At 36.2% G+C, this 72,089-nt stretch overlaps 2 protein-coding genes and 1 long non-coding RNA gene across 3 annotated transcripts; 1 reads left to right on the top strand and 2 right to left on the bottom strand.

Annotated features, from left to right (window-relative positions):
• Positions 1–8,217: 8,217 nt before the first annotated feature.
• On the top strand, positions 8,218–9,137 carry LOC110456203 (uncharacterized mitochondrial protein AtMg00860-like). The gene is made up of 2 exons (XM_021506782.1): positions 8,218–8,361; positions 8,802–9,137. Exons 1-2 carry the CDS (start codon positions 8,218–8,220, stop codon positions 9,135–9,137), a joined length of 480 nt encoding a protein of 159 aa, XP_021362457.1.
• Positions 9,138–33,493: 24,356 nt separating this feature from the next.
• LOC110456205 lies at positions 33,494–36,314 on the bottom strand. Its single transcript, XM_021506783.1, has one exon. The coding sequence runs from the start codon at positions 36,306–36,308 to the stop codon at positions 35,220–35,222; it is 1,089 nt and encodes a 362-aa protein (XP_021362458.1). The 5' UTR covers positions 36,309–36,314; the 3' UTR covers positions 33,494–35,219.
• A 22,935-nt stretch (positions 36,315–59,249) lies between these two features.
• Positions 59,250–61,590, bottom strand: LOC110456204. Its single transcript, XR_002463565.1, has 3 exons — positions 61,131–61,590; positions 59,778–59,820; positions 59,250–59,349 (listed from the first exon to the last, which is right to left on the bottom strand). It is a non-coding gene; the product is annotated as an uncharacterized LOC110456204 (long non-coding RNA).
• Between the last annotated feature and the right edge of the window lie 10,499 nt (positions 61,591–72,089).

Here is a 72,089-nt window from a genome sequence, read left to right as displayed (position 1 = left end):
TTTGTAATATTATATTTGACGTCCTATTAACAACTAAGGTCATTTCAGTATGGGCCTCATTTGTGCAATGTATGTGTACGTGTGTGTATATGTGCTGGAAGCACATAAATAGAAAGGGTTTTCCCCAGATCTTGGCCTTGTGAAAACCATGGTTACCTTGTGGTGCCATACTTGATTTTGTTCTCATGAATATGGCCAGATCGGGATGTAGTATCTTATTATTGTGTCTAACGTTCTGTATTGTTTGTATCGCTCAATATAATTGCCATTTTTGATATATATCATGTCAATTTTATGTGTGGATTTTTATTTCTTTTAAAAATCATTAGTGGGGAAGTGTGAGACGTTATGGTTGTGTTATGTGATGCTTAAGCTGTCTTTGGGAGGAGAAAGGCCTTAATAGGGCATTGCAGCAAGTACCAAACGGAGGATATGGACCTCCCTATGGATCGGGTCAAAGGCAACTACAGGTCATCAGCGGCAAGCAATTCAAGGATATTCAAAGGTCAACCAGAATTCAGTAGATGCAAAACTATCGAATCCAAATTTATAATTTTTCAGCTCATCAGTATTCATATAACAATACATAAAAACTTAACTATGTTGCTTTGAATAGCAAGTCAATGTTATTCAAAAGTAAGTCAAAACTCAGCAGATACGGAACCAGCTAACAATTACGGTTCAGTCTCACTGCAAGGTGAGCATCATGAGCAAAAACAGCCCGGAAACTCTACCGATTGTCAGCGGCTTCAGCCGAGCTTGGCAGTTGTTCTGAGTAGAGGACTTTTATTCCATTGTTAAGTATAACATGTCATACATGTGTATGTATGGCATAGTTTTGTACAATTCATTTAGCTGGCTGATTTGGAGATGAGAACGGTCATACGGAAGTCATAAAACGGAAATATTCATTTGTATGAACTTGAATGTAAATGAATGTGTTCAGGAGCGATGGTTAAATAATACTGTAATTAATGTTTAATCTTGATAACTGTAAATAAATCGTATGTATTTGTTTTTCTGTAAAGTTTGTCTTCTTCATTTTCAGTCATGTCTTCCCTCCCCTTGTAACAACGAATTGTTTGCCTAGTACCAAGGACATTCTTAACCAGGTGTTATAGCTGAGATCACAGGACTACTGACCATGTCAAAAACCAAAAAGAAATCCGTGTTCACAACACTGGTCTGCATTGCTTTGCATACAATGAAACTTAGATTGATGAATTCTTTTCACATAATGAAGGCTTACAAAAACCGCGTCGTAGTTGGTAAAACATACTGTTGTCGGCTTGGTTCGTGATGTTATTGATCAATATGTGTTTAATAAGCGTGTACTTGACTTTTTAAAGAGTCCTCCTTGAAAAAATTGCGAAGAAATACGAAACTCGAAAGCAGGAAGAGTACCACTGATGTATGGGTAATGTATTAATGACTATGGAGAATATAGGTAGCGATTTAAAATGCCAGCTCTTCAAGACCAGCAGTTTTGGTAGGATTAAGGGTCTGTAGTAGTTTATTTACGCCTTTTTGAATGACAATAATCTCAGACATAACTAGAAATTGAAGTGATAGTTGAAAGTTTCAGAAATTGATTAGCTTATAATTTGGGTAAAGACACATTTAAGTAATGATTTTGGTGTATCAATTTGGCATGGATGTACACGGATTAACTTTTGTGTTTATGTAAAAGCGAAGTTATACGCATTAAAATCTGTGTCTTTTTATTGAGGAGTTCAGATACTTGTAACATATTGCTAGTTTAAATAACGTAGCTATTTAGGGTCCTTGTATTTCCCTCTTAGGTTCATGTCCTCAGACTTGTTTACCATTTTAGAAAGTCTCTCTCTTTCTCAGAACAAAAATGTTTACTATCCGTAGTATCCCATTGTAAGCGGGGTCTAGGTACCACGGTGTTATGTGATAAATTTCCCTCAAGTTGATCATGAAGTGTTGATGTGATACACATTATATATTTAACATTTTCCTCTTGAGACAAATCACGCCTGCAGGTCGGGGATCGATACAAGAATACACCTGCTGTTCCCTGCTGTATGTATCGTAATAGGCGACTAATGATGGAACCCCCTGCAGAATCTGGGATTTGCTTTTGTACCCTTTACTTGGGGACACAAAAGCGACCAAAAAGAATATATGTTGCATGCATTGCATTATTATGGATCTTTATATTTCTATATAACTACCTTTTATTTCCTAGCGCCTTGCTTGGCAATACCTCACTTTTGGCTTGCATGTTCAGTGCTCGCTCAGGTGAGGAAGAAAATGGGTTCTGTCCCCAGGCCGGGACATACCAAAGTCCTTCAAAATAGTAGTTGTTATTCCCTGCTTATCGTTCACCATTTAGAGTAATGGCAACATGTGCTAAAGCTATCGCACATGTATTGTGATCGATATATATTAACTCATTCATCCCTGAAGAATCATTTGAACTCCTCCAATTAAAAGCTTTGAACAGTCCATTTTGACATTTCAGGGGTGAATGAGTCAAATGAATAACCTGTGAATAAATACGATTTCGTATTTAAACTTATGTATTTTTTTTTATTAAGAATGATGACAAAGTTCAGCAAAATGTACACGGTTATCTATCTATCTAACAGCAATGGACAAATCGATATCACGTACCAATGTTTTCTATGAAACGACCTTCATCGATATGTGTGTAGATTATCGATTATATACATGTATGTTCGCTACACACAGGCAAAATGTAAATAAAGCAGTATTGTCTGTCACCAGTTTCCTGCATATGGGTGTGTCTTTTAGTAACCTACATCACATTAATCACGGTTAATCGTAAAACATTCATAATTTATCTTAAATATAAATATTGGACAAAATTAAGTTTTGTTGAGCCATAAGTAAAATTTAACTATGAAAGGAAAGCTAATAATTCTAAACTAATATTTGTATTGTGTACTTGTAGTACAGAACACTTTATATACAAAGGTGGGGCCGTTTTTACTAGGCCGCCGTTACTTCGGAAAGGCCGTTTTAACAGGATCCCGTTATTCACCAGGTAAGGTCTAGTTGTATTTTGATAACTTTTAAATCATCGATGAACTAGAATCGGTGGCCAAATCTTTGAACTCATTACGTACATGTCCTAATGCCTGGCAGTACAACGCCATTACAGACAGTTAAACAGTCATTGAAATAACGTGTAAGGTGACAGTATCCAAAATGGATCACCAAACCGTCATTCTCTACCGTATCGGGTTAAAACGGCCCCACTGCAGTAACGGCCCTAGTAAAAAAGGTCCAACCCTTGATATAGTATATACTGTATAGTACTGCAAGTACTACAAGTGCGTAATACAAATACATAACTTGATACTATGTTATAAAGTTACATGCGCTTTCAAGAAATAAAGAAATGTACATGTAAATAAAACACTGAAGTAGAAAACACTGCCATTGAAAAGGTATTTGAGACTGAGGAGGGTCAACTATCAATAAAAACACAAACACATTTATAAATATTTTTACTAATTATTTAGAGAAAAGAAGTAAATAAAAAACTTATTATATAGCATATTGTATTCCATGTCAATCGTATTGACAGTCTATCCTGTAGATGTGGACATGTGGACATTATATTCACTAAACATAAGTAGCAATTATCTGAATTGAAATAAATAAGTTTTTTTAAATTCCAATCAAATGTATTACAACACGATTCAATAAGTGGGGCCGTTTCAACTAGAGTCGTTTTTACAGTGAGGCCGTTTTGACCTAGATTCATTTTCCACACTCATTGAAAATTCAGCGGATAAACAGAGGAATATCGATGGGTGTTCTAAGGGTTCACGTGAGATATTTATAGAACACTCTAGTACTGACGTCACCAATAAACGTAACCTTTATTTTGCAATGTCAGTACCCAAAACGGATCACAGCTTGAATTTTGAAATTCTTTGTACTACAACGGAACACTTAGTTGTCAGCATTTTAACATTTTATGGTGGTCTTTGAAATTTGAATGAATACAAATATTTCTATATTCTTCATTTATTCCTACAGTCTGAAACATAATACGTTCTCGCACGCACGATTTTTTTTAAAAAAACGTATACAAAAACGATATATGAAATTAAAATACGTCTTCTGATGCTATTTGAACTTAAAAAATAAACATCTTTCGACTAAAAATGATGCTTATCTATGTATTATAAGGATACATTAATTATTGCAATAACTTGACTGTTGACACAAATATTTATCTAAAAGCTTTTTTTTGCAAAAAGTGATCCAAGTTCTGCCTCCTTGACATGCATTAAAGAATTTAAAAAGTGCAAGTTCAAATTCGAAGCAAGTTTATTTATTTCCTTAAGTTTTACAGCTCATCCGTTATGCAAATATACAGTTCAACATATATTAAACAGTTAAATAACAACACACATACACACGACTTCCGCACCTACTTCACGATAGATACCCTGCACTGCTAAAACAACAGCTATACGACATTGGCAAGCCCCGAGAAAGAACTTGATGGTGCGTAACTAAATTATCTTCATATCAGCGTGAACATTAAAACGAAGCAAAATAGCTACCAGAATAGACTTTTGTGTTGTTGTACCTTATATAAATATCTTATGATATAATTCTCTACATTCTATGCATTACTTATAAACAATATTGGCATACCCGGTACCATGACATTATGATTATTCTCTCACTAAGCAACAAACTAAAGCGTTATGCCTTACGGATAAATAATATACCCAGCGTGTTTCAAGGTGTTTGTTGAATTGCGTTAGACAGTAAAGGTTGAGAGGCCGTGTCGGAACGATGTTAGATAAATAAAATAGTAATCATTGTTGGAACAATAAAATAAGTATAAGTATCAGTGGTATTTTTCATGTTGAAACAAAAACCAGGTGGTTCTGTAATCAGATATCTTTCATTGCATAAGGAGGGATTGGTTTTTAACCGGAATAACCACAGCCATGGGATAATTACCATATGTACTGATTTTTATATTATCACAAGATGTTTTAATGCAAGTAAATCGCACATGAATTACTTAACATTAAATATTGCTAAACTGTCATTGAAAAAAGATAGTAAAAAATGCATACTTGATAAAAAAAAATCACCATATACAGATATTGATCCCAACGTCAGCTGAAGCTATCTTTAAAACGGCTGTTGTCATGGTCAACGGAGCAACGGAGTTTCTTATTAAAGATACAATTATCCTACTCACATAGAGTTTTCCCTTCTTTCCTCCTCCCTTTCCTTCTTCTCTCCTTTCCCATCTCCCTCCCTACATAAACACATTAACGACATGTATGTGTTTGAACTTTAAAATTAATTTGTTTTATCTGTAGACCTACCTTAAAGCAGATTTAAAACAAAATACCCTTACTGTTAAGAAGTATGTCTATTAAAAGGGAAGCAACTCTGGTTGCTGTGAGAAAGAAATAATTTTCTCTCATTCTAGAGAGTAGACGACAGCACTGTCAAGTACAAGAAACAATCATCGGATATTTTTATCTTACACCCTATACCACGTGCGTGACGTCACAATAAAAGAACAATCGTTACGTCCCGAAATCGGCAACATTTTGTTGCCGAAATGCGACAACTTGGAAGCCCTTCAAAATGTGGGCAACCCTTGCCTCGGGTTTCACCTAATTTGAAACTGATAAGATTGGAAATAAGATATGAACTACAGTTTGAACTGAACGATTATAATTTTACTATATTACTATTTATGTAACACCTGGCACGTTTGATCTTTTCTGGCTGTCAAGGGCTTTTACCTCCGTGAGCATAAACTAGAGGACATATCCCAAAATTCACAATGAGCAGTAATTGTTCGTTCAATTGACAAAAAAAAAAGATCCTAAAATCAATACGGAAAGGTATTACATGAAAAGCGTTAAATTTGTTACTACGGCTATTTTGTCGTTAAAACGACTTTAAAAAAATATTATTTCGATTTTGTTTTGGGTTAATATGATTTCAAAAACGCATTATTACAACTTTCATTCGCGTAATAAAGCCTTCCGTTTTCAAAATGAGTATTTATGCATTTTTTATAATTATATTTACTGTTCAAAGTGGACCTTCTAAGCTTTCGTTTAAAACAGAGATTATATTCTTATGTATATACTGTCTTAATGTACATGTCGCCTAATACGGACATTGTTCGTAAGAGTGTCAATTCAAAGATATTATTGTAATACTGATAGTTTATTTAAAATCGAACTTCGTTATCTCGGAACTCTTATCACTCGATGACTCCGTTACGTTTAATACGAAGTATTTCATTGGCCCCGGCCAAAAGTCTTCTTAATTATAGTAATACAAACTCTGATAACAGGGATATCATGGAGAAGTATGAAGATGTGTTTACAGACCAACCAGGAAGGACGAACCTGGCGGAACATGATATTCACACTACAACGAGTGACCCAGTACGGATAAAGTCGTACCCATTACCGTATAATACGAAGGAGGTTATCAAAGAGGAAGTAAAGAACATGCTCCATATGGAAGTCATCGAACCGTCGACATCCCCATATTCGGCACCTGTATGGGTCCTGGATACGCCACTGTATGATCTAATCATAGGAAATGTGGAAGGTGCCCTACCACCGATCAACCTGATGTTAAGTTGCAACAAAAGAAGCTACGATGCATGCTGTGGAGACGAGAGCACAACTGCATAGAAGAGCACAGGGTTATATACCTCTTACTGTTCCTGAGGCTGCTGTAAAGGACGTTGGCAGTCACGCGGATTTGAAAAAAGAGCAAGGAACAGACGAGTCACTTGCAAAATTTAGGAAATTGGCACAAACAGAAAAGACCTACGAGCGAGATGATGGTGAGACGTCAACTATTTATTACCACAGCGGGCTGATGTATAGGAATTTTCAGAGTTAACGAGTTGCTAACGGGAGGGCATTTCGGCAGCTGGTGGTACCGGAGAATTACCGACAGGTTGTTATGAAATTGGCACACGCGTCAGTCATGGCCGGCCATCACGCAGCGAAGAGGACAGCTAGTCGTGTTCTTGCCGAGTTCTTTTGGCCGGGAGTACAGGCAGACGTCGTTCGTTTCTTTAGATCCTGTGACATATGTCAAAGGACCCTCCAAAACGGACGAGTTCCGAAAGCTCCATTGGGAATCATGCCAATAATTGATACGCCATTCAAGAGAATAGCTGAGGACTTGATCGGATCACTTCAACCCGTTAGATCGTGGAAATAGGTACATTCTCACGGTGGTAGACTATGCCATGCGCTATCCAGAGGCAGTACCATTGCGAGTTATCGAGACGGATGGAGTTGCTGAAGCCCTCGTGGACATTTTCAGTAGGGTCGAAGTGACTTCTGAAATGCTTACGGACCAAGGGGCCCAGTTTACATCCGACATGATGAAAGAGGTCAGTAGACTACTTTCAATACGGCAGTTGACAACAACGCCATATCACCCAATGTGTAATGGGCTCGTTGAGAGATTCAATGGAATGCTCAAACAGATGTTGAGGAAAATGAGCGCTGAAAGACCTAGCGACTGGGATAAGTTCATCAACGCACTTCTCTTTCCTTACCGCGAAGTTCCACAAGAGAGCCTGGGGTTTTCCCCCTTTGGGATGATTTACGGCAGGGCAGTAAGAGGACCCATGATGATATTGAGGGAATTGTGGACGAACGAGTTACCTGATGACGAGGTGAAGACCACATACCAGTATGTGATGGACCCGAGGGAAAGAATCGAGGAGACGTGTGGGATGGCTATGGAACAGTTGCGTGCAGCTAAGGTAAAACAGCGGAAGCATTTCAATCGGCGAGTTAAGTCAAGGAACTGAAGGCGGGAGATAAGGTGTTAGTGTTGCTGCCTATTAAGGCTAATAAGTTGCTGATGCAGTGGCGAAGACCGTATGAGGTGACAGAGAACGTTGGGCCGACAGATTATCGTGTAAATAGAGACGGGAAGATAAAAACTCTTCACTTAAATTTGTTGAAGAAATACGTGGATGCTAAAGACAAAGCAACGCATGATGTTGGAGTAATCCTCTCGTGTGTGATGACGACAGTGATCCACGATAGTGATCAGGAAATTGAGACAGATACAGGCAAAGAATTGGAAGAAATGCCAAGAAGAGTGGGAAGCGAAGATTTTCAGAATGTGGAGATATCGGAGGAACTTTCAGAGGATCAGTAACACGATGTCAGGGATATCATGGAGAAGTATGAAGATGTGTTTACAGACCAACCAGGAAGGACGAACCTGGCGGAACATGATATTCACACTACAACGAGTGACCCAGTACGGATAAAGTCGTACCCATTACCGTATAATACGAAGGAGGTTATCAAAGAGGAAGTAAAGAACATGCTCCATATGGAAGTCATCGAACCGTCGACATCCCCATATTCGGCACCTGTGTGATGATGAAGAAGAAAGATGGGAGTAATCGATTCTGCATCGGTTTTCGTGGATTGAATCGCGTGACAATCTTCGATGCTGAACCAATGCCAAACGCGGATGAGAGTACTGCACGAAGCTGGACGTCAGCAAGGGTTATTGGCAAGTTATAAGCAAACGCTAAGGAGATGACTGCTTTTGCAACCCCACTAGGACTTTTCCAATTTCGGGTCATGCCCTTTGGATTGGTTAATGCACCGGCAACTTTCAGCAGATTGATGAGGAAGCTGTTGGTTGGTATGGAGAAGTTTGATAACTTCATTGATGATATTCTTATCTATACCAATTCATTGGAGGAACACATGGAAGTGCTTCGATAATTGTTCTCACGGCTACAGAAGGCAGCTCTCACTGTTAAGCCCAGCAAATGTTCCTTCGGATTTGGGAGTTTACCGTGCTTAGGACATGTTGTAGGATCGAAGCGTCTGCAGATGGACCAGGCAAAGGTAAAGGCGATCCGTCAAGCACCCAAACCGACGACAAAGCAGCAAGTAAGATCTTTCTTGGGACAACTTGCAGGCTTTTATCGCAGGTTCATTCCGAACTTTGCAGCGATCGCTGTTCCTCTCACAGACCTTACCAAGAAGGGTAGTGCTAATCATGTGCAGTGGGAAGACAGCCATGAGCGGGCATATACCACCCTGAAGAAAATGCTGATTGCAGAGCCTGTTTAAAAGTTTTCGGATTTAAACCAAGAATTCATCATTCGCACGGACGCATCGGACACAGGTCTTGGTGCGGCTTTGTTGCAGGTGGAGGATGGAATAAAGATGCATGTAGCGTATGCAAGCAGAAAACTTCTACTCCGCCAAAAGAATTAGACCATCATCGAGAAGGAATGTTTGGGAATCTACTGGGGAATTCAGAAGTATGAAGTGTACATCTACGGACGGGAACTCGTTCTGGAAACGGATCACCAGCCACTGACATATATTCATAGATCAAAAACAGCAAACGCAAGACTAATGAGGTGGGCGTTGCTATTGCAACCCTAAATATTTAGAATTCAGACAATCAAAGCAGTCGACAACGTGGGAGCGGACAATTTGAGTAGGATATAGAAGATACATGCTCCGTGGTGTAAAGAAAAAGTGTGACCACATTTTTCCAGAATGGGGGGATTTGTCACGATCGCATGTATTGTCTCGTGGTGTTTATGTTGATCGTATGTATATATATATGTGTGAATGTCTAGTGTTATTGTTATTACGAATCACGTGGTCAGTTGACGGCCGTTACGGTAAGTAAATAGGTAGGGAGCGGAAGTGCACGAGCTCAGGACACAGGTAAACATTGTGGACGCGCCATAGCCACCTGTCGTGGGTTTTAGTACTCACAGCGGCCTACATCAGTAGGCCGGTTAACATCTATTGAGCCGTATAGGATAGTGCAGTCCGGTCATGCGTGACGCTAGGGTAGTGAGCGAATACCACAGTACAACACGTGCATGTAGGCTAAATTGTATGAATATATGTTTTTAGAAATACTCTATTAATTTATAAGTATATATATGTCAATGCATAGTTATGGACGAATGCAATAATGTTGTAATGTTGATGATATGTATTGGAATAGTCATAAACCGTTATGTATAGGTGAGGTCTCGATAGATTGTAAAAAGTATGGAAGCGGCGTGTTGCCATACTCGACTGTGTACTTAGTACTATGTGTCGCTGGACAGGAATTAGGTTGCATTGTAATAATAGTTATTATAGTATATCACTTAACTGTTTACATTACTGTATATCATAGTGTCTCACTTCAGTGTTAAGATTGACGAATATGATTGTGTTATTATATAATTGTCTTGTAAATATTTTGTGTGAAACAAATTGCTTGAATGGTGAAGTATGCGAGATTGTAATGGCTGTTTTGGGTATTGTTTAAGCTTTCCTGAGGAGGATTACGACCACATTTGGTCATTGCAGTGGATACCAGTGAACGGGGAATCAGGACCCTCCCATGCAAAGAGTCAAGGTCAGCCACAGGTCATCCACAGCTGGCAGGTCATGGTCACTCAAGAGGTCAGCCAGAGCTGTACAGATAGTGAACTCCTAGTGGACACTAGGGTTCGAGAGAAGGGCATAGCGCGTATCATAGATTTCCACCGTCAGTAAAGGCTACGGTTGGTCAGCGGTATCAAACATACTGAGACTGTTGTCACCCAGAAGAGGACTATTGGTCCATTGTGTCATTCAGTAGACAGGAGCAGACAGCACAGGAACTGTCATATTATTCAAACAAGGAACATTAACTGATATCATGCAATTAACCGGCTTATTTTGAATTGTGAACTTTTGTAAGGAAATCAATGTGTGAAAATATGTAAATGTAGGTATGTGAAAGAGTGGATGCTGGAGAGATGATAGAAATGTTTAGTGAAATGTGTTTGTGTTAATTGTAGAAACATTGTTCGTATTTGTGTAATTGACCAGTTTGTTTTGTTCATTTCTAATTATCTCTACCGACGCTCGTCACGCGTTACAGAAGCAATATGTATACTTTGTTACGACCCTATGGAGTAGCAGTATGTATACTTTGCAATGATAGTCGGTATAAATGACCCTATGGTGCAGCAGTATGTATACTTTGTTATGACAGTCTGTATAAATGACCCTATGGTGCAGCAGAATGTATACTTGGTTATGACAGTCTGTATAAATGACCCTATGGTGGAGCAGAATGAATACTTTGTTATGATAGTCTGTATAAATGACCCTATGGTGCAGCAGTATGTATACTTTGTTATGACAGTCTGTATAAATGACCCTAAAGTCAGTAGTTTGTATACTTTGTTATGACAGTCTGTATAAATGACCCTATGGTGCAGCAGTATGTATACTTTGTTATGTCAGTATGTATAAATAACCCTATGGTGTAGCAGTATGTATACTTTGTTATGACAGTCTGCATAAATGACCCTATGGTGTAGCAGTATGTATACTTTGTTATGAAAGTCTGTATAAATGACCATATATTGCAGCTGTATGTATACTCTGTTATGGCAGTCTGTATAAATGACCCTATGGTGTAGCAGTATGTATAATTTGTTATGACAGTCTGTGTAAATGACCCTATGGTGCAGCAGTATTTATAATTTGTTATGACAGTCTGTATAACAAAATTTAATGTTAAAAACTAAATTGATTTATCTAACCACAAATTAGGTTTATATTTATTAGTTGGTTGTTACCTCAGAGTAGCGGTGCATATGAATGTTAGAGTTATCTCCCCTATAACTTCCTCTTGCTATCTCAGAATCCACGGTAAGCACAATCATATTTTGTCAAAACAAATTTAAGTTTTTGTATCCAAATTTTCGCTATTTTCGAAATATATGTATAGCGAGCGCAGCGAGCGCAGCGAGCTCTTTTTGTATCGTATCCGTGGTATATATATAGTTCAAGCAAAGAGCTATATATAGTAAAACAAAACGAAACTACAATGCTATGCGATCTTTTTTCTTTACACAGATGATAAATATCATCGTTTAAACATTTACGAGCCAAAATAAAAATGTTGATAATCTCCACTTATTTAACTTTAGCTGATAAACGTATGCATTTGTATGTTTAAACGCAAGTTATGAAAGTAAAGTTTTCAAATTGCAATCTACGACTTTTTTAACCAATCACCTGAACAATTTGCTAGATCTGTGAGGACTTCTTTTAACTGTACCCCGCTTTAAAATTTGTAACGTTCTGATTAGTTAATTTATTTCAGCATAATAACCCAAGATTGAACAGCGACATTCCCTTCTTTAAATACTTTCGCAAAAAAAAAACACAACTTTATTTCCGTTAATAATATGCCGTCTTCAAGTCGACTGATGATTTTCTAAGATAGATCAAGCACGGGCTAAATACTCGTCTGTTACTGTCACTTGTCTGCTATCTGCATCGCCAAGCATATTGACCAGCAATTTGCAGCATCCAGATATCGTCCTGTTTTGACACACAGAGTACCTGTTTTGTGACAAGTGTACCCCCGTTGTGTAATAATACAGTGTAAGTAGACAAATCAACAAAATTACTTAAAAAATCCTATATTTTGCATACAGTGACTGTGCGAGGTCGGTCCCTCTAGGCGAGACCGTTACTAGCATTAGGCCTTGTTTCCTCCCAGTACTAAAGGAAATAGTCCAGGGATTATGAGTTGTAATCGGATGCTTTCTTGCCTTGGAGTAGATCTAGTGTTCTGTAAAATTTTGCATCGACTTGGCCAATACTCTAGATACGGTACAAAATTCCAATCTATTCCACAGGAGGTCTTGCAGAGGTGTTACTGGATATAGCAGTTTCGTCCCTGTAGTTCTTCAGTTTTTGTTTGTATTTTCAAATTCCGAACTACATATATGCTATAATTCTGTAGAACTCTATAGAATCTGAATTTCATGGAACTCTTCCAAATTTTATTTCAGAATGGTGACAGTGCGAACATCAACAATATAGTTAAAACTTCTCAGTACCCTTTACTTGTTCAATTCAAGATATTTTATTGTTTTCCACAACAGGTTGGCGCCTATGAAGTCTTCTCCAATTCTGGTTACAGCATAGGGGTTATGTTGGACAGTTGATATATATTTTACTTATCAACAGTTTCAATATTTTTTGGAATAACATTTATTGAATTGATTGAAGGTTGAAGAACTGTTACCCTAGCTCAATGATAAACAAACGATATACGTAAACACATACATGTCATTACTTGCCTAAAGTACATTGATGGTTTAAACTGCATTAACAACAGCAGGTTATGTTGGTGAAATTAAAAAAAATGTTGTAAAATGTAAAAAAAAAAGTCTAGACTTGCTAAAGTAACAACTACATTAGCCTTTTAATAATAAGGATGTACATAGCAACCATTTACCTTAAATCAATATCTATCGGCTATTCAATACTTTTTTTCTTCTACAGCTGTTTGCAACACTAAACAAAGTCACAGAATATCAACAAAGCAAGGTGTATAATACAAATTTGGTATACCTGATATACATTGTAATAACTAATATATATATGAAATTATATTCCACAGATAGGTCACAGAAGAGTGACACATCTAGGATTAAAGTTTCTCTTATTCGCACAGTATACAATGATGGCTCAATGAACAGCTTATGCTAGTGACCCCATCCAAGCCTACTACAAATTGAAATACAGTTCAATTTCACATATTTTTTTATCGTAGTCATTTATTTAATCAGCTTTATCTATTTGCAAGTCAAATGATATCTAATTAAATAAGTTAACGTATGGGGTGGGTAACCTTTTCCAAATGATATCTAATTAAAGTAGGTAACGTATGGGGTGGGTAACCTTTTCCAAATTTATATATAATTAAAGTAGGTAATGTATGGGGGGGGTAACCTTTTCCAATATTGCTTTAACTTAAACTATGGTATGCAGGTTGGTTCTAGGCTACTCATTTCTTTGTCCCAACCTTCTGTGTATCGCTGTGCATCTTCCGCAAGTTCCTTTACTCATCTTTTCTGTAGGTAGTGAAACTTTAGACTTACTTTATTATGTCTATGTGGATGTACCATGATGAAGATAATTCAAGTAGATGTTGGTGATTTCAGATATATTGCACATGCCTTGAATAAGACCATAAACAAAGTCTTACAAGAATATTTGCTATCATTATTTCAGATTAAAATACTCCCTTGTACATTACACTTGATACATCTCTACGACTTAATAGCGAGCGCAGCGAGCGCTTTTTGTATCGTACGCGTGCTGTATATATATAGTTCAAGTAAAAAGCTATATATAGTAACACAAAACTAAACTACAAAACTATGCGATCCTTTTTCTTTACATCGTGCAGAACGGACTTTAAAATTTTCGACGCTCTGATTGATTACTAAACAATCACCGTTTTAAACATCTCTGTGGGAATAGAAAATATGTTTCACATCGTAACTTATTTGCGTGAACTTTGCAAACGTATTCGTTATGGTTTGAAATGTTTCTTCTTTAAAACGTGTTTAAAGATTATAGTTTTAGACGTTTTAGACTAATCGGGTTAAGCAATAAAAATATTTGCGGTTTGAAAGTTGCGGGCTTAAAAATTAGCCACATTCTGATTGGTTGAAAAGCCGGGACAGATCAAAGGGTAAAGGCCTATCCGATATCAAATGATCGACAAGAGTACTATGGAGCGCATTTTACCAGTTTTGACCTCTCACAGACAGGTATTATGTTTGACTCAAAGGTCTACTGATTTCAATATGTGTATGTCACTCTATCAACAAAAAACAATCGTCACCTTCACGAAAGCTACTAGGCCTGTGCAAGTCTAGTCGGTTTCAGTGCAAAGGAGATGTTTATCAACGACAATGCTGATGTGCCGCCTGGGGTATTTTCTCGCATAAATGTGTACTTTAATGTAGATAAAGGTAAGTCAAATATTTTATGCTACTTTGTCAGTTCGTGTCGTGTCACAATATCTGGCAGGTGATCAAATTTAACATAATCTGATACGTCTAAGATATTGACTAAAAGGTCTAAAAGTGTATCGCGACTAAGGATCTTCTTATTTATCTGGTATAAATCTTAGAATAAAAAACTCTGGATCATTTTTTGCACATTGCAAATTGTATACATATATAGTTCTGAGCCTACCAAAAACTTGGTTAATACCGGTGTAAAGGGAGAGGAAAAATCCCCGGCCACACCGGGGTTCGAACCCGGGACCTTCCGAACTTTAGTTGGACACTACCAATTGAGCTATCTGTTCGCCGATAATCTACCCAGTCCAGTTCCGCTACATTGATATATCAATTTCCAAATTGATAAGAAAAGCAGAGGAGAATGTAAATATAAGTGCAATGGCAAAAACATGTAAAAAAAAATAAAGACAAAATGGGAATAAAACTTAAAAGAAAAGGTCAGTTGCGCTAAAGATATTTCTATAGTGTAGTGGTAATCACACTTGCCACTCTGTGGTGGGAGACCCAGGTTCAAATCCTGGTGGAAATAATAGCACAACTTGAAATTATGTAAACAACTTACTATATAGAACTCCTCCATACAGTTCTCATTACTTGGTACATTTTATATTTCATATGTATCCTTCTTAATTTGTTCTTTTCTGCATTCACATATACAACAACAGGACATTCGAACATCTTGGTAGGCAGTGAGTATAACATTTATGATTTGTTAACTTCAATTAGATTTATTTTTTTAATTATCAAAGTCTTGGTGTTTGCCTCTTGTGATTGACTTTTGTCCATCATGGTCACCACATCAATTAAATTTTGAAGGAAAGTTCCAAGGTCAAATGCGAGCCAAATAGATTAAAGAATTACATATAGATCATTCATTCCTCCTTGGAAGGTGTTAATGTTTAGGCTAAAACAAACAAAAATGTGTTTCAGGCAACAGTCCAGAGAAAAATAGAGTACATAGAGTTTAAAGCAGATAAACATTTATTCTATTTTTCATTTTCATGCATCAATATATATACTTACAGGGTAATAACAAATATAAGAAAAATGAATTTCTATGCATTTCAGTGTTTATTATTCTGTCAGGAATTTGGTCTGGATCCCATGACCATAACAGGAAGAAAGTGACTGTGAGATTTGCCTGACTATACAAATGATCTTCATGGATACAAAGTAGGTGATAAAATATTCAAAGGTTCACAGGAAAATTTAAGACAGGTCATGAGCAGGTTATCCGAAGCGTTTGTAATCTTGTTTTTGGCCTAACTGTAGTTTATATGGGGAAATAACTCTTTTGAGTAAATGTTGTTTACTTTCAGTAGGAAAGATTTCAAACTCGGTTGCAATATATGATTATCATGTGACTGCATTTTGATGGTATGAAAATTAAGAACCTGGCCCCCCCCTAGAGCCTGGGGGAGGGCTAAAGAGGGCAAATTGGCTGAAATTTCAACAATCTTTTTCAGATCCTGATCAACTATATCATTGAAGGGGTTGAAATCAGTGTCCTATAATGAAAAACACCTACTGGCAATCTGGAGGCACGGTAGTCTAGTGGTAGACGCTGGGCTCGTAAACCAAATGGTTACTAGTCCGAGTCACGGCACCACACTGTGTTGTATCTTTGAGCAAGATACTTTACTCCGCTTGTTCCAGTCTACTCAGCTGTAAATGAGTATGTGGTTGGGCAGTATTAGAATTGTAGAATGCTAGCTGTGAGTGCGGAATGGCAGCACCGGTTGTATTCTCCCCAGGGAGTTGATCCACGAGAAAGATGTTGGCTAAGGCCCTAAAACCACGGATACAGGGTTCGACACTTATAATAGTCGAGGACTAGTGAATCACCTAATTACCTAACGGGTCCTTTGGATTCGTGAAAAATATAATTATAATATGCGAATACTCCTTTTTTCAAATTTAAAAAACTGCATAAAATAACATATATTGCATGATTATTCTCAAACTTTTCCTCAAACTTTACCATATTTGTATGGCAGTAGTTACTTTAAGTCCTGTGGACTGTCCCCTACTTTTGCTGTTTCGTGCTGTAGATCGCGAGGTTTCCTGATCAGGAAATCTGCGACAAGTTACATTGACGAAGTAAATAACCATGCAAGAAAAGGGTCTAACCCTAGGAAAATGATGTGTGAACCGCTTTGAGACGACCTAGGAACTAGGTTGTGATGAAGCGGTATATACATTTGTAAGAACCTCGAATTATTATTATTATTATAGACAACTACCAAAGTTTTCCCCAGGTCTATTACCACCCAGGAATACACTCATGCTAGCCCCTTCCAGGCGTTATACAGGACTAAGATATACAACATAGTAATAAGTGAACTATAGGTTACAGTTTGGTTTTGAAAAAAAACAAGCCCAACTTATGTTTCATAGTAAACATCAACATTTTTTTACTAGTTCGGGGCATTGAGCTTGGAACTATGAGTGATGACTCGTGTTAGTTATGGCATGGACTTAGATAGCATCTAATTCCGTGGTTATGGTCATTTATTTGGGCTATGATGGTAGGCCTATTGTCTACATAATAGGGTTATTTAGTCGTGTGTTAGTCACACAGGTGAACCTTTGACGCAAGTACAGCATTTATAAACCGGTTCCAGTGTACTAGGGGATTAAGTTTGCACTCTGTCTGTCTATCCATCAGAGAACTTTGTCAGGGACATATCTTCTATACTATTTCACCTGGAGTAATTATATAACCAGATTTGGTGTACAAGGACAGCTTTGGATGGCGCAGTGAAAAGTCTGACCTAACTGTGTCCTGGAATATGCTTTGACCTTAACTTTAAAAAAAAGTTGGTTCAGGGCACATCTTCTCTACTATCTATTATACCTGGAGTAACCAGATTTGATGTACAAGGACATTTTGGGATTGAGGAGTGCAGAGTGCAAGATTTAGGTCACTGTGACATATGACTTGACCTTTGACCTTTACTTTTGAAAATGTTTGTATGAGGCATATCTTCTATGCTATTTCACCTGGAGTAACCAGATTTGGTAAACATAGACATCTTGGAATGGCGGAGTGAAGTAGGTCACTATGACCTCACTGTGACCTATATGCTTCCTGACATAAGTGTACTGTTTGTGTCCCCATGGGGGGTGTATGGAATGCCTTGCAGTACTTTGTCTTGTCAGGGATGTGCAGTGGACCCTACACATCCCTGGTCTTGTTGATACATATTTTCTATGCACAGTAAATACTATTTCTTTCATGTTGTCTTCAGAAAATTTTGCCCTAATGGGATCAGGCAATATATTGACAGGGGTGTTAAAATAATAGTAAATCAGTAACAACAAAAAGGCTTACATGGTATATCTGACAGCTTTCTTAATTAAAATACAATTTCTTTAAACTACCATTCATTTGATATTCATGGAATGATATTCAGCGCACGTTTGTCCTAAAGAGGGATTCTGTTCGTTTTGTTCCCCTTAAGCCAGAGACTTAAATACTACTTTATATGTCTCTGCCTAAAGTTCGTAGCTGGGGTGCCCGGGATCTACATTATCATCACAAAGGTTACTGAACTATGTGCGCTCGCTTATAGGCAGTGCCTATTTCATATTACAAATTTAAGTTTTTGTATCTAAATTTTCGCTATTTTTGAAATATTTTATACTTTACGGTACTACAATATTTCAATTGATGAAATATCAATAGGCCTAGTTGGTTAAGTTTCACGTATGGAAGTTTAGATGTTAGCGGCGTGTTTAGCGGCTCGGGGGATAAGGGTGACCGCCCTAGCCTTGCCGGAATATTTGTCAGCGGGTTCTTGAATTTTGTGGGAAATCGCTATCGATTGTGCAGTTTTTCATTGTGGGTGCGTATTATGTAATCTAATACTTTATCGTTGTTTACTAGTTTTTGGCAAATTCAAATATTTTTATATATTTCTGAGTTGTCGTGTTTTCGCGGGGATTGGCGTCACGTGACATGGTGCAGCGATCATGAGTGATTACTCGTGTTTGTTATGGCATGGACTTAGATAGCATCTAATTCCGTGGTTATGGTCATTTATTTGGAATATGATGGTAGGCCTATTGTCTACATAATAGGGTTATTTAGTTGTGTGTTAGTCACACAGGTGAACCTTTGACGCAAGTTACAGCATTTATAAATATATATGGTCGACTTGCTGTTTGAGTTTAGATTGCACATGTCTGTGTGTCTCAAGTTTGTTGGAGTTACCTCCCCTATTGCACTTGTGTACGATATATTTATTCTAAGTGGTTATTTTAGCATTCCCGAGTTATTTGGGTTAATAACTGTTTTTCGTATCGGGTGTTTCATTGGTTCTGTGGTATTTGTATGTTTACATGTACGCCGATTTTAATGCTCCGGGTTGATCTTGTCCTTATTTTGGAGCAGTGACGTGTGTTTCTACAACATGTGTGCGTTTCGTTGTTGGAGTTACCTCCCGTCTCCCAGTTGCATACATATTTGTTTATGATGCATGTGGTGGTCACAAAAGGTGTTGATGGTCATTATAATACCTCCAGCTAGTGTTAGGGAGGTAGGTCCAAAGTTTTTTCAAGTCATCATTGGCATCAAGCCACATTATATCTCTTCCTAAGGATTTTTTTTTATTTCACACACAATTCTGTCATGTTGTATATTCTGCAAAGTTGTGGCATATTTTTTCAATACATAGTAAATGTGTTGTGATTTATTGGAAATATCAGTTTTAATCACATATCAGCTGAACAAACCAAGTGCTTATATTATCTGTCAATTTGTCAATGTTGACCAAACATAACTTGTCTTGAATTGTTTGTAACTTTAATTCAGTTCTATGCTCAGAGTTAAATGCTTGTATAGTGTTGAGTAACAGAAATTGAAATGTTCTCCAGTTTAAATTAATTCTACCTGATTCAATTAGTCGAATAGCCTTGAGTGATCATAGCATTAATTGAATTGTTTTTAATATTACTTTTCAATATTTTTGCCTTGAGTAAAATTCAGCATGTCTAAGGCTAAATCGAACTCCAGGACGGTTCCAGTAAAGGTCCATGGTTCCAGGAAGAGGGGCCAAGAGGTTGCTGCTACTGGGTCAGCAGGATTGTCCGAGGAACAGCTGTCACGGGTGGCTGATTCTGTGTTTGACAGGATGGCCCCAAGATTTGAGGAGTTAATAACTCCCATCAGATCGCCGTACTTCCGGTTTTGGTTGGAAGCTCTATGATGAGCTATTTAGGTTAAGGAAGGCCAGGAATCCCTCCGCCTCATGGGGCGTGGTCGACCAGGAGCTCTGGCTCCTTTATCTCTACATAAATCAGCAGCCACATCAGATTGCAACTTCATCTGTAAATACTAATGCACAGCTGAAATGCTATGACTTTAATTACAGTAATAACTGTAATAAGAGCCCATGTCATTACTTGCACAAATGTCTACGTTGCAGTGGTAACCACCCTTCCATGAATTGTTATCGTACTATGTATACCAGCAACTCTAACTTTAGATCAAGAGGTTTCCGAAATGGCAGAAATTTCCGGGCCCAGTCAGCCGTTGGTGTACGGTTTGCACGAGGATCAACTAAAGCTACAAGCATTTAGTCCTATTAATATAAAAACTTTGGGAAAGAGCATTCAACTCTACACAAAGCAAGATATTGCTCGTGAACTAGTTCAGGGGGTTGTTAACGGTTTTCAATTAAGATATCATGGGCCTCGTGTAGCTACAAATTGTAAAAACTTAGTTTCAATTAAGGAAAATGAAAGTGCAGCCTTGGCCAAAGTGTTAAAAGAAGTAGAACTAGGGAGAATTGCGGGTCCCTTCACATCCAGCCCCTTAGCTAGTCTCAGGTTCTCGCCTATAGGTTTAGTTCCTAAAAAGGATGGAAGTTGGAGATTGATTCATCATTTTTAATTTTTCCAGAAGGTTCTAGTGTAAATGATTTTATAGACAGTTCTGCTTGTGCTGTACAGTATTCATCTGTAGATGAGGCCATTGATATGATCAGTAAGCTAGGTAAGGGTGCTGATACATTCAGGCTGTCACCAGTCAACTCAGCTGATTTTGAGCTTTTAGGTTTTCACTTACAAGGGTCATATTTTGTGGATAAGTGTTTGCCTATTGGTTGTTCTTATTTATGTGCTTTGTTTGAAAAATTTGCAACATTTTTGGAATGGCTGATTAAATATCGGTCCAAGTAAGAGTCTAAAGTCCATTACCTAGATGATTTCTTGTTTGGGGGACTAGTGGTAGTAGTAATTGCCTCACTCTGATGTAGGTCTTTACAAGTATTGCTCACGAACTAGGTGTTCCTCTTGCTGAGGACAAAACAGTGGGTCCTTCCCATATCTTGGATTTTCTCGGGTACGAATTAAATACTTTAGATATGACAATTCGAATCCCAGTTGAGAAATTAGAGGAACTCCGGGCGTTACTCACTGGGCTTCTTGTTGTAAAAAAACAACATTGAAAAACCTTCAGTCAGTTGTAGGTGTGTTGAATTTCTTCTCCAGAGCCATCCCGTCTGCCCGGGGGTTCAATGGGCGTTTTTATGACGCTATGCATGCGGCGTTAAAGCCGAGTCATCATATTAGGATCACTCAGGGTATTAAGGAAGACATACATGTTTAGATAACATTTCTGGATTTTGTCAATGGTTGTTCCTACTTCCCAGACAGTTTCTGGTCGTCAAGTAATGATCAGCTTCAGTTGTTTACAGACAGTGCAGGACAGGCAAAATTAGGTTGTGGGGCTGTTTTTCAATCACACTTGGCAAATTTTTAATGGCCAAAGTCCTGGGCAAATTCTGATATTATGAGGGACTTCACCTTCCTGGAACTGGTTCCCGTCCTTCTGTCACTGATGATATGGGGTTCACTTTTACGGAAAAAATCGTTTTGAACATAGATAATCAGGCCCTGGTCATAATTCTTAATAATAAATCTTCAAAATCAAAAAGGATCATGCAATTAGTCCGTCCACTTGTGTTACATGCCATGTTGGGTAATATACAATTTAAGGCTGTTCATATTCGGGGTATTCATAACAGTGTAGCAGATTCTATATCTCGTCTACAGTGGGCTAGGTTGCGGCAACTAGCACCATTGGCAGATCCAGAGTCAGCAGCAATCCCAGTAGCATTCCAAATGTTGATCTCAAAGCTGAAACCACAAAATTGATTTCAGCCTCTATTTCTGAGAATACTACTAAAGCATATGTTGCAAGTCTAAATGAATTCGAGGCTTTCCGTTCCCAGTATCATCTCGCCAAGTCATGGCCTCCACCATTGCAAGATGTTATATATCATATCTGTCTGTCGGCAGTTATGCTCCCAGCACAGCAAAATCCTATCTGTCGGGTATAGCCTTTAAGTGTAAATTGTTAGGCCAAGAGGATAATACACAAAATGTTATCACCAGGAAAATGTTAGCAGGAATGCAAAGGTTGCCAAAACGGGTAGATGTTAGGTTGGGGAATAAGTAGTTGATAAGGTGGGAGTTACCTCCCATACACTATGTATTAATAATGTTGTGTTATCTGCATCAAGTGTTCAATTGTCATTGGCTGTTTCCAAGACCGATCAGTTATGAAAGGGGTGACAGTATGCTTGCCAGTAACCAAGCCCCAAATATGCCCAGTTTTGTTGGTAAAACAATTTCTGGCAGTCAGGCCAAGTAAACCAGGTCCATTTTTTGTCATTTTGGTGGTTTACCGGTAACAAAATATCAATTTAATGCAATGTTAAAAAAATCTCTGAACACAGCTGGAGTATCTACAGAGCGTTATAAATCACACTCTTTTAGAATAGGCGCTGCTACTAGGGCTTCTGCAGTTGGTATGTCTGATGCTGAAGTAAAAAAAACAACACCTGGGTAGATGGGAATCACAGGTTTTTAAGTCATACATTCGAGTCCCAACCATAAAGTTGTGCTGAGTTATGTAAGACTCATACAGTACCTTGCAGTAGTCTGGGTGAAAATTACTTAACATTGTATAAATTTATTTTAAATGTATTTTGGAGCTACCAAGGCAAGTGTATAAATGTATTTCTACATGTTTGTTTAGATATATTTTCTAGAGATCACCTGTCAGCTTTGCATCCGATTGTCAGTTTAAGATTTTCAGATGTCAGAAACCGTATTTGGAACGTGGGGTCCTCATTAGTCAAAATGTATTGATATGTAAATTGTTGTCATGTTTGGGATTGCAACTACGATTATTTGGCTGTGGCGGCATAAGGTGCCCAGTCTAATTACTGAGTTGATTGTCCTCACAGTAGTAGCGGGTGTCTGATTTGAATTTTGCGGTATGGTGGCGGTGGCAATGCCTGCTATCTTTTTTGAGTGACTGGCATTGCCATGTGGCGGTCTTTTGAGGCAACATCAGTACCGCTTCAGTGCAAATTTTTACCGTATTGACCAGTTGTCATTCAATTAACAGTTTCACTTGAAATAAGTTTGTGAAGTTAACAAACTGTATTTGCAATTTAATAGCATAATTAATTTGAAGTGTACAGCTGTTTCCAGTGTTCACTTGAATTACAAATATTTCTAATGGGATCAATTACTGTCGAATAAGTAATTGGTAAAGTGGGGAAAATGAGGTGTACATCTGTTCCCAGTGTTCACTTAATTTGTCCTTATTTCAATTGTCCCAAGTTTTGCAATTTTGCACCAGTTTGATCAAGTTGATCTGCAATTATCTCAGTTTAGTTTGCCCTATGACTCTAATTTAGAGTCGGTAAACACATCTGTATTAAGCCCTGGCCATATAATCGCCAAACTTTAAAAAATAGAAATATCATAGTAGCTAAATTGGTGTTTGCGTTTTTTTTTTTTAGCATATTACAGGTAGCGTGACGCTTTCTTTTGCTCTTTTTTCTTTTCAGTAGGATAACTCTAGCATTTCTTGATTTTTGTATTTTTGTCGGAAAAATACAACGATTCCCAATTGAGCATTTCATTGATTTAATCTCCCTTTTGTGTTTCTTTTCACAAAAAAAGTAAGTATACATGTATTATGTATTACTTCTACCTCTTTGTAAATGAACACTTCGGAAGTATTTATTGGAAACGTGTACAAAATATCAAAAGGAATGGTAACCGCAAGTGTCAAAACATAAATTCAAAAAATATTCGAATAGACACTCTATCGATAGGCCAAACATCTCGGGGCGAGTGACAAAAAATATACAATTTCATAACATCTTTGTTCAGGTAAGAGTTCACTCAGTCATAGCTTCACATATTTTTAAACTGATGAATCTTATTGAAGAAAACAATTCAGATCCATTTGGAAGTTATACACCATTTTCACGTGATATTTCACACGTGTGGAATACAATGTTCCTCGGGAGGCACGGTAGTCCAGTGGTAAGACGCCGGGCTCGTGACCGAAGGGTTGCGGGTTCGCGGCACGGCAATTTGTTTTATCCTTGTTCCAGTCTACTCAGCTGTAAATGAGTACGTGGTTGGGCAGTGCTAGAATATTGTTGAATGCTAGCTGTTAGCGCCGAAATGGCAGTTCTGGCTGTATGCTCCCCAGGGAGTTGAGAAATGTACTGGCTAATTGCAAAGGCCCTATAACCACGGATAATAATTTGTGAACCGCTTTGAGACGACCTACGAACTAGGTTGTGATAAAGCGGTATATAAGAACCTCCAATTATTATTATTATTAGAAATACGACACATGGAAATGGCCTGTATGTTACGGCACGATTTCTCACCCCGGCTAAAATTGCGACGTTCGCAACACGATTTCTCACCCCGACACGATTTCTCACCCGGGTGAGAAATGGTGTTAGGAGTAGGCATATTATCCGGTATCATTATTTTTGGCGTTTGTGGTATCTTTCGGCCTTTTTATAAAGGAACTATTTCCAGCTATGTTAAAATTACATAGGAGCCTGTCCCCTCATAAATTTTGTTTCAGAAGCGCTACGAGATTTATGCTGTTGTTTTATTTTTTTTTAATCCCTTATACATCCGATGTTATTACTTTGAATCACTCTGCTAATTATTTAGTTGAGTAATAAACCTTATCACAGCATGGGGGTTGAAAAATGGAACATCACCCTCAACATATTTTTTTGCATCGTATTAGGCCTACTTAGTAAAGGACGTTTACTCTCATGTAGTGTTGTTATAAAATATTTATTATCCAGAATGTGAGTTAAATCGAACATTTTGTAAAGAATTTAATGTAAAATAATTGATTTTTTATTCTTATTATTCTTGAATTCCAAAAATTATCATAGTACAGTATAAAGAAGTGGTGTTATTTCAAATATGTTTGCAAAATTTCAGTCCAAAAATGTGGTGGAAACTTCATTTCGCACAACAAAGTACCCAGTGTGCCCAAAATGGTGAGGGCTAAGACACCTCCCTGGCGTCCACTTAAAAGCAATGCACCTGATTACAGGTAATTGGTTACGAAATTCGTTGCAAGTCTACAATAAATCTTTCGTTGCATGTTAGGTCGCAAACAATTCCAAATTCCAATTTATTTCATCACTTGGCGTGATTGATACATATTTTGTTAACAATCAATTTTGAGATCTAATGTAATTTTCTTGTCACTTTTTAGAATTTCTTCTTATACATTTATAATTGTTTATACATGTTATCATCAGACTTTCGTTTTTTCATTGCTTTTAGGGGATATTTCATTTTTTTTTTAACAATATTAGTTAATTTCATCTTATTGGCAATAACCTAAACCCTTGTACACAGGCTATCCTATAAGGAAGAGAGTCTTTGAACTCTCAATCATGAAGGTGGTGATCTGAAATAATTGGTGACCTTTTAGAAGAGTCGTACATCTTGTCAAAGAATCAATCAGACTTCATTCTCAATTTTTGTCTCTTGGATGACCCTGGTTGCAAAGCTAGAACAGGTTGGTCAATGAACAGTTTCTCAAAATCCATATGTAATTTGCCCCATTCATTCTGCTCTTTTACTGTTTTGGGTTAAGATAAAAACTGATATCGCTTGTAATTAAGTGTTTCGCTCTTGGCATTTCTCTGCCTAGTATTCCAACCTTTCAGTCTGTAGTACACGCAATGAATAAATCTATAGATCCAATGTTCCTTCGTCCTGACCATTTGAGGAGTGAACATATTTTCATACAATCCTGTATTCTCAAAAACATTCTTGTGAGACAGAGTGATTGCCATACTAGATGGTACATATATATTTATATTTAAAAAAGTGCTCTCAATAAGCTTCAGAGAACGTCTTACGGTGATCAAAAGGAGCATAATTATCTTAAATCCATGAGCATAACTCTACCGGATGGCTACATTTTGAACACAGTATGACCATTCTCTGGAAGCCAAAATGATGCAGGCATTACCAAAACATCATAGACAAGCTCAATTGGTTGGAGCAAGACGACAATGTAGTCGTTGGTCGTAGTTTTAGAGATGTCCTGTCAATGCTAGAGGTATCTGGTATTAATACCAGTATGCACGCATATTTTAAGACTGGCCAGAGTCAACACTCTGATCTACAGGCTAACATTGACAGAACAGTTACTTACTCCCCATGGATTGAAGAGCCTTTTCATTTCCGTATTAAGCATTAGATAGTTGTTTAAACTCAATTAATATCGAATCGCTTCATTGATATACTTATTGGAGTGCTAAAGATTGTGACTGCATGTCTCAATTGGATACGGGGACCAATTCCTCAAAGATCACCTGACACTGACAGAAAAGACAGAGAACACGCACATCAAATGAAGATTCATCTTACAGAAACAAACTGTTTGGCTCAGAGGGTGAAAACAACCAGCTCTCTCCAAATGAGCAGAGTCAGAATTCTCAAAGATTATGAAAAGTGTGTGAATCAGCACTATCAAGACCTCATCTTTTGCCAGATTTGCTCCAGACACAAAAGCCAGACTAAATATAATGTGTGGATGCAATACAGCACGACACCAAATGATAATAATCCAATAAAAGATTACTACTGCTAATGCCCAGTTGGTCAAAGAAGTATCGGAATGTGTGCTCAAACATCAAGTATATATTATTATCTTGGCCATTTAGAATTCTTTAAAATCCAAAACAGTTGCACCAAAGGGCTAAGATGTTCCGAAGAATCTTGAAATAAGTTGTTTTCTTGTGAATCTAGAATCACCAGTTTGAAAACAAACTCAAAAGCATCTTTGTTTTTCTTCCTTCCTTTTCCAAGTCTGCCATCGAACACATATCATACTCTTGCGTTTTGCAAAACAAATATTTTCGAAACATGTCCTTTGTTTATTAAATATTCATTCCATTTAAATTGAAACAAATGTTTCCTTCTTTTCTGTAAGTTTCAGTTCAGTCATAATCTATAGACTATACACAAAGCCATGGATTCTGATGTATAGACCATATGGTCATTTGATCCCTTCTTTGAATATGTTCAACCACATATTTTTGATTGATATTTTTGTCACTGGCAGTTCATGACCTTGTCCTTCTATGATCAAAATATATTTGGTATTCAAAAGTTATAAGATACTTTTATTTTTAGATGAACACATTTTTGTCCGGAAAATATCATTACCTGATATGGCTTCCGGCTGTTGATTTGTCTGTTAATATCTGATAACTGACCATAGCAAGATATTTTTACATGCATACTGTAGTATATGATCCTTAGTTTTGGTCAATGTTTTATTAGTTTGACAGCATTCTTTTAGGAAAAAATCTGACTTTTTGATAATTTTAGTTTTATGCTCCTACGAAGAGCCTTAGGAGAGGGCTTGTATAGGCATTACGCCTGTTGCCCAATTCCTTTTGAATTTGTATAAGATGCAATATTCAATAACAAATTTCTGAAATGAAATGCTACGAAAAACTAACAAAATACTCAATTGAATTTTAATGGGTGTTTTTGTTGTGATAAGGTTTAGGTCTACACCTCACGAAATAGAAAATTGAAATCTGTTCTGTTCTATGAACTGTAATATAGGTTAGAAAAAATAATATTTAGATGGTGTTCTTGAAGATGGCAAAAACAGTCAACATCTACCGCAAAATGGCTGTTGCAGGCTAGCTTTGAAAAAGTCTCAATTATGCAGTGTCCTATATCCTTTAAATTTTGTATTAGAATCAGCACTAACACTAAAAACACTAGTACTCGGGTACTGATTGGTTGACAATTATATATTGACCGATTTTGTTCAGAATCTGTATGCAGATGTGTTATGCGATTGTGATAATTTTTGCATCATCATTTGTGACTACAGGGTAAGTTTACGCGCCTTAAGAAACGTTCCCTGTTACAACTAGATATTGTTATAATTTATGATAAAAAATGAAATGTATGTACCCTTCCAGAGCAACTTTTTTCACTCATGTTGTGTAAAAAGTTCGTGTTCTTTGCTACTTAAGTGACCTTTGTCATTGGAATCTTGCCATTATTGTTGACTATGTCATATGCTATATATGACTAACATAGTATCTAAATATGTACGTTTTATCGCGCGTAAATTGTGATAAAATGTGTTTGCTATGTCTCGAATATCTCCATTGGAATTCAAACAAAATCACTAATTCTGATTAGAAAATAAATAAATAATAAATAAATAATCGGTATTGTTATTTAAGAAGTGTTAATTCTCTCACAATTAAGGTGAATTATATTGCATTTTAAAGTGTTTAAGAAGACGCGCGCATGTGAATTGTATTTGCGCGCGTGAGTTTGTGCCTGTATGCTGCACGCGTATGCGTTCCAGGTGTGTATGAACAAGTTGGACAGACGTATTATTGATTCTTACATGCCACGTAATCGATATTTTTTCATAGTCTAAATGAATATGTGAAGATATTTGAAGACTTTTGCTGCGTATTTCAAAAGTGAATCAATCAATCAATCAACCAATATTAGGTATGCTGTACATCGAACATCTCGTCATTTGCTATCATGTAAGCTCATCTATTACATGTACACTAAGGCAAGTTTAAAGAAGCTCGCTTTATTCCAAAAATTAGAGATGACGTCAGAAAAACAAGGGATTGGCAAGAAACATGTGTAAGCTGTCGAATGAAAGGAAAAAAGTCTTTATTTTAGGGATACGTTACCTATATTTGCAAAACACTTTAAATAAAATTTGATTTCGTGTTGTTATCAATTCGGTATTCCCATTTAATCAATTGCTTATATTCCTCATTCCACGTTGATAAGGAGCTTATTTCGGATTCGTAGTAATATACATAATACATATGTACCTGCAGGACATTCTCAGAGCTAAGCGTTTAATCGTTGTTTATCCGAGGCAAAGTAAAAATTCATCGCACTTTTTGTTCCTCACTGAATGCATGTGTAATCAGTAAGGAGTGATCGCTTCACTATTAATGCTATTGTTATTCCTATAGCAAACATTTTTTTTCCCAAATTAACTGATGTATGTATTGCAGTTTCTTAACAGAGAAAAGATAATTTTAAAAAGTAGAGAAACAATTTTGTTATTGTTGTAAAATAAAATTTATCCGAAAAGATCAAACACCCCGGATGAAAAACATCAGACAATAGTAGTATAGAGCGATTGTTTATACGGCGCCAAAAGAACGTTGATCGTAGGATCGTGACGTCACAGAAGGTGAATTGGACCCGCCTACTTCCGGAGACGTGGAGACGTGAGTCATGGGAGAGCCACGTAGTCATATGAGTCATATAGACTGTCACACAGTTAATACGTTGACGTTTGATAATCCTTACGAAAAACAAACGGAATGATGACGTCAGAGAAAGTCCGTGTCATTGCGTGGGTGGGGAATCATCGTGAACGGATCAATATCATTGGTTCGTGAAATAACAAAAGAAATGATGATCTCACAGAAGGTGAATTGGACCAGCCTACTTATACGGCGCCAAAAGACCAAGGATCGGGGATCGTGACGTAAGTCGGTGGACAAAGACAGGATGGTATGTCAATTTGGTCTTCGAAAACCATCCGAAACGGCGTTCTTCTGTGACAAAAAAAAACAAAAAACCACTATTAACAGACAGCAGCAGGAACTTTGGTGACATCCCGAAAAATGATATGTATTGTGAACTTAACAAAACCAGTGTAACTCGGTAAATCCTGTCATATGCGTAGGGCAGATACGATGTCAAGCAAGGTGAAATTGTTTCAAACAGAATAGATAGTAAAAATACCAAACAAGGAAGTCATCAGGTCATCCGTTACTTTATTTCAGCTGAACCCTCTCAGATAGAAAGCTTTGCAGTTGCTATCGAGAAATTCCTAGAACAGTATCTGGAGTTAGGACAACTCTAACATATGAAAACCATTATCAGAAGAGCCTGGTATGTTTATACCGAGGAATATAAAAATAACAGTCATTGAATTGAAGTTGTCTTTATTCACATGTAATTGTATCGCATCCATACAAAGTGTAATACATCATTCCATTCGACTGCAGATTTTATTTTAGAAATCAATAATATCGTATAATAGAAATTGATGAAAAGAGTGATATTGCTATGACAACTCGAACAACAAACATGTAATATACACAAGTTATCATGTATCCAAATGTATTATTGAAATATATAGCGTTGATAAAAATTGATAACGCATTGAAATAACGCCATTGAAGAGTCACTTGAATAAAAAAGATTCCAAACATTTAAAAAATAATTGAAATCGGTTGTATTGTTTATGTCACTCTTTCACAATATAAACAGCATTTCCTGGTTACGTTGTTACCGATATTACATTTCAACATCACGTATAATTGTGCAACAGCAAGACGTATATAAATAATATATTTCAGCACAATAATACAACAGGATATGATGGCGAAATCTAGAACAATTCTATGCCAATTTCATTGCTTTCGTTTGTCATGTCAATCAAGAGTAACCATGTTGAACAAGTCTGCCCAATTCAATGACACATTCATTAAAAGCATTGATTGGAATCAATACATTTTCATTTAAACAAATATGCACCAGTTGGGATTTGGAAATAGGCACCCTTAAAGAATACCACACAACTGCTCATTTACATACGTAAGATAAAAATCAAAATTTTGAATGAGAATAATGTATGATTTAGTGCGTTGTCTGGGTCTCAAACTGACTATCTGCGGTACCAACCCATAACCTTCCGACCATTTTAACCTCCTAGTAAGTTTTATAATTCGTAACATTCAATAACATGGTATCGTCGGCAGAACAGTACAAATCGCAAATTGATGAATAGAATTATATGTAAAAGTACATACAAATCTATTATTCTGGGCTAACACATCACCAAATGAAACACTCACGTTGAAAAGCGTCAACATTTGACCAAACGAAACCATCAAATTAAAACGTGTCACCACTTCACCAACATTTAACCATCACATTGGAAAGTTTGACCACTACATCAAATATAAAAGTCAAATTGGAAAGTTTGACAACTACATCAAATATAACTATCAAAATGGAAAGTTTGACCATTACATCAAATATAACTACCACATAATGTAAGGTGTGACCATTTCACTAAATATAACCATCACATCGCTAAGTATGATCACTACACCATATGTAACCTTCACATTACAATTACAGAAAAAATAACATCAGGGCCCGGTTGTTCAATACTATCGTTAAGCCAACGATATTGTTAAATTTAACGAGTCGTTAACCGCTAATTCTGCGTTAGTTAACGCCCTGCGTTAAATCCTTTTTGGCCCTAGTTTTATCGATTTTAAGTCGAATCATTCTTTAGTTGACTCATTGCTATGGTTTTTTCTTTTCTATAACCATATATGAAATTAATTGCGTAGTAGGATGCGATTATCATTAAAAAAAACTAGCAGGATTGACCACAGGGTATGTCTTCGTTCTTGAGAGACTTAGTTCATTGGTCATAACTTTGAAACGTTTGAGATCCCCACCCTTTAACCATATACACATTTACAGGACAGGAGAAAAACGAACGCAATCAAACTTCGAAAATCAGTTCAGGGGATCGTCGATTCAGATAGAAGAGCTCTGTTTACAACATATTTAACGTTCATATAGATAATTATAAAAATCTATACTTAACCATTAACATATTTGATCATACAAATGTACCATTATCCATGTTTCTCTCAAAAGTGTTTAACTAATGTTTTTTTTTTTAAATGGTACTTTCAAGTAAATATTTTACGAATGAAAAGGTTAAGCTAAAATAAAAGTGACAACTTCAGATCCGGTAAACATTTGTTATGTAGTTTTCGACATCATAATACGACATAGAAGATCCGTCACGTTCTCAGATAACCCGGGTAGTGACAACAAAAGCCACAAGAGACACTAATGCACACTATCAAAAACATAGACCTCCATTTCACACAAAGTGGTAGCATATTTCCCTATGATATCATGAAAGCGACCATTACACTTAGTCTATAGGGTAGTAACCTGAACATGTTATGACCACGTGACCAAGTCCTTAGGGTCGAGTCTGGACCCGGAGGGAATTCCTGTAGTAGCAATTGTATGTATGGTACCCAACCATTGATGCACCCCATTTTGATCCTTTGTTCTCTCCGCATCAGTGGGATTGGGACCACCAACTTTCGTGTATACAGCATGAAGTAGTTTGACAGAGTGATACTCCAGAACTTCTAACCTTCACATCCCTTCACCCGAAATGAGAGTTGGACCCATAGAGACAATAAAACAACGCTAAGGATACGTACATTGGGATCAACACACGAACACAGAGGCAAAAAATTAACGCCATGCAATCCCGTCGACCTCAAATTTTACACCTTTACACATACATTTACTCTGTACGGTAGGATCGTACATCCTACTCAAAATAACGACATATATATATAACTAGACATAAACATCCGTCCCAGTATTTATATTTTAGCACTGCCACCAGACCCGAATCAAATTTAATGTAAAACAAGTGAACCTGGTTAAAACGTCGACACTTGGACAGTGTGTACACCATCAAAATGCACACTTATTTGCACATCGTGTTGCAACGTCTCTAGGTTGTATCACGTTCCTTATCTCAAAGTTCAACTGCATACCATGTTGTTTATGTGTTAATATTCCTACCACATATTCACCTGTATTATTGCTGTCATTACAGAAAATATATTTACATCAATGATACATCCAAAACGTACATCGAGGTCAAATGTTACATAGTATCGGTAAAAACATTCTCAACGTTTAACATCCGAAAGAAAATAAAAGTTTACGGATATTTACATTCCTTTTCGAGAGATCGTATGCATCCGAAAACATGTATTCCTATATCTCGCAAATCAACTGCATACCAGTGGTGCGTGCGTAATTCTGGCCATAAGCCTGCGGGAGGGAGGAGGTGCAACGTATATCACTCTGACATTACCATGTTTCAGTACACAAAGTTTGTAAATATACACATGTTGTAAATTTTATTAATGCACTTGTTGAAACAATTTGACTTTTTGAATAAATGACATTATAGTACATGTAATAACAATAATTTACAAGTAAAATGTGCACATATATTAAGACATATATGTTAGGATTTTAAGTCAACTTTCTGGTTGCGGACGGATTTTGACATATAACACAGGAAGCTAATTAAAGCGTACAATGGTACACGTTACAAGACCGCCGGCACGCCACGATGTAATCTTTGTACACGGGGTATGTGTTGACCAAACCACGCGTACGTCTCGAATGTATCGTGTACTGTGATACCTTCTTACCTGCTTACATCGGTCTAGTTGATTTAAAACCTCAACAGAGATCACTAATGAATAAAGAAGCATTCTCCGAATAAAACACGAAGACACATATATCTATAATCATTTAATTTAGTTGATCTGTTTGCACATATAGTCTAGAATATTTCATTGAAAAATCGTATATGTTAGTTTAATTGCAAACGAAGCCGTTGTTATCTAATCAGACGTTGACCGGAACCGGGGAGAACAAACTGCCGGGCAGCAATGTTTGTAAAAAAGCAATTGTGTCATCATAGCAATATTTCACATGCTTGTTAACATTAAAAATTGTGACACTATAGTAATATTTCACATGCTTGTTAACATACAAAAATTGTGTCACTATAGTTATATTTCCACAAACATTTAATAAAACTTTTGTACATGTAAGCAATATTTCACATATTTGTAATTAACATCTGTCCTATAATTAGTTGAAAACAAACGTAATAATGTGAGTTTTAGGTGATACTTTATAGTCGATGTCGCATTGCGATAGTCTAAGATTCTTTTTCTGCAAATTTAGATGTCGTACGGTTTCATTTGAGGAATAAAACTTACTTTTCTTTTCACCATTCATGTGGTCATAACAACATTGGAAATATTCCATGAATCGCGTTATAGTGTATCAATACGCAGTGATGAGGTCACCTGTGTTACACAAAAATGAATGTCATTTTCGTCAATGGGTCAAGCAAACAGAATGTGCATATTTTGTACCGACATGAAACAATTATCACTGTCAATTCCTACGTACCCGAAACACACAGTTCAGGAATGAAGACATCACCCCTATATATACATATCAGCGTACAATACTATATAATAATTAAAATACAGGATAAAATTATGAGGAACATTTTCTGCAATGAGGTTCATGACCAATATGTTTTAATATATTACGCTTGAGACGCTGACACCAGATAAGTTCTGAGACAGCCTAGTAAAACGTGTCCATCAGAAATATTCCCATAAAATACGGACATCGTGTGAATGACAAGCTGATAATACAGGATAGACGTGGATTGCAATTATACGTATACCCGTACAGAAAAATGTAGAAGCTTAATATGAACATGGTTGAGTTAAAGGTTTTATGACAACGAAATGAACTTCTAAAATATCTCTCAATCAAAATACTACTCGAAATAAACCAGTTTATGTTATACAAAATAATCGTTACACAAGTACACTGTCTATACTGGATTTTTGTCCAAAACATTATAGACTATGTAGGATGTAGCACAGAACTCTTTTCCAACTGTCATTTTTATGGTCCCATCCTACCCTGTTTAGACAGACTATACTAAATCCGTTGGGCAATTTTAAAACTATTTATTGCAATACAGTTTATAGCAAATATTCACAGATATATGTCACAGAAAACTCCCTAGAGTTTAAACTTAATCTTTTCTCATTTACATATCAAATAAAAGTAACGCAAGTAAACACATCCATTATTATTGACAGTTATACACTAATAAATGAGAATTCTGGTGGAAACATATCGCGCGGTTTTTTTTGTCAGTTTTTGATTTCTCCGTGGGGAAATTATTGTTTGAATATTATCTAAAACCAATGAGTAGATGGTACCGAGGAAAACATCACCTTACTTCACAAATGAAATATCCGGTCGTGTTACACCATACGTCGTCAAGATTTTTAGGACCGGACCTGAACATTGCACAATTTGATGCTCTTCCTCCCTTTGGCTCGCCAGGACCAAATAACGTCATATCCACGTGACTTCCGTCAGAGAAGATCCAGGTACCCTCCGTGACAAGATCGGTGGCATCTATGTAAAATTCCCCAGTAGATAGGTAGGTAGACAAAACGTTCATCCTTTCTGTGTTATCAACTTTTACAAGTCCCGACCCTAAGCCAGAACAATGAAGTAACGCTTCATCGTATATCTTATTTTGCGAAAATACTTGATACATCATTTTTGTGCCCTGGTCATAGGTGAATCCGTCTTTGCAACAAACCAAATTTGCCTCACTCCATTCTAGAGAAGAATTGCATGTGATGCCACTCGAACCAATGGAATAATATCCGTTATTACACGAATATGTTGCTATCGCAGATATGGAGTAGGTATTAGCATTCACAGCTGCGTTCGTGATAGACGCAGGTTGTCCACATAATCCGGCCATACAGACTAAAACACCACTGGATAAAGCAACACAAGATAATCCGTTTTTACACTGGTGGTTCCTACACAAATAGGACGTATCCAGATTTGATGCTATATCACTGCGGAGTTTTACAACAAAATCTGAACCTTCTGTGATTGAATTAACACCAATGTTTGTCACTTTATAGCATGCTAAGTTATTAACATTGTACACCATTAGCTGGCAGTTTTTGTCCGAGAAACATTCCCGTTCACACTGTTGTAGGCCGACAGGTGATTTCGGTACCTGATTTGCCAGATCAAAAGCCACTAGTTGAGTTTTCGGTCTACAGTTTCCCTTAGACAAATTTACAAGACAAGTTGCAATAATCCCTGTAATCAATATAAATATTAATTCATTCTTTTGGTACTTCATCATGGAGCTTAGAAACACAAGCCTGTCTGGTCGACCTGAATTATTTGGATATAGATAATAGGCTACGTAACACTTGCCCGATACCGATACATGGTTGCACTTAAATGTATAGTTGGTCTTACATGACTGGTGTCCATTGATCATAAAACGTGCACTGAAGTCGTTATGGAAGAGAGCAGATCGGCTGCTGCGTTATATCGGAAAACGGTTCATTTGTAAGTATGTTATACGCATGCGCTTGTTAATCGAGAACTACAGTGTATGGATTTGGTTACACGTGAAATCATTCTGACAATAACTAACAGATAGAGGAGATTTGTGGGCGTGTTTTTGGAGATATATAGTCACTACTTGACTACGGTTGATAATATTTTTTATTACATACTTACTAATAAATACGGGTTTTTTTTGTATATGCGATACGACACAATTGCTCTAACCTATATCAGCCCTCGCCATATCAGTCCGCCAAATCCGTATCACACCCCTTTTGATTTTTTTCGTTTTTCAATATTTCAGAAGAAAAATAGATCATAAGATAGTAGCTTTTATTAGTTGATATGTAAGAAACAGAATAAAACAAGCAATTTTCCGGCCCTCGGGCTGATATGGCAGTCTCGGGCTGATGGAAGTTCGGTAATGGCTGAACAGCAGAATCGTTAACATGTGGTTCATGATTAATGTAGCGAGTCTGATAAAACGTCGCGTGCTCGTCTGGCAAAAAATTAACCGTTTTAACTATGTTTTGTTTCATCGTCAAATATATATATGTATTCAAATCAGAAGTCGATATTCCTCTGCTTCTTTATATTACTAAGGTGTATCAAGGTAATCTTTACCAAATTTTATTATTTTCTATTGAGTAATATACCGTTTTAAGCGTGGGGATGTATTTTCTGAGAACCTCACTGCAACCATATCGAATATAACCGGGAGTAGTGGTTTGCGGGATTCCCCTGCATCTGATGGTCAAAATGTTTAAACGTACCTGTATATCATATTTCATTGATTTATATAAAGATGAAAAGTAGGGTTTTTATCCAGAATTTCGTTTATGATCACAACAGCCGTCTGAAATAAAACCGGACGTAGTCCTTTTTGAGATGTCCCTTTATCGAAAACTATCACGAGTCTTTTTCAATGTATTAAAAAACTAGAAGTAATAATTGGTGTTTCTCCCATATCTAAAATGATTGGAAGGAGGGGCGGGTTGCATTGGTAGGGGATACTTGGTCAATTAATTGATGACGTATTTGAAATTAACACTTTAGATCATTTGATCATAACATATAGTTAACGCTGAATATCTAGACAGTTATTGTAAAAAGTAACTATGAACGCACAGGCCTAATGTGTGATGTAAAATATACCCGTAATTTAATCAATATTGCGCGATACATGTTGATCTTGTCTTATAATTTACAATTATGGATTATATAGAGGTTACACTGGTTGGCGAATATGGTATTTATTTCACGCGAGTTGCTAACGAGAGTGAAATAAATAGCATATTCAACAACCACGAGTCGTGTGATCTGTTTCTACCACAATCTCAGTCGGAAACAGCTGGATTGTGACCTGATGTTGACAAGGCTGGCGTAGTGATATGACCCATATGTAAAAAGTCACTCATTAATATTCAATAAGGCCTTTTTTTGACAAGTTTAATAATTTTTAAAATAAATGTTTTGACAACAATTTCATGAAAAAAATATAGTAGATGAACGTATTTAAGTATTGAGAGTGTATAGTATTGCATAAATCTATATAAATTAACCGCAGACTATATGCGCTTACGCATATCGTACGAAGTCTGCCTCCCGCCAAGTGATGAAGACGAACTAATCGCTGTCAATGTCCAAACCCATAGGCCTGGGACGTTTCTTCGTGACGGTTCTATGGTTGACGTTTATAGTGAAAGTCCAGCCATAGTCAGACCCTCCAAAAAGCGTTGGGAGAACGAAATGTTTTCCGACACTGTGACAGATCATTCTATTAATTTCACGACCTGGACACGCGACACGATATCGAGTGTCTGTAGCAATTTTGCCTGAAACTAGCGATCAAATCTTTAAGTATCATCTTCTTTTAATATTGCCTTAATAACCCCTTTTCCCCAACGCATAACCTCACAAAGTCACATTTGCCGGATGTTGACAACTGACGACGTAAACAAAACAGCATGTGGCAAAAAGCGCGTGGAAAAAGTCGTCCCGGTCAAAGTTCATATCCTCGAATAACGTGGAATAACACAATATACTGTGGTAGAACTATATATATAACAGCAGTAAATGTATCCTTACGGACGAAGAAACACCATCAAAAGAAAAAGTCTGAACAACATGTCATAAGCGCATCTATCTAATTAAGGATATTCTTCAGACTCTCCATGATGAGACGAAAGCGCTTATGACATGTTGTTGAGATTTTTTCCTTTTTGTAGTATATATATATTAGCATATTAAGTACGGGTTTTGTAGAGAGCAAATGCAGGTTTATTAGTGTAACTGATAGTACTACATCTTTATGTCACGAATATGTGCTAATCAGCCTGTGTTTATTGTCATTTCATTCATGTTAACATCTTGGAAGTTACCTATGGTATCTGTGTCGCGTCACATTTCCTGGTAGGGACACACAAACAAAAATACATAAATGCTTATCATTTCTTTATTATACATAGCTGGAATAGTAGCCGAGCTTTGTTCAAGGATTAACAATTATCAAAATATCCATTCCCGAGTCTCAACTGATTTATTAGTTAGAAAAAACGGCCTGAAAACTCATACACTTGTAGGTATATACCAGAATTCAGGACACGCCCTTATTTTCATTACATTTGATATGGCTGATCTGATATTTTAGTACATTTGTGGGAGAAATGGATGGTATTAAAAATATTGTTGCTTCGGGTGTCAGTTCCATAAAAATGCTACATTTTATAATTCCATTGAAAATTTCCGTGTGTTTACGGCAAATGTAAACAAGTCCCCTTATATACACCTTGTCACCTTGATCATCGCAATAAATACCTGAATAATGTTCGTATGCACGTAACGTATATAGGCTACATTCAATGCACTGCAAGTAATAGCATATTTTATGGAAGCCGAGAGGTACCATGTGAAGTATATTAGATCTCGTAGATTAATAGGGAGAAAAAGGAAACGTTGGTAACATCTATCGGTTCCCCTGATATTTTAGTACCAAATCTTAAGGATACATATACACTATGTACAAATAGACTTGATTCATTCTTTGATTATATTAAGAAATATCGTTTTACCGAACTGGTAAGTTTGACAGGTTTTGTACCGAGTGAGCTCCTTAAAAGCTTTGTAATATTCATACATTTGTAGGACAAGCGATCAGTCCTGAAACCAATCAAACTACTAATCGCGGGACTTTGAAATTGTCATAGGATGCAGAGAACGTCAATACATGTAAGCACAACCCATGGAACTTCGAGGGCGAATAACTGGGTGAAGCACTAATCAATGTCTTTTGATTAAATCATAAACCGTGCATATAAGGTCTGGTATGGAGTGGGTCTGAACAGCCATACATGTGATAGCGGCTATCTTACAAGTGTTCTGTACGTCTTCTATTTGACTGTATACGAGAGCTGGTCTTTTTTATCCGCTTACCAAAATGTCAATTTAATGACGTCATGTATTATATTGAATCACGTGAAAGATATCAATGATGTTATTAATGAAGAGTGGCGGTCCAATCACCGACTATGAGGCAAGCTGGTTAACTCGATGAACGAGGTGTGAACGCGCCATAGCTGCCTGTCGCGAGTTTTGATACTCTGGGCGACCTACCTCAGGAGTTACAGGCACATTACAGTCTATGGCTAGTACAATCAATATTTAACAAATTATAACCCTTATTTTTATCGTTATGTCCTAATTGATGTCCGACAATCGTCTATCAAGCCGTGCATGATAGTGTAGTTCAGTCATGCTGTTACAGGAAATTGTACACGTCCATACAGTTTAATCTATATGCTATTATGAATGTTTTACTGGTTATTAGTTATATGATCTTATTTATTAAATTTTGTTGCATGTTATAATGCTGGTAAAGTTGATGTTATTGAGTATCAGTGATATATTTTTATACTGTGTTTCGGGGTTTCTCGTGAGAACAATCTTCTGATGGCGAGGACTTGGATAAAATCGAGAGGTCACCGCAGGAGGTCTCGAACTGTTTTCTGATGGCGAGGACTTGGATACAATCGAGAGGTCACCGCAGGAGGTCTCGAACTGTTTTCCACGTGCTCGAGATGAGAAAATTGTTCGAATGATCGACTTAGAAATGCATTTACTATCTTATATTTATCAACAATCATAGAAACCTACTTGAAGAAATCTTCATTTTAACTGACTTATGCGCAAATTAACATTTAAAATAATGTTTTCCCTCACAATGTTTATGCATGATTGATAATGATTTATTAATTACTGATTTTTTCTCTTTCGAATACTTTTCTAGTGCATGACGTCACTTGACGCCAACAGAAGTTCTTTCATGAGAAAATAATTTCTTAATAGATAAATCCATTCTAAAGTCAGTCTTTACATAATTCATATTCCAATACTAACAACCCGTGAGAATGGATTTATCATACTACTTTAAGGGGATATAAAGTAAAACATACAGGTGGTTAATTCATATACCTTGCTATATAGGTAACGGTCATGATAGGGTTAAAAAGAATAAAAGCCATGAGGTGCCATAATCGATTATGTACCATTAAAATAATCAGACCATAATACAGTGTTTCATTGCATGATATATACTATACTGTCTTACTTACTCTGTGGATAGCTAACTATCAGTGTGCCCTTTAATATCATGTTGATATTTTGTATGGAATGTTTATCATGAATGGTGAAGCATCGGTTCGTTATGGTTGTGTTATGTGATGCTTAAGCTGTCTTTGGAAGGAGAAAGACCTTATCAGGGCATGTATGTGGGTACCAGTGTACAGGGCACCAGGACCTCCCCATGCAACGGGTCAATGTCAGTCACAGGTCATCCACGGCAAGCAAGTCAAGGATACTCAAATGTCAAACAGAACTCGGTGGATACAAAACCATCGACTTCAAATTCAAATTCGTTTATTGACTTTAAGCTGTTCAGCTCATCAGTAAGCATATAAAAAATACATAAATACTTTACCATGTTGCTTTGAATAGCGGAATTATACAATGTCATTATAAAGCTTTATGATCTTTATATTTTCTCTGGAATTTATTGCTTGAATGGTGAAATGCGCAAGCTGTTTCTTGTCCTGCTTAAGCTTTCATTGGGAAGAGGAAACCATATCAGGACATCGCAATTGATATCTGGCCTTTTGTATGCAACAGGTAAAGGTCAGCCAGGGGTCATCAACGGCAATCAAGTCAAGACAATTCAAAGGTAGTCCAGAACCTGGCAGATAAAGAGCAATCAGTGAGAGATACGGTTCAGGAGAAGCGAGATGTTCGCCGCAATGGTTAGTTGTAATCAGAAGAGGCCGTTTGGTCTGTGATAGGCAATACTGTATTACGTGTTTGCATGTGACACATACATGAACCATGCAGTTAGCCGGTTGAGTTGGAAAACAGGACTTCTGCGTGGAAATCATTGTGCAGAAATGTGTATTACATGTAACTCATTCACCACTGCAGACACATTTGAACTGTTCAAATCCAAAGGTTTATAAAGTTCATTATTAAATTTCACGGATGAGTGAGTTGACATGCATGTAAATGAGTGTGTTCATCTCTACCGACGCATGCCTTACGTTAAAACAATGACAAATGGTTTCCAATGAATTGTTTAACCAGGTGTTAACCTTTCCCCCCTTAGATCACAGTATTAGTAGCCTGGTCAAATACATTTGAGAAGTCCATTTTAGAACTGGGTTTGTTTTCTTGTATCCAATTAAATACTGACATTATTGAATTTGCTGATGCAGTTTTGGTAAGAGTTAGGTTTTGTATCAGTTTGATTACAAAGTAACGATTATGTTATACAATTAGTATGGTTGGATTTCAAGGTGCTAATGAGTTGCTATTTTTAATGTAAAAAATGTTCAGCTGAACAATTGCAATCTCTGTAAAAGACAGATTTAAATAATGCATTTGGTGTTTCAACAGGATATTCCACTTAATGATAATTTAATGTTATCATTGAAGTCTGTGATTTTATGTTTAATGTAATAAAGAAGTTAAGTTACTAAAACCAGTTATTTATGATGTCTAACATATTACCAGTAAAAAAATCGGAAATAGATTGGATATCTTGCTTTATATCGTTGTAAGTTCCACTGATGTTTAGGATAGAATATATTTGTTTGTTTGTACCGTGTTTTAACATCCTAATAACAGCTAGGGTCATTTAAGTAATATAATAATAATAATAAGAAGAAGAAAAATAAATAAATTAAAGTGTCACATATTAATTCACAGTAAAACAAATACAATATAAAAACCATTAACAGGAATTAATATCCGGCCAAATGCTGACCTACGAAAAACTATTAAAACACATGATACATATCATTTCATCGTAAAAATTATCACCTAAAATACTAATAAAAAACATTACTTTTGTGTTCCATCTATAAAACATTACCAAGGAAAAACTTTTAGTATTTCAGGATGATGGACATGTGGTTTCATAGTATTTAAATAGCAATAACCTGTGCAAGACATCCTATAATGAGAACATCTCAAAGTATCCCATTACTATTAAAATTTAAAATTGATATTAATAATAATAGAAATAGAACAAATGCTTTTAGATTACATGATTATCAAGTTAAATAGAAGTTTCTAATGATGCACTATATATACTATTCACCTAGTTGAAATCACTGTACTGTATGAAATAGATGATATCACTGCACTATATGTGCTTTGCGTCTATTGTAATAAACCAGTTGAAAGCTGAGTCTGGATGCTATTACAGTTCATTAAGGGTGTGCATCCATGTGTGTTGTGTCTGTTTGTATGTGTCCTGGAGCCAGGGTGTAATTGACTGTCGTTCATACCGGCATTTACATCAAAGTAATGCCTCAGTTACCTTATTTATCTACATTAAACAGACCATAAATATTAAAAAAGCGGCTTTTGCATTTTTTTAATATTGTAATGAAATTGTTCTACATAATAATATATATTTTAAATACATATTAGTTACCTTCAGTGCGTGAATTAAATTTTACAGGTTGTACATTCATGATAAGGTATATGGACATACTCGGCTAACACTATTATGTTTTTATAATCAATAATTCCACACTAAGTCACAAAGTACAGCTGAATCGTATGGCTGTACACCAGTCATTTGTGTTTATTAATTTATTAATCTATATACAGAGTGAACCCTTGGTGCTCATGGTGTTAGTAGATTTGCATTGGACAGGCCACAAATGGGTAAAACGTTATTAGAAAAAAACATAGATGCAGAGTAATTGATGAGTAATGCTATTTAGATTGAAGACACAAGAGTCAGAAATCTTTAAATTTACATTGTAGGATATGTAGCTACAGTATTTCATCTGAATGATTTCGACTATAACAGAATTTTCACAAGTCCTGGCCTCTTATTTAATGTCAGATGCTACAATGTTGGTTACTTGCACCAAGATTATTTAGTAATAAATATCTATGAACTATCTTTTGGAAGTATAGTCAAGACGTTAATTACTTATCTTTATTCACTAATCATAAATATTGATCCCGCCGCTAGACGAAGTTATCACAAAAATGGTCAAGAGCTATGGAGTTTCACAAGTACAACATATTTATCGTCCCTCTCTTTTCCTCTCTTCTTCCGTCTTTCTACTCCTGTTGTCACTCTTGCCCTTCTTACCTACATAAAATGATCTTTGATTTCAATAGCAAAGTACATTTGTATTACCTATGGGTATACAGATATGTTTAATACGGTTTTTACCATAAAAAACTGTATGGAATTATGTCTAGTTGAATATACTCTACCAAAGGGAAGCAGCGCCCATTGTTGTATGGATGAAAGTTAATGTCTAAATTATCAGTGAACGATATCTAATAAGTTAACAATACCAACATCGCTTTAGTCATGCACATTTTTTACTAATTATACTAAAAATAAAATTGTAACTGTGATTTGAATAAGAAAAATATCAATAATAGAATACATGTACTATAGATTGGGTGATTTCGTTTCTCATACGTTTTTTTACAACAAATAATGTCTTGTTACTGAAATTCCCTGCAAGTAGGGCGTAAGAATTGTACCTGCTGCCCCCAATTGCAAGATCGTAAGAGGCGACTAAATTTGGGACCTTATCTCTCCTCTCCTTTCTAAATAACTTTCTTTTTCCTAATGTCTCCCTTGACAATGCCTCACTTTTGTCCATTTGTTGAGCGTTCGCCCCTGTGAGGAAGGCTTCGGGTTCTGTCCCTTGGCCGAGACATACCAAAGTCTTTAAAAATGGTAGTTTATACTCCTGCTTAACGCTCAGCAAGTTAGGAGTGGGACGACTGGTCCGCCCGTTGTCAGTATAATGTGACCGGGTGGGGCGTCCTTCTGGGTGTCTTCGGCAGTATGTTTCAGTGAGGTAGCACTATAAAGTCTGCATCAGTTCCGCGCTTTCACAAGGAGACAAACACGAACATATCGCAGCCTCCCAAAATACACACACATACACTACACGCATGCATCTTGCATACAGGGGAGGCCGTCCTGAAATGACCTTAGCTGTTAATAGGACGTTAAACAAAATCAAACAAACAAACACAATTGTTACTGAAAGATAAAGGTAAACAAATTATAATCAGTTTCACACTTACCCTACCAATCACACAGGTAAGTTAGCTTACCTTAGTGATATGTGCATGTTATTTATCAAAATGTCTGTAATTGTTAGGCAAATTATCAAATTCTAAGTTAGTTTGGGGGTCTTAAATGAATTAAATAAAGTTATTAACAATCAATTGTCGATGTTATTTTTCCATATATGTGAAAATAAGTTGTTTTTTTGTGAAATAGACAACATCTTATGAAATAGATCGATCTATATTTTCAATCAATAGCAGCACTAAACATTCATCAATGTATTAACACATGATACAAAATAAGATATATAGCATCACTACAGTTACATCATAATTCATTTCAGAACAAAAACATTTGCAATCAGTACTACATTGAAATTGCTCATGTCAAGAGGTCAAATCCAGCAATATTGCATAAACAGTACATTTTCTAATCACACAATACAAGTACTTGATACAATATATTTATGCTATAAATCTCCATCACTATCATCCGATCACGACTGAAGGTAGTTTTTTGGATAAATATACATCAAGAACAACAAAGAATAAAATATGTCCAGTAAATGTCATTTTATTAAATGACGAATAACATGGCAGACCTGGATAACAACAATGTCAACCATGTTGCATACACATATTTACAAACATAAACAACATCTTAAACATATATCAAAAAGGTGGAGCAAGTACTGAAATGATGTTTACTAACATTATAATCAGCAATACTGTCCAAATATAAAGTATCACACAATTTTGTTACAATTTTTAAAAGATAAATGACGCTTCGTTCGCGTACTCCACAAATGGAGGTGTGTGAAACAGTGCAATAAATCAGCCATTACAGACCATGTTAACACATACAACCACATCATAGACTGGAACAACTGGAAAGTTTGAAAAATCAGGGGGTTCGATGGCCAAAGACGAAGGACCCACCAGCTGAGTTATTTTTATGACCCTATTTTAACACCCACTAAGGGATGGGATGGATAATCATGTTACTCGTTTCCCTAAATGCCTGCAGTATTTCGCCACGCATTTGGGCGAAATGTCTCTATGATTTATTGACCTTACTGATTTCAGCGGTTTTGAGTCGAGACACTCTGTGCTTAATAAAGGCAATTTCGAAAGCTCGAAGAAATAGTTTTTTAATTCCTGTTTGTGTTATAAACAAACTTAGTCTTTGATATTCATAATCATTTCGCACTGCTAAACATTGTCTTTTCTTAGCAATATGTAACAGAGGATATACTGTTTTAATGCCTCCGCTAAGAGTCGAACCTGGGACCTCTGGCTTACTAGTCTTAAGCTCTTCCGAATGAGCTAAAGAGAAATTCTCCCTAGCCGAGTCGGTAGAAAGCGGCTAGAATCATTACCAGGGTGCCATACTTCCCATCCAGGAAAGAACTGGGGTCATAGCGAAACCTTTGCAAGTATCGCCCAGTATTTTTGTCATATCTCATGGGGCCCCATCTAACAAAACAAGAACAAGCTTATGAGAAATAACGGAGCTACATAATATGTATGTAGCGATCAAACATTTTTAGCCCCGTTATTTTTCGTTATTTCAGGGTTAACCGGTCGACATTACAAAGATGTTCGTTATGTCGCCCCGAAATCCTCATCCAAGTAATACACTCCATACTCACCAGGATATAAAGGATAGCTTGGATAATAAAAATCAGTGGCCTGCTCACTGAACACTTTTACATATTTTTGTCAATTGATTTTCAGATAGCTACCTAATACTTCTAACATCCAGAATGTGGAAGTATTTCTTGTTAGTTTATGTCTAATACTTACATAAAGTATAAAGTTATTAAGCTGTTAATTAGTATATGCTAAAAACCACACTTTAAGTCACATACACTAATAATGTATGGAATTTACTCGGTGTTTTAGGCATATCATTAAATGATAAAATAATAAAAGACAGCTTTTTTATATAGCTAAAGCTAAGTATAATTGTCTACGGATCTGCTGTTGTGAAAAGTCAAAAGATATTAGTGACTATTGTGTTTTGAGCCGTACCTTATTTCAAAGTGGAGAACATGAAAAATTTATAAAAGAAAATACGAAGAAAATGATATGTCCGTGTGCTTGTTTTTGTTTTAGAATTATCTTTAATTGGTCTGAATATTTTATTCGGTAAAAAAAAAGTAAAAAGTCTTAAAGAGCAGTTCAGTTACCCTTCCCTTTTTGTTTAAATTAGATTAATCATTATTCCATCAATGTATTTGAAATAACGATTGATATATAAAGATCTGAAGACTAACTTTTCTTAATAAATTCACTGGATATTCATTTTGCTGCTTTTTTTAAGCGTATTGCTTCAGTGGTATTTTCAACTTTTGAAGGCAAAAAAACACCAAAGAGCTTCAGCTAAAACCAATATTGTATCATTTCTCACTTTGTTACATATTGTTTTCATAATATTGAACATTGTAGACTTGTGCAGCAGAACTCGTCATGCTACAGTTAAAAATTGCAATGCTATGACATTATTGATTAATCAAATGTTAGAAAAGGTGAAAGTTTGACAATTCACATTTGCAAACGAGCGGCCAAATTGCAAAAGAAAACTTGTGAAAATAATTCTGTAAACAATAGGTTTTTCTAGTTTATTGGCACGTTTTCTGATGCATATTTGCTTTGAAAATCGCCCCTTATTTGTTATATTTGATAAAATCCTGTTGCACTAAATCAAAACGATATTTGAACGTCATTTGAACCTCAGGAGAGCAGATCCTTAATGTTTTGAAACTAAGAAAATGATTACAAAATAAAATAAGACATCAAATCAAATGACATTTCAGCATCATAATTACTACAAAATCAAAACAAAACATTTTTAATTCTATTCTTTTTATCAAAGGCAGGTATATTCTGCAAATGCAGAAACAAATTATATTCCCTCTAAAAACATTCTCCTTCCCATGTTTTAGTTGAAAAAATCGGGAACAAACCTTGTAGCTTTTACATATGACGTCGAATTTATTCATGGCTGGCTGCCAAGTTCTTCCTCTGTGAACAGAAATTCCATGAGATATCCATAAACTTACACTAACGACTTAACAATCATATAAACTGTTTAACTTATATAAGTTTACCTTAAAACAAAGTAAATGTTTAATTGGAAAAGCGTGATTTTATTTATATCGGTTTACGATGAAACAATCGTAAAACCCGAAGATATTCTTTCGCGGATTTTTTTCGCTGAAAGCGTTTGTTCATTCGAATAACATCTCGTTGTTTGATGTAGCGGGAATATGGTTATTTTTAAGATGCATTATAATAGCATTATTGATGTTTCAAGTGAAATAATGCTTAATCCTAAATTTTACTGACATTTCTTTATTTTCAATTCATGTTGAACACCTCCATAGTGCGAGAGAAAAGCCAATCAACTCTACTACATGTTGCATTGTTTGTCTATTTAAACTTACTAAGTTTCAACTAAGACGTTGCTTTTTTTGTGACGTATTCTTTAAGATGTCAACTCTTCAGTTCATATAACTTAAGATGCCATTGTATTTGTATAATAACTCAAAATTAACAAAGAAAGTTGTGTTGTTCTTTGCCGATTCGTTGGTACATTTTATAATGGCTGTTGTATTTAGATTTGCGAGCCTCTGTCACGGTCACAGATCGTAAGAAACGTATAGTAAACAATGACATACCAGTTTGATTCAACATCTATCTGGACTATGAAGCTTGTTAAGTTCCACTAGAAATCGGAGATGATATCTTTGGTGCTTGCCTATTTGATGTTTGCAACAAGTTTTCCTAATTTGATTTGCATGAAAGCCGTTGATAATATAAATAGCGTAAGTTAATTTTATATTGAATGAAAACTCCTTATAAATGTAGATTCAACTAGGACTTACAGTGAATGCGCGAGCAAGTCATTGTTTGGCAGAAAAGTAGCTGTCGTCAAGTAATGTTTTCTTTTAACTCTGTTAATATATATTTATTTTTACATATTTTTATGTTTATTTATTAATGTATTGATCTAATGCCATACTGTCTACGATGAACAAAATAAGAGAATACTGAATTGTCAACAAAACCATATTTCGAATTCAAAATCGATAAAACTAGGGCTAAATATGGACAAAGGTAAGATTATCATGGACACCCTTTAAAAAGAACTAGGAAAATTTAGGACCAGGTGTTTCGGAATGGTAAGCGTATTCTACTTCATCGATGATTCCCGTCATGTAAATCAGAGTCTAATCCAAGTAATGTTATTCCCAGACATATTAGCATTGCAAAATACGCCTAGAATCTTGGCTTTCTAATCTGCTCTATTACAAAGCTAAATGCAAAATTTACGTACGTAAACACATCAGCATAAGTAAGTAAACACATAAGAATACACATTCCAATCAATGTGAATTCCATTGTACGTAAATCGTACATCCTTAGCTTTAATCTTTCCATCGAGAAAGCATTGCTTGAATGTTGTAGATACCGGGCATCAATGAAAGCCGAGGAAGCATGGTTCACCTTACTTCACAAATGAAAAATCTGTCAGTGTTACATGGTACGTCGTAAAGTTTAGAACCAAATCCAAAGATTGCACAATTTTCGATTGTTTCACCAGTTGGCTCGTTAGGACCAAATAACGTCATATCTACGTCACTTCCGTCAGAGAAGATCCAGGTACCCTCCGTGACAAGATCGGACGCATCTATGTAAAATTGCCCAAAAGAAAGGTAGATAGACAAAGCGTTCATCCTTTCCGTGTTATTAACTTTTACAAGTCCCGACCCTAAAACAGAACAATGAAGTAACGCTTCATCGTATTTCTTATTTTGCAAAAATACTTGATACATCATTTGTGTGCCCTGGTCATAGGTGAATCCGTCCTTACAACAAACCAAATTAGCCTCACTCCATTCTAGAGAGGAACTGCACGTGATGTCACTCGAACCAATGGAATAATATCCGTTATTGCACGAATATGTTGCTATCCCAGATATGGAGTAGCTATCAGCATTCACAACTGCGTTCGTAATAGACACAGGTTCTCCACATAATCCGGCCATGCAGACTAAAACACCACTGGATAAAGCTACACAAGATAATCCGTTTCCACACTGGTGGTTCCCACATAAGTAAGACGTATCAAGATTTGATTCGATTTCGTCGCGGAGTTTTACAACAAAATTCGAGGCTCCTGAGGCTACAGCGGAATCAATGCTCGTCGTCACCTTATAACATGCTAAGTTGTTAACATTGTACACCATTAGCTGGCAGTTTTTGTCCGAGAAACATTCCCGTTCACACTGTTGTAGGCCGAGAGATGATTTTGGTACCTGATCTGCCAGATTAAATGCCACATGTTGAGTTTTCGGTCTACAGTTTCCATTTGACAAATGTACAAGGCACACAGAAATTATTCCCGTTATCAAAATAAATAGTAATACATCCATTTGACACTTGACTCGTGTAACTTACAAAAAACAAACTGTTATGATCACCTTAATTATTGGGATATAGGTAAAATGCAAACAGGCACTTGTCCAATTTCTGAATAAGTACATCATGAAATATAATTATCAAACCGAAACGAAAGCCAGCCTCATGTGTAAAGTTGGTCATTGAACGTTTCCCGAAGCAGTGGGAGGGGACAGTTTACCAGCTGTGATATATCTAGAGTCGAGCATGTACTGAATAAGTTATACGTATGCGCGTATTAATAGAAAAATGAGAATAATTTAAACCTGGAATCAATAAAGTAGTAAATAGCTGATCACTAAAAAAGTATCTTGGAGATTTTTGATGCGTTTCCAGAATTATTCAAGCACAACTAAGACAATGGATGATACTTTTTTGTAAACATAATGAATAATTTAATATTGATATTCATAGATTGGTTTTGTAATATTATATTTGACGTCCTATTAACAACTAAGGTAATTTCAGTATGGGCCTCATTTGTGTAATGTATGTGTACGTGTGTGCTGGTGTAGCAGTATGTATAATTTGCTGTAACAGTCTGTATAAATGACCCTAAAGGCAGCAGTATGAATACTTTGCTATGACAGTCTGTAAAAATAACCCATTGGTGCAGCAGTATGTATACTTTGTTATGTCAGTCTGTATAAATGACCCTATATTGCAGCAGTATGTATACTTTGTTATGACAGTACGTATAAGTAACCCTATGGTATAGCAGAATGTATATTTTGTTATGCCAGTATGTATAAATAACCCTATGGTGTAGCAGTATGTATAATTTGTTATGACAGAATGTTTAAATGACTCTATGGTGCAGCAGTATGTATATTTTGTTATGACAGTCTGTATAAATGATCCTATATTGCAGCAGTATGTATACTTTGTTATGACAGTACGTATAAGTAACCCTATGGTGTCGCAGTATGTATACTTTGTTATGCCAGTATGTATAAATAACCCTATGATGCAGCAGTATGTATACTTTGTTATGACAGTCTGTATAAATGACCCTATGGTGCAGCAGTATGTATACTTTGTTATGACAGTCTGTATAAATGACCCTATAGTGCAACAGTATGTATACTTTGTTATGACAGTCTGTATAAATGACCCTATAGTGCAACAGTATGTATACTTTGCTATGACAGTCTGTATACATGACCCTATGGTTTAGCAGTATATTTACTTTGTTATGACAGTCTGTATCAATGAACCTATGGTGTAGCAGTATGTATAATTTGTTATGACAGTCTGTATAAACGACCCTATGATGCAGCAGTATGTATACTTTGTTATGACAGTTTTTATAAATGACCCTAATGGCAGCAGTATGTAGATTTTGTTATGACAGTCTGTATATATACTTTGTTTTGGCCGTTTGTATAAACGACCCTATGGTGCAGCAGTATGTATAATTTGTTATGACAGTCTTTATAAATGACCCTAATGACAGCAGTATGTAGATTTTGTTATGACAGTCTGTATATATACTTTGTTTTGGCCGTCTGTATAAATGACCCTATGGTGCAGCAGTATGAAGACTTTGTTATGACAGTCTGTATAAATGACCCTAAAGGCAGCAGTATGTATACTTTGTTATGACAGTCTGTATAAATAACCCTATGGTGCAGCAGTATGAATACTTTGTTATGACAGTCTGTATAAATAACCCTATAGTCCAACAGAATGTAAACTTTGCTATGACAGTCTGTATAAATAACCCTATGGTATAGCAGTATGTATACTTTGTTGTGACAGTCTGTATAAATAACCCTATGGTGTAGCAGTATGTATAATTTGCTGTAACAGTCTGTATAAATGACCCCAAAGGCAGCAGTATGTATACTTTGTTATGACAGTCTGTATAAATAACCCTATGGTGTAGCAGTATGTATAATTTGCTGTAACAGTCTGTATAAATGACCCTAAAGGCAGCAGTATGAATACTTTGCTATGACAGTCTGTAAAAATAACCCATTGATGCAGCAGTATGTATACTTTGTTTTGTCAGTATGTATAAATAACCCAATGGTGTAGCAGTATTTATACTTTGTTCTGACAGTATGTATCAATAACCCTATGGTGTAGCAGTATGTATACTTTGTTATGACAGTACGTATAAGTAACCCTATGGTGTAGCAGTATGTATACTTTGTTATGCCAGTATGTATAAATAACCCTATGGTGTAGCAGTATGTATAATTTGTTATGACAGTCTGTATAAATGACTCTATGGTGCAGCAGTATGTATACTTTGTTATGAGAGTCTGTATAAATGACCCTATGGTGTAGCAGTATGTATACTTTGTTATGACAGTCTGTATAAATTACCCTATGGTGCAGCAGAATGTATACTTTGTTATGACAGTCTCTGAAAATGACCCTATAGTGCAACAGAATGTATACTTTGATATGACAGTCTGTATAAATGACCCTATGGGGCAGCAGTATGTATACTTTGTTATGACAGTCTGTATAAAAGACCCTAAAGACAGCAGTATTTAAACTTTGTTATGACAGTCTGTATAAATGACCCTATGATGCAACAGAATGTATACTTTGTTATGACAGTCGGTATCAATGACCCTATAGTGCAGCAGTATATATACTTTGTTATGGCAGTCTGTATAAATGACCCTATGTTGTAGCAGTATGTATAATTTGTTATGACAGTCTGTATAAATGACCCTATGGTGCAGCAGTATTTATAATTTGTTATGACAGTCTGTATAATAAAATTTAATGTTAAAAATTAAATTGCTTTATTTAAGCACAAATTAGGTTTATATTGATTGGTTGGTTGTTATCTCAGAGTAGCGGTGCATATGAATGTTAGAGTTATCTCCCCTATAGCTTCCTCTTGCTATCTCAGAATCCATGGTAAGCACAATCATATTTTGTCAAACAAATTCAAGTTTTTGTATCCAAATTTTCGCTATTTTCCAAATATATGTATAGCGAGCGCAGCGAGCTCTTTTTGTATCGTATGCGTGGTATATATATAGTTCAAGCAAAAAGCTATATATAGTAAAACAAAACGAAACTACAATGCTATGCGATCTTATTTCTTTACATCGTGCAGAACGCACTTAGAAATTTGCGACGCTCTGATTGGTTAAAAATAATTCAGATAATAAATAATCATCGTTTAAACATTTACGAGCCAAAATAAAAATGTTGATAATCTCACTTATTTAACTTTAGCTGATAAACGTATGCATTTGTATGTTTAAATTAAATGCAAGTTATAAAAATAAAGTTTTCAAATTGCAATCTACGACTTTTTTAACCAATCACCTGAACATTTTGCTAGATCTGTGAGGACTTCTTTTAACTGTACCCCGCTTTAAAATTTGTAACGTTCTGATTAGTTAATTTATTTCAGCATAATAACCCACGATTGAACAGCGACATTCCCTACGTTAAATACTTTCGCAAAAAAAACACCACCACAACTTTATTTCCGTTAATAATATGCCGTCTTCAAGTCGACTGATGATTTTCTAAGATAGATCAAGCACGGGCTAAATACTCGTCTGTTACTGTCACTTGTCTGCTATCTGCATCGCCAAGCATATTGACCAGCAATTTGCAGCATCCAGATATCGTCCTGTTTTGACACACAGAGTACCTGTTTTGTGACAAGTGTACCCCCGTTGTGTAATAACACAGTGTAAGTAGACAAATCAGCAAAATTACTTAAAACATTCGATATTTTGCATACAGTGACTGTGCAAGGTCGGTCCCTCTAGACGAGACCGTTACTAGCATTAGGCCTTGTTTCCTCCCAGTACTAAAGGAAATATTCCAGGGATTATGAGTTGTAATCGGATGCTTTCTTGCCTTGGAGTAGATCTAGTGTTCTGTAAATTTTTGCATCGACTTGGACAATACTCTAGATACGGTACAAAATTCCAATCTATTCCACACGAGGTCTTGCAGAGGTGTTACTGGATATAGCAGTTTCGTCCCTGTAGTTCTTCAGTTTTTGTTTGTATTTTCAAATTCCGAAATACATATATACTATAATTCTGTAGAACTCTATAGAATCTGAATTTCATGGAACTCTTCCAAATTTTATTTCAGAATGGTGACAGTGCGAACATCAACAATATAGTTAAAACTTCTCAGTACCCTTTACTTGTTCAAATAAAGATATTTTATTGTTTTCCACAACAGGTTGGCGCCTATGAAGTTTTCTCCAATTCTGGTTACAGCATGTGATATAAAATGGTACATTACATGTTTAACATAGGGGTTATGTTGGACAGTTGATATATATTTTACTTATCAACAGTTTCAATAATTTTTGGAATAACATTTATTGAATTAATTGAATGTTGAAGAACTGTTACCCTAGCTCAATGATAAACAAACGATATACTTACACACATACATGTCAGTACTTGCCTAAAGTACATTGATAGGTTAACCTGGATTAACAACAGCAGGTAATTATGTTGATGAAATTAAAAAATGTTGTAAAATATAAAAATAAGTCTAGACTTGCTAAAGTAACAACTACATTAGCCTTTTAGTAATAAGGATGTACATAGCAACCATTTACCTTAAATGAATATCTATCGGCTATTCAATACTTTGTTCTTCTACAGCTGTTTGCAACACTAAACAAAGTCACAGAATATCAACAAAGCAAGGTGTATAATTCAAATTTGGTATACCTGATATACATTGTAATAACTAATATATATATGAAATTATATTCCACAGATAGGTCACAGAAGAGGGACACATCTAGGATTAAAGTTTCTCTTATTCGCACAGTATACAATGATGGCTCAATGATCGGCTTATGCTAGTTACCCCATACAAGCCTACTACAAATTGAAATACAGTTCAATTTCACATATTTCTTTATCGTAGTCATTTATTTAATCAACTTTATTTATTTGCAAGTCAAATGATATCTTATTAAATAAGTTAACGTATGGGGTGGGTAACCTTTTCCAAATATATATATAATTAAAGTAGGTAACGTATGGGGTGGTAACCTTTTCCAAATGTATATATAATCAAAGTAGGTAACGTATGGGGTGGGTAACCTTTTCCAATATTGCTTTAACTTAAACTATGGTATGCAGATTGTTTCTAGGCTACTCATTTCTTTGTCCCAACCTTCTGTGTATCGCTGTGCATCTTCCGCAAGATCCTTTATTCATCTTTTCTGTAGGTAGTGAAACTTTAGACTTACTTTATTATGTCTATGTGGATGTACCATGATGAAGATAATTCAAGTAGATGTTGGTGATTTCAGATATATTGCACTTGCCTTGAATAAGACCATAAACAATGTCTTACAAGAATATTTGCTATCATTATTTCAGACTAAAATACTCCCTTGTACATTACACTTGATACAATAGCGAGCGCAGCGAGCGCTTTTTGTATCGTACGCGTGCTGTATATATATAGTTCAAGTAAAAAGCTATATATAGTAACACAAAACTAAACTACAATACTATGCGATCTTTTTTCTTTACATCGTGCAGACCGGACTTTAAAATTTGCGACGCTCTGATTGGTTATCAATAGATCAGAGGCTAAACAATCACCGTTTTAAACATCTCTGTGGGAATAGAAAATATGTTTCACATCGTAACTTATTTGCGTGAACTTTGCAAACCTATTCGTTATGATTTGAAATGTTTCTTCTTTAAAACGTGTTTAAAAATTATAGTTTTAGACGTTTTAGACGAATCGGGTTAAGCAATAAAAATATTTGCGGTTTGAAAGTTGCGGGCTTCAAAATTTGCCACATTCTGATTGGTTGAAAAGACCGGAACAGATCAAATTCGCCGGGAATAGGAACTAGGGAGGGTAAAGGCCTATCCGATATCAAATGATCGACAAGAAAAATAACACTTCAGTGTCAATCATCTTTTGAGTTCTTTCTGATGAAATCATTATGTCTTGTACTCAAGCAGAATAAGTTTATTGAGCAAGTTTATTGGCTGCAAATGGTAAATATTAGCAGAGCAAGCCTTAATTTCAACTGTGTCGCATTGTATGTACAGTAATAGCTTCTAGCTTCATTAATTAAACATCCATGTTAGAAGATTTCCTACACTGTAAATATTTTTGAGAAATCTTGTCTTAGAAATGTAGGATATATATATATTAAATTATAATTTCCCTATTTTGGGAAAGGGTCCCTGTAGCAGGAATTCGGAAAATATCATTGGCATAATTTGGCAAAAATTGGGAAATTTCATCAGTGTCCCCACGTTCAGGGAAATTTTTAATTTTGATAGAATAAAACCTACAATGTGATTTGCAAAAAAAAAAAAAAAACATCTACCTATTTCTTACAGTAAAATGTATAGCAATTAATAAACATCAATTTTCAGTGTTTTTGTTGATTCAATTTCAAATTCTTGTTATTTTTGTACATTTTTTTTATATTTCGAATGCTCCTTTATGGACGGTTATAGTTTGAACATTGTACATATGATATAATGACTGGAAACTTGTATGAACATGCTTTTAAATCCAACTGGGAAAATAAAGACTGAAATTGGAAAAATACAGGGTCATATTCAAAATAATGTAATGGATCAATGTAACAGACCCTACATGTATAAACACTTGGCAAAAACTCTGATTACGAAACTTATTTTTGCACCTGTGCCAATGTGGTCTCATTTGATGACTAAATACTGGTATATGAAATAAAAATTAAATATATTGTATGAGAGTTCTTATTATGGGAATTAAAGCGTTTTCCCCTGTCAACTATACGTAAATGTAGAGATTCAACTGTGGTGAATCTTGATTACTTGTCAGGAATAACCTTATGTACAGATTTGAATTGCATTTTATGTACCAGTATATGACAGACAGACAGACTTTCTTTATTTCCTCCTTGTAGAGATTGTACATTGATCATGCCTTATCTTGTGCTTACATCAAATGTAGAATATACATTGTATACATAATCATAGTAAAGCGTTCATCTCTGAGATCATAACAGGTATCAGATCGGCAATATTCATCATCAGTAGGGCCCACCTGTCACGATTCAGTTGAATATCGTTTGAACTTTCGAGTATAAATTGACACTGTCTTTCATCTGGCAGGTGATCAAATTTAACATAATCTGATACGTCTAAGATATTGACTAAAAGGTCTAAAAGTGTATCGCGACTCAGGATCTTCTTATTTTACTGGTATAAATCTTAGAATAAAAAACTCTGGATCATTTTTTGCACGTTGCTTGTTTGTTTGTTTGTTTGTTTGATTTTGTTTAACGTCCTATTAACAGCTAAGGGCATTTAAGGACGGCCTCCCCTGTGTGCAAGATGCATGCGTGTAGTGTATGTGTGTCTATTTTGGGAGGCTGCGATATGTTCGTGTTTGTTTTCTTGTAATAGCGCGGAACTGATGCCGACTTTATAGTGCTACCTCACTGAAACATACTGCCGAAAACACCCAGCAGGACGCCCCACCGGGTCACATTATACTGACAACGGGCGAACCAGTCGTCCCACTCCTAATTTGCTGAGCGTTAAGAAGGAGTAGAAACTGCCATTTTTAAAGACTTTGGTATGTCTCGGCTAGGGGACAGAACCCAAAGCCTTCCTCACAGGGGCGAACGCTCAACAAATGGCAAAAGTGCAAATTGTATACATATATAGTTCTGAGCCTACCATAAATTTGGTTAATACCGGTGTAAAGGGAGAGGAAAAATCCCCGGCCAGACCGGGGTTCGAACCCGGGACCTTCCGAACTCTAGTTGGACACTACCAATTGAGCTATCTGTTCGCCGATAATCTACCCAGTCCAGTTCCGCTACATTGATATATCAATTTCCAAATTGATAAGAAAAGCAGAGGAGAATGTAAATATAAGTGCAATGGCAAAAACATGTAGGGAAAAAAAAGAGACAAAAATGGGAATAAAACTTAAAAGAAAAGGTCAGTTGTGCTAAAGATATTTCTATAGTGTAGTGGTAATCACACTTGTCACTCTGTGGTGAGAGACCCAGGTTCAAATCCTGGTGGAAATGATAGCACAACTTGAAATTATGTAAACAACTTATTATATAGAACTCCTCCATACAATTCTCATTACTTGGTACATTTTATATTTCATATGTATCCTTCTTAATTCGTTCTTTTCTGCATTCATATATACAACAACAGGATATTCGAACATCTTGGTAGGCAGTGAGTATAACATTTATGATTTGTTAACTTCAATTAGATTTTGTTTTTAATTATCAAAGTCTTGGTGTCGGCCTCTTGTGATTAACTTTTGTCCATCATGGTTACCACATCAATTAAATTTTGAAGGAAAGTTCCAAGGTCAAATGCAAGCCAAATTAAAGAATTACATATAGATCATGTATTCCTCCTTGAGAAGGTGTTAATGTTTAGGCTAAAACAAACAAAAATGTGTTTCAGGCAACATTCCAGAGAAAAATAGAGTACATAGAGTTTAAAGCAGATAAACATTTATTTTATTTTTCATTTTCATGCATCAATATATATACTTACAGGGAAATAACAAATATAAGAACTAGAAATATGTCAAAATGACATGAAAGTCACCCCATCTCCTGTATGATTACTCAGTATAATAAATCATTGACCAAGCTACAACCGACATATTTCCACCTGTCAATCAAAATGGTCTAACAATGACCAGGTATGCATACACGCTGTTTAGGTAACCATGCCAACCTACTAGGATATAATAGGAAAGCATGTGGTTAATTAACTTGAAGAAAATGTTACATGTTTTATGACCATAAAACACAAACACTGCAAATAATTTCATTTTTTTTTAATTTCTGTGACATTCCCTGGCCTTCTTCATCCGAATTTCAAGGCCTTCCACATTCAAACATGCCAAAGTGCCAGGATAAGATAGTTCATCTGTTAAAATGAAAAAAAAATGATATAAGAGAACTGAACATGCATATTGGAGCAAATCTTTTTCACCAAAACTAAAGGCTGATAATTAAGGAATTTCCAATCCCTATCACTAGTTTGTACTGGTATGTTTTTCGTGGTTATTTAACTCCCTATTATCAGTTGATACTTCTCAGTAAAAATTATTTGTTTGTAAAACTGTCAATATCGTCTAGTCATTGGTTTCCGCCCGTTATATATTTCCGCGCAGCCATTTTATCAAGCTTTATCTTGTTACTATGTGACCTGCTGGACACAACACAAAGATATTTTAGACGTTTGACACAAAAATTACCGGAACTTCGTCCAGAAAACATAAGAATTAATCACAGATTAAACAAGTCCACTGACATGAAGTTTTGAAATTAAACCCACTAATTGTAATGACTTACAGTGTATTTCAGCAGCTGTCCCTCCTTCCATTTTTTGTGTATTCTGGAAATGATAAAATATCAGCTATCTTACAATGCTTAATTGGGATATTTAGTGCGATCATGGTTTATTAAAGCATGTATAGACTATAGGGGTGCAATTACAATGTATCGGAAAACCAGTATATCGCAATACACAGGCCATATCGTACATGTATCTATCACAATGCGAATCGCAACAGTCGAATAGATATGCCAATAACCATAATCCAGGCTATTACTAGCATACAATTCAATACAAATGTATCACACAAATGATCTCAGATTTAATGACAGCATTTTGACACTTATTAAGCCCAATTATCAGAAAAAAATACCATTTTTTCCTATGAAATTACATTGCGACAGTATCGCAATATTTTCCTTCTGTATTGCAATATATTCTGGTAAGCTCAACCCACATGGGCTTGTATAGACTTATATGATAAAATTAGCTAGAAATACCTATATATATATACATATTTCTAGCTAATATGTATCATATTAGTCCATACAAGTCCCTGTGCTCAACCTGTATTGTTACACCTACGGTACCGAAACTAAAGAGAAATGTTTTATGTTACAGATATAACCATCAGTGATCTTGGGAAATATTAAGAAAGGAGCAATGATTTGCAGAAAGAGCTGCAAATACCGCAATACCCTCAATTTTGTTTACATCCCTAAATTAGACTTTGACTTTAAACATATTTTATTAACCAGAATTGGAAAATAAGATTTGGCATAAGTTATTACAACTTATGAAGCAATCTCCACGAAATTAGACTGGATCTTTGTTGGTTGATTTCATAGAAAAGAAATATATACATGCACAACAGTGCTGTTAAAAACATCTGTCCTTACGGTTTGACAGGACACTAACAGGAATATAATTTTGCAATAGCGATACACATAAATATGACAATGCCGTGTTTTGCCGGTACAGTATCGCAACGTGGTGACCACGTGGAACTGTACCGGCAAAACATGTTATTGTTTACATCCCTAAATTAGACTGGATCTTTGTTGGTTGATTTCATAGAAAAGAAATACATACATGCACAACAGTGCTGTTAAACACATTTGTCCTTACGTTTTGACAGGACACTGACAGGAATATTATTGGCAATAGCGATATACATAAATAATATAAAATATGACCACGGTACAGTATCGCCACGTGCACGTGGAACTGTACCGGCAAAACATGGTATTGTTTTGTCGGTACCTCGTGGTCACCATGGCACTGCCACCACCGCAAAAACGATAACTTTCAGTAAACGGTGTCGAGCGCTTTTAATATATAAATTCAGAATATGGCAATGAACTACTTACCTTACATTACCCTGTATTCTTCCGGTTTTCCATTTTCTGCCGTAAAGTGTTATGTCGTAAAGTGTTCCAAAGTTGTAAACGTTGTCATGCGGTATATGAACGTGGATGAAATATTTGTTTGAATGATCGCGCATTTATTTATAACATATCACCCTTTGAAATTATAATGTTACGGCTGAAAATGGTATGTAAATTAAAAAAATAAAGCAATTTCCATAAATGTCGTAAACTTTTTTCTTTGGACGAACTTGATTCAGGCGTGCCGGTTACCGCCGGGAAGGCGGCACCTACCTACTGATTACGTATGTCCCCTAAGTCCCGCATGTTCGGCACCTGCCGTTCGATTAGAAGTTTTGCCGGACTGCAGAGAAATGCAAAGCCATACAAAATGTTATTTGCGTCCGCCAAATTGCGCATATGCGTGAATGTAGTGTGCCGGCGGCAAGCACAAACCCGACATGTCAAATTAAGTTTGCCCTTTTGCTAGGGGACGTTTTCTTTTGTCACTGCGTGAATAGATGATAAAATAAAAGAGGCGTTATTGAGCTTTTCTACCTGAGCTTTTTATTGCAAAATTTATATTGGTTATAAAGAAATTTTACCAATATAGTCGTTTGTCAGACATTAAAATCTCAATCAATCAATAGCAATATATAATAGAACAGTCTACCCCTTCGGGAACCTCAAAGGTGACTGATTCATATTGGGAACATCTCAGTTTGAAATTCGGAACGCCTTTTGGTTGTATGTTAGATCTATTCCTAAATCGATATCTGAGTTATCCAAAAGCTTGTTATTAGCGACAGAAGCAAACACACGAAAGCTGTAAATAGAAGAGGTCAAAATCTGGGACTGAAACCAAAATTAATAGTCCCCACTGGGGTTCCCCCAGGGGTGACCAAAAATTAATTTCTATGCATTTCAGTGTTTATTATTCTGTCAAGAATTTGGTCAGGAGCCCATGACCATAACAGGAAGAAAGTGACTGTGAGCTTTGCCTGACTATAAAAATGTCCACAGGAAAATTTAAGACAGGTCATGATCAGGTTATCCGAAGCGTTTGTAATCTTGTTTTTGGCCTTACTGTAGTTTATATGGGGAAATAACTCTTTTGAGTATATGTTGTTTACTTTCAGTAGGAAAAAATTTAAACTCGGTTGTAATGATTATCATGTGACTGCATTTTGATGGTATGAAAATTAAGAACCAGGCCCACCCCTAGAGCCTGAGGGGAGGGGCCAAAGAGGTCAAATTGGCTGAAATTTCAACAATCTTCTTCAGATCCAGATCCACTTTATCATTGAAGTGGTTGAAATCAGTGTCCTATAATGAAAAACACCTACTGGCAATCTGGAGGCACGGTAGTCTAGTGGTAGAACGCTGGGCTCGTAAACCAAATGGTTACTAGTTCGAGTCACGGCACCACACTGTGTTGTATCTTTGAGCAAGATACTTTACTCCGCTTGTTCCAGTCTACTCAGCTGTAAATGAGTATGTGGTTGGGCAGTACTAGAATTGTAGAGTGCTAGCTGTGAGTGCTGGAATGGCAGCACCGGTTGTATGCTCCCCAGGGAGTTGATCCATGAGAAAGATGTTGGCTAAGGCCCTAAAACCACGGATACAGGGTTCGACACTTATAATAGTCGAGGACTAGTGAATCACCTAATTACCTAACAGGTCCTTTGGATTTGTGAAAAATATAATTATAAAATGCGAATACTCCTTTTTTCAAATTTAGAAAACTGCATAAAATAACATATATTGCATGATTATTCTCAAACTTTTCCTCAAACTTTACCATATGTGTATGGCAGTAGTTACCTGTGGACTGTCCCCTACTTTTGCTGTTTCGTGCTGTAGATCGCGAGGTTTCCTGATCAGGAAATCTGCGACAAGTTACATTGACGAAGTAAATAACCATGCAAAAAAGGGTCAAGCCCTAGGAAAATAATGTGTGAACGGCTTTGAGACGACCTAGGAACTAGGTTGTGATGAAGCGGTATATACATTTGTAAGAACCTCGAATTATTATTATTATTATAGACAACTACCAAAGTTTTCCCCAGGTCTGTTACCACCCAGGAATACACTCATGCTAGCCCCTTCCAGGCGTTATACAGGACTAAGATATACAATATAGTAATAAGTGAACTATATACGGAGCCCCCGAAGGGCCATGGTAAAACATTAACAAACCGTGCGCACGGATTACCAAACCGTGCGCACGAGTTACCAAACCGTGCGCACGGATTACCAAACTGTGCGCACGGATTACCAAACCGTGCGCACGGATTACTAAACCGTGCTCACGAGTTACCAAACCGTGCACACGGATTACCAAACCGTGCACACGGATTACTAAACAGTGCGCACGAGTTACCAAACCGTGCACACGGATTACCAAACCGTGCGTACGGATTACCAAACCCTGCGCACGGATTACCAAACCGTGCGCACGAGATACCAAACCGTGCGCAAGGATTACCAAACCATGCACACGAGTTACTAAACCGTGCGCACGAATTACTTATCTGTTCGCATAAGTTACCAAAAGTTTGCAAGTGTTACTATTTCACATTATTCTATCAAAGAAATGGATGTTGGGGCGGGGATACATCCAATATCGGATCGATTTGTTTTGATGTTCACAATAAGAAGTCAAGTGCAGTGGATATTTCTTAGATAAGAACCAGTAGCTGTTTTGCTTTATGGTAAGATTATGATTCTTGTTTTTCCGTCAGAACATAGTATTGTGTTGTTCACTCAATTTGGTTAACATCTAATCACCCTTACCTCCGCAAGGTGTTGATGTACACGAGCTCAATATATCACGTTATGAAATTGTTGACGTTTTGATATTCCTTCCATATAGTATGCATATTTTCCTAATGTTTCGTATAGTTGAAATAAGATTTTTTAATGTTAACTATGAATTTTAATTAGATAACTTTTGACATGACGACGGAATATTCTGAAATATCTGTTCCGTGCACAGTTATAAACCTGATTTAGAAGACATGAACATGTTAGTTTATACTTACAATACTGATAAATATATGAGATTTGAATGATACATGTAGGTGTCACGCATTGTAGGTACGAATTACCTGTGGTCAGTGTCCACCAGGTAGGCAATTATACTAATCCTGCTTCCTGCTACGTAATGTGACGGACAATGGTAAAAGACTTATTCGAAGAAAGTTTGTATATGTAACTTCTTTAGAGGCTTTAAGATGATAAAAGCTCCACACGTAAGTCTCATCTTAACTTTCATAAATGACATAGATACTGGCAGAGAGAATTCCATCGAAATGTCTTTTAAACTTAATTTTACAAAGTCGTCGTAATATGAATTTGATAATAAATTGTGAGATTAAAACTCTTAAGAATAAGCATGTTAATTTTTACTTTCCAAAGTGTGGAATGATATTTTTCTCCCTCCTAAAATAGATATTGCGGTTGCATGAAACACGGGTGTTAGTTGTATGGTTTTCCAGCAAATCGAATGAGTTACAAATATTTGTCTGTGATGTGCCATTGTTAACGTAACGTAAGTTCATTGATTACATATGCATCCTAATTGGGAAATCCTCTCGTTTTTTCTCTGACCGGCAGTTTACATTTTAAGTCTTTTTAGCCCGGAAATACAATATTGTAGACCTTAGTGGGAAATAGCCTCATGCAGAATAGCACGCTTTTTGTCATGCCATAAAAAGTGAACGGCGATATTCAATGACCATCTGTACGCTAGTTTATATGCATGTCAGTCTACAGTCGATGGAATTGTAACTGAAAGCAAAAGAATGTCCCATCAGAGGTTCTGTCAGATTTAGAAAACCAAGTAATCACTCGAGGGTTGGGCATTTCTGTGTAACCCTGTCACGGCACGATTTCTCACTCCGACACGATTTCTCACCCGGGAAATCGTGCAAAATTGCTGCGTTCGCGACACGATTTCCCAACCCTGCACGACTTCTCACCCGGGTGAGAAATTGTGCAATCTATATTGGTATAGGCGACACGATTTCCCACCTGACACGATTTCTCACCCGACACGACTTCTCACCCTATATCTCAACGTGGAGACGTGAGTCATGGGAGAGCCACGTAGTCCTATAAGTCATAGACTGTCACACAGACGTTTGATAGTCCTGACGAAATTACAAAATGATGACGTCAGAGAAAAGCTATGTCATTGCGTGGGTGGGGCCATGTAGTCATATGAGTCATAGACTATCACACATTTAAACGTTGACGTTTGATAATCCTGACGAAATTACAAACGGAATGATGACGTCAGAGAAAGACCGTGTCATTGCATGGGTGGGGAATCATCGTGAACGGATCATTGGTCTGTGAGATCCGTGTGGTCCCGGTCATTAGATCATCTGGTTCGCATGCAATAAAATGGACCTGTCATTTTTATGAAATATTTGGGACAACATGCACAAACAAATCAATTAAGTTAAATGATAATTAATATGTCTTTATCGAAGAATGTTTTTTGTATTCATTATTTATCTCTATTAGGATTTTAAATCAACTCTAACACTGTAAGTCGAGATATTACTGATCCGCTGTCCCGGCTGTAGCAACCCAATACGTACATGTGTGATTTGAACCTGCTCAACAGACATCCCGTGGTGTGCAATCTGATCGTTATCGTGGTGTAGCGTTGTTGCCTTTCACGCTGTTATTGACCATGTCAGTTTGATTTTCCGCCCCCAACCAGCAATCCTGGCATATGTGTCTTATCAATAGCTCTGACTCTTCGGGTTCGCATGTCATACAATTGACCTGTTCATTTTTAATGAAATATTTTGCACAGCATGTACAAACAAATCAATTAAGTTAAATGATAATAAATATGTCTTATTCGAAGAATTAATTTTTATTCATTAGTTATCTCTGTTAGGGGATCATGACGTCAGAAGGCATGGCCTTATTATGTACACGACGTCGGACACTTGTGGCTCCGCCAAGTCCCGGGCATTGTCCAATCGCGTGCGAAGTCCTTGCGTGGGAGTGGCCCTGTGTAGATACAGAGGGGTTTCTGTGAAGACCACGTGGGAATATGAGTGTTAGGAGACCTATGTTTCATGGTCTGATACGAGAGTTGACGGTTAATATTCTGACGAAATTACAAATCTGCACGGAATGATGACGTCAGAGAAAGGCTATGCCATTTCGTGAGTAGGGAATCATAATAAACGACCGGGTCATTGGTGCGCGAGAGTTTTGTTCCGCCTAGTTCCGATCATCGTGCTATTGTGGGGTTTCGGTGCCGGTCACTTGCAGGCGTAAGCCATACTCGTAGTCCAATCAGATATGACAGTCGACCAGGGTAACGCGAGTCATATGACACGGATTCGACGTGTTGGGTTGGACGATGACGTTTTTATCATACTTATGTCATTGACAACCAAAGGTTTCGGTCTAACAGTCGATTGTGTGGGCGAAGGGAACATGAGTCATAGAGAGTCAGACAATGAATACGCAAGAGTTGACGTTTAATCGTCCTAACGGAATCACAAATCTAAACGGAATTATGACGTCAGAGAAAGAGTATGTCATTGCGTTGATGGGGAATCATCATGTGCGACATGTGTGTGAAAGTGACGATTTGTTTCTAAAATATCAGTTTGAAGAGCGACCAGGCGCGGGTCGCTTCTTTCCCGCATATTATAGAGGACCGGAGTTCTGACGTTAATCGACACCAGACCGATATAAAAAAAAGTCGATAAAACGTCAGAATAATTCGGACTAGAATCATCGGTGCATGGGAGTTTGTTCCGCCCGGTTCACGTCACCGTCTGACATAACAACAACTTCGTATGCAATAAAATTGACGCGCATGATTGTTTTAATGAAAATTCTGGATTACAAACAGACCAATTAAATTAAATGATAATATATACATATGTCTTTCTTTTTATTCCAAACGTGTACCTTTCCTTCATTAGTGATCTCTGTTTGGGTTTTTAACCAACTCGAAAGATGTATTTCGAGATAATACAGTATACGATCTACTTAAGGCGTACATCCTTTGTGCAAAGATTATACCGTGTCGTTCCGGCGGTCTTTAAGCCTTTCAATTCACAATTTAATTAGCAACTTGTGTCACACAGTTAATACGTTGTATATAAAAACTTTATTTCTTTTACAACAATTATGAAACAAGTTCTTTCAACTTATCTTTATCACACCTGTGACGTTTCTGCACGAGTCATTGTTGCCCGGGAGTTTGTTCCCCCCGGTTCCGGTCACCGTCTGATTAGATAACGGCTTCGTTTGCAATTAAACTTACATATACGATTTTTTAATGAAATATTCTAGACTATATTTATAAACAGATCAATTAAATTAAATGATTATAGATATGTGTCTTCGTGTTTTATTTGGAGAATGCTTCTTAATTCATTAGTGATCTCTGTTGGGGTTTTAAAACATCACAGTATACGATATACTCGAGACGTACGTGTGGTTTTGTCAACACATATCCCGTGTACATAGATTGTATCGTGGCGTGCCGACGGTCTTGTAACGTGTACCATTGTACGCTTTAAATAGCATCATGTGTTATATGTCAAAATCCGTCCGCAACCAGAAAGTTGTCCTAAAAGCCTAGCATATATGTCTCAATATATGTGTACATTCTACTAAATTGTTTAAACAAGTGCATTAATAAAATTTACAACATGTGTCACTTTTATGTTAGCTTAACCTTTTCATTCGTAAAATATGGATCAATATTTACTTGAAAGTACACTTTAAAAAAAAAAACATTCGTGAAACACTTCCGAGAGAAACATGGTTAATGGTACATTTGTATGATCAAATATATTAATCGTTAAGTATAGATTTTTTTATAATTATCTATATGAACTTTAAATATGTTATAAACAGAACTTTTCTATCTGAATCGACGATCCTCTGAACCGATTTTGGAAGTTTGATTGCGTTCGTTTTTTCTCCTGCCCTGTAAATGTGTATATGGTTAAAGGGCGGGGATCTCAACCGGTTCAAAGTTATGACTAAGGAACTAAGTCTCTCAAGAACGAATCCATACCCTGTGGTCAATCCTGCTAGTTCTTTTTAATGTTAATCCCATCATACTAAGCAATTTTAAATATGGTTATAGAAAAAAACCACCATAGCAAAGAGTCAACTAAAGCATAATTCGACTTAAAATCGATAAAACTAGGGCCAAAAAGGATTTAACCCAAAATTAGCGGTTAACGACTCGTTAAATTTAACGACATCTTTAGCTTAAACGATAGTTTTGAACAACCGGGCCCTGGTGTTATTATTTCTGTAATTGTAGTGTGAAGGTTATATATGGTGTAGTGGTCATACTTAGCGGTGTGATGGTTATATTTGATGTAATGGTCACACCTTACATTATGTGGTAGTTATATTTGATGTTATGGTCAAACTTTCCATTGTAATAGTTATATTTGATGTAGTGGTCAAACTTTCCAATTTGACTTTTATATTTGATGTAGTGGTCAAACTTTCCAATGTGATGGTTAAATGTTGGTGTAGTGGTCACATGTTTTAATTTGATGGTTTCGTTTGGTCAAATGTTGACGCTTTCTGTTTAAGCCAAAAATAATAGATTTGTATGTACTTTTACATATAATACTTTTCATCAATTTGCGATTTGTACTGTTCTGCCGACGATACTATGTTATTGAATGTTACGAATGGTAAAACTTACTAGGAGGTTGAAATGATCGGAAGGTAATGGTTTGGTGCCGCAGATGGTCAGTTTGAGACCCAGACAACGCACGAGATCATTAATTATCTTCATTCAAAATTTGTATTTTTATCTTACGTATGTAAATGAGCGTTTGTGTTGTATTATTTAAGGGTGCCTATTTTCAAATCCCAACTCGTGCATATTTGTTTAAATGAAAATGTATTGATTCCAATCAATGCTTCTAATGAATGTGTCATGGTATTCAGACTTGTTCCACATGGTTACTCTTGATTGACACGACAAACAAAAGCAATGAAATTAGATTTCGCCATCATATCCTGTGGTATTATTACGCTGAAATATATTATTAATATAAATCTGGTGGTTGCAAAATCATACGTGATGTTGGAATGCAATATCGGTAATTACGTAACCATGAAATGCTGTTTATATTGTGAAGGAGTGACATAAACAATACAACCGATTTCAATTATTTTTTAAATGTTTGGAATCATTTTTATTCAAGTGACTCTTCAATGGCGTTATTTCAATGCGCTATCAATTTTTATCAACGCTATATATTTCAATAATACATTTGGATACGTGATAACTTGTATATATTACATGTTTGTTGATCGAGTTGTCATAGCAATATCACTCTTTTCATCAATTTCTATTATACGATATTATTGATTTCTAAAATAAAATCTGCAGTCGAATGGAATGATGTATTACACTGTGTATGGGTGCGATACAATTACATGTGAATAAAGACAACTTCAATTCAATGACTGGTATTTTTATATTCCTCGGTATAAACATACCAGGCTCTTCTGATAATGGTTTTCAGATGTTAGAGTTGTCCTAACTCCAGATACTGTTCTAGGAATTTCTCGATAGATGTATTTGTTTGACGAACAAACTGCAAAGCTTTCTATCTGAGATGTTTCAGCTGAAATAATGTAACGGATGTCCTGATGACTTCCTAGTTTGATATTTTTACTATCTATTATGATTGAAACATTTTTCCTTTGCTTGACATCGTTACTGCCCTACGCACATGACAGGATTAACCGAGGTACACTGGTTTTGTTTAGGTTCACTATAAATATCATTTTTCTGGATGTCTCTAAAGTTCCTGTTGCAGTCTGTTAGTATTGGCTTCGAGTTTATATTTTGTGTAACTGCAGTCAGCCTGAGTGAGGTAAGGCCAGAGGAGTTATGCCCCTTTTATGGAATTCTCCTATTCTTTCGGTACTTTTGTCATGGCGGCGGGAATTGACACAAGGCGGTAGGTCGAATGAAAGTCGCCTGTTTTCCCCACTTTACGAAGACCTGACGAGGTTTTATATGCGATTATATCTACGCCTAGCAACAACCAACGACGTAAACACAAGTCGCCGTCACAGATTCGCCACGAGAAAAAGCGACGAAAGCATTGGCTACTTGACCGGAAGCGGCGTGATTCAGGTACTAAAGTTATTAAGGCGAATACAAAGCAGGTGTGTGTTGATATAAACAGGGCAAACCAGACTGATGTTGTGGTACACAGTGTTCCAGATGACGCCCCAGAGACAGTTGGTTCTACTTCGGATAGTAAGTGTAACATCCAACATAAGGACACGTCTAGGCCTGTTTTAGAGTACCTTGGTGACCCGTGTACGGATACAAGTTCTGGTTATAGGCCCGAGCGAGGGAAAACTGGACTTTGTGGACAGTCATTTTCTGGTCAGTCATTTGCTTCTCAAGATGCACACTACACTTCGTCAGGACTTAACACGTCCGAGACTGTGAATGGAATGTTCGTGATGTTTCTAACTCGGAGCAGTTCAACTCAATGTCTATCAACAGTAAAGATCTGTTTGCATATCTGACTGGCCAGCGGAAAGACTTACCTGCACATGTCAAATGATGTGTAATCTACTGACATTGAAGATGTAAATTGTCCCATATTCTAAAATGAAGACATTCCGGGATTGATAATAATGACAATCTTCCGTACTCATTTCATAATATGCCAATTATTCTTCCATTGGTTTGTGCAGAAACTGATAGTCAAATCTTGATACGTTTCTAGTTTCATCATTTTCTTTTACTGTTTGAATTGCTAATTGTATCATATAATTGCTGAGCCAGATGGGAACAGTGTCATTCCTATCACTTGTCGAGTTGGATGGGAACAGTATCATTCCTATTTTTGTTTAAATTGTAAATTATTACCCTATGTTGTAATGCATTGGTGGAACTGTTTCTCTTACTACACTGAATTGTAGTTGTTTGGTATTAAACACAATTAGTAGGAGCATACATTACATTATTACCTATGTAGATAAGGAGCCACTTAAGCTACTCTCAGATTCCCAGATTAACATGCCACATTTTGTTTCATAATGATTTGAAGTATTTTGACAAATTGTTTTGACACTAGATAGTTGCGAGATTGTGTTTTTTTTTATTGGATATCAAACAAATTGGATGAATGATGTGTGTATGGTTCAATATGATTTTCTCATGCTTCATCATTTTGTATACTATTTAATAATGATGGTTAGATGGTAGTTAAGTTGACAGTATATGGTCATGCAAACCAGTCTGCTTAATATTATATTGCCTTCATATGTTTCTGAGGAGTATTCTGTTTGTATGCTGTCAATTATATTGATTTGAGATGTGCAAAGTGTAAATTTGTGTCCGAAATAGAAAGTTTACAAACTTTTCATTACACTAATCGGGAGTAAGCGGTCACTACATGTATCAATGCAATATTGGCCATTATGTTGGGATCTGGTATTGATTGCTAACAGCTAAAAGGGTATAGTTTCAATTATTGACATTGCTAATATTTTTGTTTTACTTTTCATACACGTTTGTTATACCTTTCAAGAGAGTTTAATAGTTTCAATTAGAGTTCAATATTGTATTTCCTTCTATTTTTATTTAAAAACTTTCCTTATATCTAGTGTTTGATTTTCAAAATATAACAAATTTGTGCATGTTGGATGTCATACAGTAATAGCTAATATACTCTTATATGTTTTCTGTTTAAACATCAGTCATCATATTCAATTATGTTTTTGAAATAATATCAATCCAGCAAACTTAAAGTCACTTTGTATTGCTATAATTTCAATCTTGTACACACCTTTGGATGGTTTGTTATATAAAAAATTGGGGTGCAATTTTTGTTTTTCGGGGGGGGGATGTTATATAAAGCATTTATTATTGTGAACCATCCAATTGTGTTATTAATAAATATT

This window comes from Mizuhopecten yessoensis, unplaced genomic scaffold (genome assembly GCF_002113885.1).
Source record: "Mizuhopecten yessoensis strain PY_sf001 unplaced genomic scaffold, ASM211388v2 scaffold8565, whole genome shotgun sequence".
Classification (NCBI taxonomy): domain Eukaryota; kingdom Metazoa; phylum Mollusca; class Bivalvia; order Pectinida; family Pectinidae; genus Mizuhopecten; species Mizuhopecten yessoensis.
The sequence above is the reverse complement of the archived record's forward strand: the minus strand, read 5'-3'. Positions and strand labels throughout refer to the sequence as shown.

What these genes read in the sequence shown, in the direction of transcription:
- LOC110456205 (XM_021506783.1), bottom strand. Translation starts at nt 36,308, where the DNA reads ATGATCAATGGACACCAGTCATGTAAGACCAACTATACATTTAAGTGC.
- LOC110456203 (XM_021506782.1), top strand. Translation starts at nt 8,218, where the DNA reads ATGGAGAAGTATGAAGATGTGTTTACAGACCAACCAGGAAGGACGAAC. An exon ending in AGGAGGTTATCAAAGAGGAA is followed by an intron (nt 8,362 to 8,801) that starts GTAAAGAACATG and finishes TCACGGCTACAG; the next exon opens with AAGGCAGCTCTCACTGTTAA.